The sequence below is a fragment of the Oncorhynchus nerka genome, linkage group LG14 (assembly GCF_034236695.1).
Source record: "Oncorhynchus nerka isolate Pitt River linkage group LG14, Oner_Uvic_2.0, whole genome shotgun sequence".
Lineage (NCBI taxonomy): Eukaryota > Metazoa > Chordata > Actinopteri > Salmoniformes > Salmonidae > Oncorhynchus > Oncorhynchus nerka.
This window is the reverse complement of record NC_088409.1, coordinates 25,972,683-26,042,243: the sequence shown is the minus strand read 5'-3', so window position 1 is coordinate 26,042,243 and position 69,561 is coordinate 25,972,683. Positions and strand designations below refer to the sequence as shown.

The 69,561-nt window shown below is 43.8% G+C and overlaps 6 protein-coding genes across 12 annotated transcripts in view; 4 read left to right on the top strand and 2 right to left on the bottom strand.

Moving 5' to 3' along the window:
* Nucleotides 1-4,754, bottom strand: part of LOC115111953 (recoverin-like) — an 11,496-nt gene extending 6,742 nt beyond the window's left edge. The window contains exons 1-2 of the mRNA XM_029638519.1: nucleotides 4,680-4,754; nucleotides 3,976-4,513 (exon numbers count right to left, since the gene is read on the bottom strand). Of these exons, the coding sequence (XP_029494379.1) occupies nucleotides 3,976-4,356 (381 nt within the window). The 5' untranslated portion in view covers nucleotides 4,357-4,513; nucleotides 4,680-4,754. The remainder of the gene's footprint in view (nucleotides 1-3,975; nucleotides 4,514-4,679) is intronic.
* Nucleotides 4,755-15,877: 11,123 nt separating this feature from the next.
* LOC115117637 (transmembrane protein 100-like) lies at nucleotides 15,878-17,334 on the top strand. The gene is made up of 2 exons (XM_065027109.1): nucleotides 15,878-16,052; nucleotides 16,518-17,334. The coding sequence occupies exon 2, from the start codon at nucleotides 16,657-16,659 to the stop codon at nucleotides 17,083-17,085; it is 429 nt and encodes a 142-aa protein (XP_064883181.1). The 5' UTR covers nucleotides 15,878-16,052; nucleotides 16,518-16,656; the 3' UTR covers nucleotides 17,086-17,334.
* Nucleotides 17,335-22,169: 4,835 nt separating this feature from the next.
* On the top strand, nucleotides 22,170-41,647 carry LOC115117639 (C-Jun-amino-terminal kinase-interacting protein 4-like). 3 transcript variants are annotated; one of them, XM_065027841.1, is made up of 29 exons: nucleotides 22,170-22,327; nucleotides 23,355-23,526; nucleotides 23,611-23,729; nucleotides 23,886-24,080; nucleotides 24,265-24,385; nucleotides 28,847-28,917; nucleotides 29,093-29,160; nucleotides 29,323-29,392; nucleotides 29,486-29,661; nucleotides 29,926-30,170; nucleotides 30,518-30,575; nucleotides 30,787-30,939; nucleotides 31,059-31,098; nucleotides 31,216-31,343; nucleotides 31,468-31,521; nucleotides 31,801-31,935; nucleotides 32,342-32,477; nucleotides 36,556-36,642; nucleotides 36,748-36,795; nucleotides 37,347-37,488; nucleotides 37,696-37,738; nucleotides 37,845-37,925; nucleotides 38,067-38,134; nucleotides 39,157-39,305; nucleotides 39,397-39,568; nucleotides 39,732-39,845; nucleotides 39,951-40,049; nucleotides 41,202-41,306; nucleotides 41,382-41,647. In XM_065027841.1, the coding sequence occupies exons 3-29, from the start codon at nucleotides 23,631-23,633 to the stop codon at nucleotides 41,489-41,491; spliced, it is 2,967 nt and encodes a 988-aa protein (XP_064883913.1). In that variant the 5' UTR covers nucleotides 22,170-22,327; nucleotides 23,355-23,526; nucleotides 23,611-23,630; the 3' UTR covers nucleotides 41,492-41,647. The 3 variants fall into 3 exon arrangements, with proteins under 3 accessions (XP_064883913.1, XP_029501983.2, XP_064883912.1); XM_029646123.2 differs by having other exon boundaries at nucleotides 23,355-23,729; XM_065027840.1 differs by lacking the exon at nucleotides 22,170-22,327 and adding an exon at nucleotides 22,433-22,635 and having other exon boundaries at nucleotides 23,355-23,729.
* Nucleotides 41,648-42,543: 896 nt separating this feature from the next.
* LOC115117640 (transmembrane protein 238-like) lies at nucleotides 42,544-44,523 on the bottom strand. Its single transcript, XM_029646125.2, has 2 exons — nucleotides 44,405-44,523; nucleotides 42,544-43,900 (listed from the first exon to the last, which is right to left on the bottom strand). The coding sequence occupies exon 2, from the start codon at nucleotides 43,888-43,890 to the stop codon at nucleotides 43,564-43,566; it is 327 nt and encodes a 108-aa protein (XP_029501985.1). The 5' UTR covers nucleotides 43,891-43,900; nucleotides 44,405-44,523; the 3' UTR covers nucleotides 42,544-43,563.
* Nucleotides 44,524-45,853: 1,330 nt separating this feature from the next.
* Nucleotides 45,854-56,881, top strand: LOC115117642 (coiled-coil domain-containing protein 106-like). 2 transcript variants are annotated; one of them, XM_029646130.2, is made up of 9 exons: nucleotides 45,855-46,045; nucleotides 46,611-46,690; nucleotides 46,814-46,912; nucleotides 47,402-47,632; nucleotides 48,443-48,499; nucleotides 48,663-48,905; nucleotides 51,547-51,717; nucleotides 54,379-54,682; nucleotides 55,663-56,881. In XM_029646130.2, exons 2-9 carry the CDS (start codon nucleotides 46,621-46,623, stop codon nucleotides 55,718-55,720), a joined length of 1,233 nt encoding a protein of 410 aa, XP_029501990.1. In that variant the 5' UTR covers nucleotides 45,855-46,045; nucleotides 46,611-46,620; the 3' UTR covers nucleotides 55,721-56,881. The 2 variants fall into 2 exon arrangements, with proteins under 2 accessions (XP_029501991.1, XP_029501990.1); XM_029646131.2 differs by lacking the exon at nucleotides 48,663-48,905 and having other exon boundaries at nucleotides 45,854-46,045.
* A 303-nt stretch (nucleotides 56,882-57,184) lies between these two features.
* LOC115117641 (splicing factor U2AF 65 kDa subunit-like) lies at nucleotides 57,185-65,961 on the top strand. 4 transcript variants are annotated; one of them, XM_029646126.2, is made up of 13 exons: nucleotides 57,185-57,766; nucleotides 58,183-58,245; nucleotides 58,445-58,586; nucleotides 59,229-59,267; nucleotides 59,790-59,899; nucleotides 60,089-60,240; nucleotides 61,093-61,209; nucleotides 62,234-62,372; nucleotides 62,569-62,648; nucleotides 62,985-63,125; nucleotides 63,611-63,697; nucleotides 63,980-64,231; nucleotides 64,337-65,961. In XM_029646126.2, exons 1-13 carry the CDS (start codon nucleotides 57,718-57,720, stop codon nucleotides 64,469-64,471), a joined length of 1,506 nt encoding a protein of 501 aa, XP_029501986.1. In that variant the 5' UTR covers nucleotides 57,185-57,717; the 3' UTR covers nucleotides 64,472-65,961. The 4 variants fall into 4 exon arrangements, with proteins under 4 accessions (XP_029501986.1, XP_029501988.1, XP_029501987.1 ...); XM_029646128.2 differs by lacking the exon at nucleotides 58,183-58,245; XM_029646127.2 differs by lacking the exon at nucleotides 59,229-59,267.
* Nucleotides 65,962-69,561: the final 3,600 nt, after the last annotated feature.

Genomic DNA, 69,561 nt, shown 5'->3' with positions numbered 1-69,561 from the left:
CCGTGCACAAACCGAGGTCCATCCAGAAATGTCAAGATAGGTGTGGAAGAAATTGACTGGCCTGCACAGAGCCCTGACCTCAACCCCATCGAACACCAACATCAGTGCCCGACCTCACAAATGCTCTTGTGGCTGAATGAAAGCAAGTCCCAGCAGCAATGTTCCAACATCTCGTTGAAAGCCTTCCCATAAGAGTGGAGGCTGGTATAGCAGCAAAGAGGGGTCCAACTCCATGATCTTGGAATGAGATGTTCGACGTATGTCCACATACTTTGGCGATGTAGTGTATTTGTATGTGTCATATACTGTAGTAGTAACCGCAGCCCATAGCTCAGTGAAGCCAAGGTAAAAGGCAGTAACTGACTTGAGTGATTGTTGTTACTGCTTTCTGTCCTTGGTTTCACAGTAACTTTTTCCAATTACTGCAAATATGACCCCCCCATTTTCTCCAAAACACAACACAGTGGAGGCAGGATATTTGTGCAGGTGATAAAGCATGCAGTTACTGCTCTTTTGGTTTGTAGGGCAGGTGATGACACCTGCATAAAGGCATGACCTGCAGTATGTATTACACACATATCATGGGCTATTTGGCCAATCAAGTGCTATTTCAAAATTAGGTGATTATGCAATGACAATCAAAATCTAATAAATCCACTGTAATAACAGATTCTAGACCTACGATGTAAATGATCCACATTAAAGTCAATAGTCAATCAGGGGCCATCTGGGTGTAATTTTAGAGTCAGGCCTTAAAGCTGTGACCCACATAGAGACAGGAACCACTCATCTCTCACACTTAAAACATCCAGATTAACGTGGATTATCGCCAAGACCCAGGCCATAGGCCAAACACCAAGATGTCCTCCTCCTTTTCCCCCCTCCCTCCCTCCCTCCCTCCCTGTTTGGTTTAGGCTGAGTATTTCCTAAGGTTAATTTAGTGTTTTACCCCCTAGGCCTAATCCTAGATTGGGATTGGGTGAAATGATCCTAGATCTGTGCCTAAAGCCAACTTTTACCATAGGGGGGTTGGCTTGGCAGGCTATTCACTACAACCTATATAGTACAGCCAGTTCCCCATTGCCCTGACAACTATAATCTTGACGGGGAATAAACACATTTTGGTGCCAGTACGGTACAGTAACACTGGGGAGAGGTGGTGCTATACATGCCCACTGGCAATCTGCCAGGGACAGACAGAAAGACAGACAGAGACAGGCTCATCTCAGGGCAAAGGTACTGGACAATATTTACCTCCCCATCCCTCCCAATTTGCCCATGAGCCTGGCCTGCCCGGTCCCTGTCTCTCAGTGTAAACCCACAGCCTGGCCTGCCCGGTCCCTGTCTCTCAGACTGAACCCACAGCCTGGCCTGCCCGGTCCCTGTCTCTCAGACTGAACCCACAGCCTGGCCTGCCCGGTCCCTGTCTCTCAGACTGAACCCACAGCCTGGCCTGCCCGGTCCCTGTCTCTCAGACTGAACCCACACCCTGGCCTGCCCGGTCCCTGTCTCTCAGACTGAACCCACAGCCTGGCCTGCCCGGTCCCTGTCTCTCAGACTGAACCCACAGCCTGGCCTGCCCGGTCCCTGTCTCTCAGACTAAACCCACAGCCTGGCCTGCCCGGTCCCTGTCTCTCAGACTAAACCCACAGCCTGGCCTGCCCGGTCCCTGTCTCTCAGTCTAAACCCACAGCCCGGCCTGCCCGGTCCCTGTCTCTCAGTCTAAACCCACAGCCTGGCCTCCCCGGTCCCTGTCTCTCAGTCTAAATCCACAGCCTGGCCTCCCCGGTCCCTGTCTCTCAGTCTAAATCCACAGCCTGGCCTGCCCGGTCCCTGTCTCTCAGACTAAACCCACAGCCTGGACAGATTTGATGATTAAGATTATTGTTAACTAAGAAACGTCCTGCACAGTTCTCACAGCCACTCCTACACGTCTACTTATCTATCTACAGTAGTGTAGTGGGATGTAAACGCAAGTAAACACGTTTTTTTTGCACAACAGTTTGTCCACCGTTTGGGGAGAAATGCATTGAAAGTATAGAGGTGTTACTTTTTCACAGCGACCGGCTATTTAACCACCTATTTTCCTCCACAACACCCATGTTCACATTTCTGAGCTAATATGTGTATAAACACCGAAAGAGATGCCATCACAATATCAACCTCAACCAGACACCTCTAAAAACTATAGTCTCCATGTGTTACGTTGGTTGACTCTGCCCTAAAGGTTGCAGCTGGGATAGAAAAAGGCTGATAGAAATGACACTTGGTCTTGGCCAGTGTTGCTCAACATTGATCCTGGGCCAAAGCACCCACTAGGTATGCTGGATTTCACTCCAGCTCGGCATCACTTAGGCTGCGTTTACACAGGCAACCCAATTCTGATCTTTTTTTCAGTATCAACTCTGAAAAAGATCTGCTGTGAAAAGATCTGACGCGTTTGATTAAAATACAAATTAGTGTGAAAAAGATCAGAATTAGGCTGCCTATGTAAACGCTGCCTAAGATACTAATTAATGTATCCCCTTAGAACCAATGAGATAAATGACGTTGAGAGTGAACTATTTTAGAACTACTATATTAAGACAAATGGTGGTCTGCCAATTCAACTAATCTTTGTTAATGGGAGTAATTGGTAAACAAGAAAATCAACTGTTAAATTGAGAAACCCTGTTCTAGACAACATGGGCTGTGTTCACACAGGCAGCCCAATTATAACCTTTTTTACACCAATTGGTCTTTTGACCAATCACATCAGATCTTTTCACATCGGCTCTTTTTCAGAGCTGATCTGATTGGTCAAAATACCAATTAGTGGAAAAAATATCAGAATTGGACTGCTTATCTAAACGCAGCCATAATTGGTTATGTGTATTACTTTGTTAGTTGATTATCTACAGACTACATACTTTAGGCCCTGAATAAGCACAGAAGCATGGGGACCACAGTAAGTACAGTAGCCTACATTTTCTGGATGCTAAATCATTAATCTTGTGGATTATCAGGAAGGATTGGGTGGCTGAAATGGGCAAGAGCTCTACATTAGCTAATTGATGATTAGGACTGGAACCTACCGCAGGAGGTTGGTTGCACCTTAATTGGGGAGAACGGGCTCGTGGTAATGTCTGGAGCGGACTAGATGGAATGGTATCAAATACATTAAACACATGATGGTTTCCATGTTGATGGTGCCATTCCATTAACTCCTTTCCAGCCACTCCTATCTACATGTACAAATCACCTCGACTAACCTGTACCCTGCACATTGACTCAGTACCGGTACCCCCTGTATATAGCCTTGTTATTGTTATTTTATTGTGTTACTTTTTATTATTTTTTACTTTAGTATATTTGGTAAAAATTGTCTTAACTCTTTCTTGAACTGCATTGTTGGTTAAGGGCTTATAAGTAAGCATTTCACGGTAAGTTGTATTTGGGTGAATGTGACAATTAAAGTTTGATTTGATTATTATGAGCCGTCCTCCCCTCAGCAGCCTCCAATGGGACCTACAGACCGAGGAAAAGAAGGTCACTTTTGACCATTGACTGACTTCTGATGATATACAACATATAGACAGGACCTACATTTAAGAAAAGCCATATTCCCAGAACTCCATGATTTGTTCTCCTAAAAAAGCCTAAAAAAATGTTATGGCTATTATTATAATTTTTTTGTCAATTTGGAGGTGACCCACTTTTCCCAAGCCACATACTGTAAACTTTTCCCAAGCCACATACTGTAAACTTTTCCCAAGCCACATACTGTAAACTTTTCCCAAGCCACATACTGTAAATGGTAGAAACATCTACTCCTTTGTATGCCTATGTCCACAAATTTCCCCTTGTCCCATCTTCAAAATGATCATCACCGTCATTGATTGTTGTAAGAAGGTTCTCCTACCCAGTGGTTCAGGTTTGGATATCTTCTCTTGCCCCTTAATAGTTCAAGGTTCTAATCCTTCCTTGATCTCTCACCTGGCAGATGACTTCCACTTCTGTCTTGGTGATGTATCCGTTCTTGTCCACGTCGAACAGTGAGAAGGCCCACTCCAGCTTCCTCGTCGTCTTCCCACTGGAGGTCATGTGCAGTGCAATGATGTATTCCTTGAAGTCCAGAGTGCCGTCCTCGTTGGTGTCGAATGAACGGAACACATGCTGAGCGTAGGTCTTGGCTTCGCTATCGGGGAAGAAGCGCGCGTAGATCGTCTCGAACTCCTCTGGCGAGATGCGTCCGGTGGGACACTGCTTCTGGAAGTTCTCGTACCACTGGCACAACTCGTTCTCCGTGAACTTGGTGTTGAGCTTCAGGTCCTCCAGGATCTCCTTGGAAATAGCACTGCTCTTGGCGTTCCCCATCGTATTAGCCTGTACTGGGATCTCTAGGTTATGGTCGAAGGCTCTCTGAAGTAGTGCCTTTTTGAGTCACCGATCCGTCTTTTGTTTGGGTAAAATCCTCTGTTACTGTGGATCTCCCTTTCCTTACGTTGACTCAGCTGTCCCGTTCAAAAGATTCCTGAAATAGTTACAAATAGATATTGTCCAACAAGCACAGCACAATCAGATCTCTACAATGACTGAAGTGTTACCCAGTGTACCACTAGGAACCATACATCAACAAAAGCCTTCACTACCAGGGAGAAAGAACAGAGAGGGAGGCAGAGCAAAGAGACAGGACTTACCTGTGTCAGCAGTAGAGAGAGTATGAAGTGATGTGTTAGGGATGGACTGTTGTCATTCTGATGGGTGACGTAGATAGATAGATGGAGTAGGGAAGGAGGGGGGTGGAATTAGACTGCTACCTTTCGCGTCTGGGTTAATTCAGTTAATTCAGGATTTAAGGTGTCTGAGCTTTCACTCAAATTAACTTTAGTTTCCATATTCTCTTTTGCCAAACCGTCTCTATTCTTGTTGGTCTGTGTGTTGGCCAAGGCCCTGTTATCATTAGAGATTTAATTTCTCAATAAGAGCCTAATCCTAACTTTAGATACGTGTACGTAACCCAAACCTAATAAAAATCAATGCAAAATTTACTTGAAAGTACAAGTTCGGTACGATACTTCAAGTGAGAATTTGTCTTTGCTTGGTTATTGCCACATGACCTAGCCAGGAGAAACATTGGATCATAGACCCAATACAGACACTGTATATGTCACACCCTGACCTTAGTTCCTTTTTATGTCTCTATTTTGGTTTGGTTGGGGCGTGAGTTGGGGTGGGCATTCTATGTTGTGTTTCTATGTTTTCTGTTCTATGCGTTTGGCCTGGTATGGTTCCCAATCAGAGGCAACTGTCTATCGTTGTCTCTGATTCAAATCAAATCTAATCAAATCAAATTTATTTATATAGCCCTTCGTACATCAGCTGATATCTCAAAGTGCTGTACAGAAACCCAGCCTAAAACCCCAAACAGCAAACAATGCAGGTGTAAAAGCACCTGAGAACCATACTTAGGTAGCCTTTTCCCACCTGGTGTTTGTGGGTAGTTGTTTCCTGTTTTGACCTTTCAGGAATGTTTCAATTTTAATTTCTTACATTCACTTTGTTATTTTGTATTTTCGTGTTCTGGTATAATAAATAATCATAGACACTTACCACGCTGCGTTTTGGTCCGATCCTTCCTACTCCTCATCCGATGAAGATCGTTACAGTATAAGATTGTTAGTTGTAACAATGAGTGCTATATCATCTGTTGAGCAAAAACTGAAGTTGTCTGAACCAGTTTCAAGCATCATGGTGGAGGACACAAGTCTGATTGGTCACACTAGTAAATTACTATTCTCTCTTTTAAGACAATTAAAGTAAGTGGTAGTTGATTAAGGTTTTGGGTCTGTATGTTCTAGTAAAGGCACTTAAATGGGTTTAGCTGAGCAGGTCCTCCTAATTCTAAAACAGCCATCTGTACAGGCCTTTTATAGGAAGTTCAGCTGCCACTGGCCACTTCCTTCCTTCACCTCTCTGCCTCCTTCCCTCCTTCACCCCATCTCTGTCCCTTTCCGCCCTTCACCTCTCTGTCCCCTTTCCTCCTTCACATCCATGTCCCCTTCCCTTCTTAATGTCTCTGTCCCCTTTCCTCCTTCACATCCATGTCCCCTTCCCTTCTTAACGTCTCTGTCTCTTTCCTCCTTCACCCCTCTATCTCTGTCCTCTGTCCTCTTTCCTCCTTCACCCCTCTGTCTCTGTCCTCTTTCCTCCTTCACCCCTCTGCCTCTGTCCTCTTTCCTCCTTCACCCCTCTGCCTCTGTCCTCTTTCCTCCTTCACCCCTCTGTCTCTGTCCTCTTTCCTCCTTCACCCCTCTCGCTGTCCTCTTTCCTCCTTCACCCCTCTCGCTGTCCTCTTTCCTCCTTCACCCCTCTCTCTGTCCTCTTTCCTCCTTCACCCCTCTCTCTGTCCTCTTTGCTCCTTCACCCCTCTCTCTGTCCTCTTTGCTCCTTCACCCCTCTCTCTGTCCTCTTTCCTCCTTCACCCCTCTCTCTGTCCTCTTTCCTCCTTCACCCCTCTCTCTGTCCTCTTTCCTCCTTCACCCCTCTCTGTCCTCTTTCCTCTTTCACCCCTCTGTCTGTCCTCTTTCCACCTTCACCTCTCTGTCTCTGTCCCCCTTTCTCCTTCACATCCATGTCCCTTTCCCTCCTTAATGTCTCTATCCCCTTCCCTCCTTCACCCCTCTGTCTCTGTCCTCGTTCCTCCTTTACATCTGGCCCTTTCGTTCTCTGCTACTCCATCCTATCCATCTCCTCCCTGCTCCTGTCCCCTTCACTTGTTTTATTCTGTCCCCTCATCCTTCACCTCTGTACCCCTTCTCTCATTCCTCTCCTCCACCTTGTCTCCTTCTGTCCCCTTTCTGTCACATCCACTTTGTCCCCTTCCCTTTTTTGTCTCCTCTCTGTCTCCCCCACCTTGTCTCTTTCTCTCCATCCTGCACATACTTTTCCAGGAAGCTCGGCTCCTAGATGTTTATCCTCTCTCTGGCTTGTCTCTCATCATGCCTTTGTTTTGTCTCTACACTAAGTGTAGACATACAGTACCAGTCAAAGGTTTGGATACCACTACTCATTCAAGGGTTTTTCTTTATTTCTACAATTTCCTACATTGTAGAATAATAGTGAAGACATCAAAACTATGAAATAACACATATGGAATCATGTAGTAACCAAAAAAGTGTTGGACAAATCCAAATATATTATATATTTTAGATTATTCAAAGTACCCACACTTTGCATTCTCTCAACCAGCTTCATCTGAAATGCTTTTCCAACAGTCTTGAAGGAGTTCCCACAGATGCTGAGCACTTGTTGGCTGCTATTCCTTCACTTTGCGGTCCAACTCATCCCAAACCATCTCAATTGGGTTGAGGTCGGGTGATTGTGGAGGCCAGGTCATCTGACGAAACACTCCATCATTCTCCTTCTTGGTCAGATAGCCCTTACACAGCCTGGAGGTGTGTTGGGTCATTGTCCTGTTGAAAAACAAATGATAGTCCCACTAAGCGCAAACCAGATGCGAAGGCGTATCGCTGCAGAATGCTGTGGTAGCCATGCTGGTTAAGTATCCCTTGAATTCTAAATAAATCACAGACAGTGTCACCAGCAAAGCACCCCCACACCATAGCACCTCCTCCTCCATGCTTCACGGAGGGAACCTCACATGTGGAGATCATCCGTTTACCTACTCTGTGTCTCACAAAGACATGGTGGTTGGAACCAAAAATCACAAATTTGGACTCATCAAACCAAAGGACAGATGTTTATTTATTTATTTATTTATTTCACCTTTATTTAACCAGGTAAGCAAGTTGAGAACAAGTTCTCATTTACAATTGCGACCTGGCCAAGATAAAGCAAAGCAGTTCGACACATACAACGACACAGAGTTACACATGGAGTAAAACAAACATACAGTCAATAATACAGTAAAAAAAACAAGTCTATATACAATGTGAGCAAATTAGGTGAGAAGGGAGGTAAAGGCAAAAAAGGCCATGGTGGCAAAGTAAATACAATATAGCAAGTAAAACACTGGAATGGTAGTTTTGCAATGGAAGAATGTGCAAAGTAGAAATAAAAATAATGGGGTGCAAAGGAGCAAAATAAATAAATTAATTAAATACAGTTGGGAAAGAGGTAGTTGTTTGGGCTAAATTATAGGTGGGCTATGTACAGGTGCAGTAATCTGTAAGATGCTCTGACAGTTGGTGCTTAAAGCTAGTGAGGGAGATAAGTGTTTCCAATTTAAGAGATTTTTGTAGTTCGTTCCAGTCATTGGCAGCAGAGAACTGGAAGGAGAGGCGGCCAAAGAAAGAATTGGTTTTGGGGGTGACTAGAGAGATATACCTGCTGGAGCGTGTGCTACAGGTGGGAGATGCTATGGTGACCAGCGAGCTGAGATAAGGGGGACTTTACCTAGCAGGGTCTTGTAGATGACATGGAGCCAGTGGGTTTGGCGACGAGTATGAAGCGAGGGCCAGCCAACGAGAGCGTACAGGTCGCAATGGTAGGTAGTATATGGGGCTTTGGTGACAAAACGGATTGCACTGTGATAGACTGCATCCAATTTGTTGAGTAGGGTATTGGAGGCTATTTTGTAAATGACATCGCCAAAGTCGAGGATTGGTAGGATGGTCAATTTTACAAGGGTATGTTTGGCAGCATGAGTGAAGGATGCTTTGTTGCGAAATAGGAAGCCAATTCTAGATTTAACTTTGGATTGGAGATGTTTGATATGGGTCTGGAAGGAGAGTTTACAGTCTAACCAGACACCTAAGTATTTGTAGTTGTCCACGTATTCTAAGTCAGAGCCGTCCAGAGTAGTGATGTTGGACAGGCGGGTAGGTGCAGGTAGCGATCGGTTGAAGAGCATTCATTTAGTTTTACTTGTATTTAAGAGCAATTGGAGGCCACGGAAGGAGAGTTGTATGGCATTGAAGCTTGCCTGGAGGGTTGTTAACACAGTGTCCAAAGAAGGGCCGGAAGTATACAGAATGGTGTCGTCTGCGTAGAGGTGGATCAGAGACTCACCAGCAGCAAGAGCGACCTCATTGATGTATACAGAGAAGAGAGTCGGTCCAAGAATTGAACCCTGTGGCACCCCCATAGAGACTGCCAGAGGTCCGGACAGCAGACCCTCCGATTTGACACACTGAACTCTATCAGAGAAGTATTTGGTGAACCAGGCGAGGCAATCATTTGAGAAACCAAGGCTGTCGAGTCTGCCGATGAGGATGTGGTGGTTGACAGAGTCGAAAGCCTTGGCCAGATCAATGAATACGGCTGCACAGTAATGTTTCTTATCGATGGCGGTTAAGATATCGTTTAGGACCTTGAGCGTGGCTGAGGTGCACCCATGACCAGCTCTGAAACCAGATTGTATCGGTCTAATGTCCATTAGTAGTGGTTTCTTTGCAGCAATTCTACCATGAAGGCCTGATTCATGCAGTCTCCTCTGAACAGTTGTATCTGTTACTTGAATTCTGTGAAGCATTTATTTGGGCTGTAATTTCTGAGGCTGGTAAATCTAATGAACTTATCCTCTGCAGCAGAGGTAACTCTGGGTCTTCCTTTCCTGTGGCGGTCCTCATGAGAGCCAGTTTCATCATAGAGTTTGCTGTTTTTTTCCGACTGCACTTGAAATTTTCCGGATTGACAGACCTTAATTTCTTAAAGTAATGATGGACTGTCATTTCTCTTTGCTTATTTGAGCTGTTCTTGCCATAATTTGGGCTTGGTCTTTTATCTTCTGTATACAACCCCTACCTTTTCACAACACAACTGATTAGCTCCAATGCATTAAGAAGGAAATAAATTCCACAAATTAACTTTCCACAAGGCACACCTGTTCATTGACATGCATTCCAGGTGACTACTTCATGAAGCTGGTTGAGGGAATGCCAAGAGTGTGCAAGCTGTCATCAAGGCAAAAGGTGGCAACTTTGAATAATCTCAAATATAAAATATATTTTAATTTGTTTAACGCTTTTTTTGGTTACTACATTATTTCCTATGTGTTATTTCATAGTTTCTGATGTCTTCACTATTATTCTACTATGTAGAAAATAGTAAAATAAAGAAAAACCCTGGAATGAGTAGGTGTGTCCAAACTTGTGACTGCTACTGTAAATCTCTTAACATTATTTATTTTGACAGAAGTATTGCTGTAATGCCCTGTAAGTCCCTTATGGTGCTTTTCCATTGAGACTTACCCTCACACCAGTGGACCATCAGTGTTTTATGTTAATGTCAGCTCTAGTGTTGTTGTGTTTCCATCAGAGTCCTATACTACAAATCAGGTTTGAGGAGTTATCGAGGTAAATTTGGTCATCTCTGAGTTCAACTCGGGATAACCGGTACCACGAACATGGCTCACCTTTTAGCCAGTTACATTTCTATGGCAACAAATCCTTCAAAACGAACCTGCTCCGGGACAGGTTAACTCCATTTCTCCTGAATGATGTGTCTGAGCTGCGAGATGAGGACCAATTAAATCAGATTCCCTCCCTCTCTCAAAGATTGCGTCATCCTCCCCCCCTTCATTTGAGGAAGATGACTGAGCATTAAAATATTTAATCAAAGAAAATTTGTGCAAAAAAATTGTAAATGTTACAATACCTATCAAATTACACATTTAGTAATGAGAGAATGCATTTGAAACTTCATGCACAGTAAAACTTTTGTATGACAATACAATTATTTAATCGATAGGAGTGGGGGAAAAAGTTATTGTGCATTGATAAGCATACCAAAGAAGGCATTAATGATAAAATAAAGACGGCACTTCAACACTCCTATTTCACACCGTAGCCTGAACTTAGATTTCAGCAGGCTGGGGCTAACGTTAGCGGCAGGGGGACAAAACATATTCACCGTCGTAGTACGGATAGCCTGAGCTGGAATGTGAAGCTAACTGAGACTGGCTAGCTTTAGAAAACCCTGGGTCTAGCTTGTTTCGTAGTATACCACTCAGGAGTGTGACACCTAAGACTATAATTAACAACCTCTGCATTATTCAAGACTGTTGCTTGTGAGAATGTGTTAAAGTTCACAGCCATGGTTATGTAAATGCATCAGATTTAAAGTACCCAGGGCCTTGCCTCCAAATTAGAGCAAGTCCGCTGGAGCCATGGCCCAGTGAGACACGGGTGACGGCCTGCGTAAGTGGAAACAGAAAAGTCTGATCCGTTTGGGGAAACACTGGGGCAAATCCTTGTTGGAAATGAGCCATTACTGTCTCTTTCCCCACTCTGTGTGTCTTTGTTTTGTCTGTGATGGGAACATGTATCCCTCTTTACTAACTCCTACCCACCTGGACCCCCATCTCCGTCTCTATATTTCTTGTGGTAGTGTAGTTTGTCCTTCTCCTACTCCCTTTCCTCCTCACACATTTATTTGTGCCTGTACTATAAGTAATAAGGTAAGGAATTGTCCAAAAATGACTTACAATGAACCCACACAGCCACTATGTGACGAATAGGTAACAACACAAGTCCAACTGTAGCGTTGCAAACACCATGCTCCTTCTAACCATATTCCATGCAACTTCACCATTGGAACACCATATAGAGGTTTACATGTCCTACCCTAACCCTTTCAATAGTAAGGGGCCATTGATTGCAAGCTTACCCCCCCAAAAAATCTAGCTTATCTATGGGTATGACGTGTTATGCTCGACTCTCTCAGTTTCCCACCACAACACCAGAAAATGGCCAAACAGTAGAACCAGCTCACCTACTTTTACACAATGATTTGACTGTATCATGCTCAATGTTTCTTTTAATAAAAAAATGAATAGTTTCACCATATTAAAACAAGTGTTACTCACGAATCACATTAAATATATTGTCACGACTTCCGCCGAAGTGGGCTCCTCTCCTTGTTCGTTCGGCGTTCGACGTCACCGGCTTTCTAGCCATCACCACTCCATTTTTCATATGTCCATTTGTTTTGTCTTGTTTCCATACACAATTGGTTTTCATTTCACCAATCAATCTACTTGTATTTGACCCTCTGTTTCCCATCATGTTTTGTGTGTAATTGTTTCATGATATTGTGGTGTTTTATTACGCGCTTTATTTTTGTATGTTCCGTGTTTTGAGCGCGTTTGATTTATGTAGTGCTCTCGTTTTTGGAACTAAAATAAAAGTGAGCCTGTTTACATCACTCTACTCTCCTGCACCTGACTTCACCTCTTATACACCCGTTGACATAAATAATCATCTGCAGAAATGACTTTGTCAAAAACTCAAAATAACCAGGACTTTACAATGATGGTGAAAACTTGGGGAAATGTTGGGGTTAATTGACTTGGGACATGCCAAAATTGGGAATTTCAGAGAAAACAACTCATTTAATTGAATGAAAACACATTACTATTGATATTTTTTTTTACCATGGTTTAGTTTAGTTACAGCAGTATGTAACCCAACTGTTTAAATTGAGTGTTTTTATCAAAATGTACACACAATGTCACAAGGACATAAAATGCATTCGTAGAACAACCTTTCACATATTTGGGTTGGGACGATCCCGAATTGCTTCAATAATCACAAAGGTTGGTAAAATAACAGTATGCAGGAGATAACATTTGTTATTTTGATGTGGATGTGTGAGTTGACAACGTTTGTTCCTCCTATGCCTATACTGTAGGCCATCTATAACCATCCCTCTTCCTCCTGTCCTAATTTGCCCTTACATCTGATTCTTACCTGTTCCTATCTAACTGTCAAAAGAGGATTTTCTCTTCTCTATAAATATACCCAGTGAGCTTGTTCATTGGATTACCACTGCCCCGCCCTGCTCCAGTCTGAGCCAATTACCATCACCCACATCACTCAGAGAATTACTACCCATCCCCCCTAACAAAAACAATCCCTGGCCTTTGCCCTGTATTCTCTGAGCTCCAGATAGAAGTTACCCACAGGCCCAGTGTTAGATTCCTGACCTGGACATACCCACAGGCCCAGTGTTAGATTCCTGACCTGGACATACCCACAGGCCCAGTGTTAGATTCCTGACCTGGCTGGACAAACCCACAGGCCCAGTGTTAGATTCCTGACCTGGACATACCCACAGGCCCAGTGTTAGATTCCTGACCTGGACATACCCACAGGCCCAGTGTTAGATTCCTGACCTGGACATACACACAGGCCCAGTGTTAGATTCCTGATCTGGACATACCCACAGGCCCAGTGTTAGATCCTGACCTGGACATACACACAGGCCCAGTGTTAGATTCCTGACCTGGACATACCCACAGGCCCAGTGTTAGATCCTGACCTGGACATACCCACAGGCCCAGTGTTAGATTCCTGACCTGGACATACCCACAGGACCAGTGTTAGATTCCTGAACTGGACATACCCACAGGCCCAGTGTTAGATCCTGACCTGGACATACCCACAGGCCCAGTGTTAGATTCCTGAACTGGACATACCCACAGGCCCAGTGTTAGATTCCTGAACTGGACATACCCACAGGACCAGTGTTAGATTCCTGAACTGGACATACCCACAGGCCCAGTGTTAGATTCCTGAACTGGACATACCCACAGGCCCAGTGTTAGATTCCTGAACTGGACATACCCACAGGCCCAGTGTTAGATTCCTGATCTGGACATACCCACAGGCCCTGTGTTAGATTCCTGACCTTGTTAGACTCCTGACCTTGACATACCCACAGGCCCAGTGTTAGATTCCTGACCTGGACATACCCACAGGACCAGTGTTAGATTCCTGAACTGGACATACCCACAGGCCCAGTGTTAGATTCCTGAACTGGACATACCCACAGGCCCAGTGTTAGATTCCTGAACTGGACATACCCACAGGCCCAGTGTTAGATTCCTGATCTGGACATACCCACAGGCCCAGTGTTAGATTCCTGAACTGGACATACCCACAGGCCCAGTGTTAGATTCCTGAACTGGACATACCCACAGGCCCAGTGTTAGATTCCTGAACTGGACATACCCACAGGCCCAGTGTTAGATTCCTGAACTGGACATACCCACAGGCCCAGTGTTAGATTCCTGAACTGGACATACCCACAGGCCCAGTGTTAGATTCCTGACCTGGACATACCCACAGGCCCAGTGTTAGATTCCTGATCTGGACATACCCACAGGCCCTGTGTTAGATTCCTGACCTTGTTAGACTCCTGACCTTGACATACCCACAGGCCCAGTGTTAGATTCCTGACCTTGACATACCCACAGGCCCAGTGTTAGATTCCTGACCTTGTTAGATTCCTGACCTTGACATACCCACAGGCCCAGTGTTAGATTCCTGACCTTGACATACCCACAGGCCCAGTGTTAGATTCCTGACCTTGACATACCCACAGGCCCAGTGTTAGATTCCTGACCTTGTTAGATTCCTGACCTTGACATACCCACAGGCCCAGTGTTAGATTCCTGACCTTGACATACCCACAGGCCCAGTGTTAGATTCCTGAACTGGACATAACCCCCTTTTGTGATAGCAAAGGCATCTGCTGAAACTAACGGTTACAGAATGTATTTTTTTACAGTAACAGCTCTAATGCTGAATTTCCTCCTCAGACCTACGCAGCATCAGTGTGCCATCATGTGTTTACGTTCATGTAGGCTGTAGTGTTATTTGGTTTCCATCAGGAGTGTGACACTAAAGACTTGGGGTGAAAAGGCAGGAGTAGACTATCAACGACTAGTAAAGAGCAGAATCAACAACATCTGGGTCATCAAGACAGTTGCTTTGTGAGAACATGTTAACCATAGAAAGGTGTTAAACCATGTTCACAGTAACCATTGTTATGTAAACAAAGGCTGAAAAGTATCAGTGGCCAGGCCTTGGCCCCAAGTCAGAGCAGGACCGTCGATGCCATGGCCCAGCGAGACACAGGTACCGGTCCATGGAGATAGAATCATACAAGTCTGAGCCCTTTGGGTTAAACACTGAGGGAAATCTCAGGTGGAAACATAGCATTATTATATGTGCTTCATGGCTTCAGATCAATATTGGCACATTTCTGGGAATGTCAGAGTTTGTTCGTAAACAGTCGTATTAGCTGCCATGCCAGGAAACCCCTGCGTTACACAAGCAGTTAATGTCTGTCTGTGGTAGGGATGTCTTCTGGTTTTCAGACAGATGGGAGCCTCATTCTATGGCCTGGGAAGAGGATCATCCTGGGTTCTTACTGACACATATAGGTAATACGGCTGAACCTCCGTGACCTCTCCATCTGTGTCCTCCACAGGTCTGCATTGGTAAATTACCTCCCAGTACCTTATGGATAACAACATTCAGGCTGTTGATATATTTTTCCTGACCGTAGCAAACCGCAAGAAGCAGTACACTGAAAAGCAAATTCCATACAGTTAAAAACAGTACTACTGTACTTAGAAGGTCTCATTTCCTCAGGGTCAAAATAACCAGCTATAAACCTAAATATATGAGCACAGGGGTGGAAAAAGATGTTCTGAGGCTTTTTATGAACACACTCAAATTCACCGTTGCTAATGTGATTTCTTTGCAGTAGAATAGTGCAGAAAGAACACTTAAAGAGAGGAAGTGATATTGGAAACAAGGAGAGGGAAACCTTTTAAGAACTAGAAAAAACAAACTCTAGGTCTACCCAAACAATGCCTTGGTCGGACACAACCCAAACCTTCAGAGAGAGAGAGAGAGAGAGCGAGGGAACGAGGGAGAGAAAAAGGAAGGGGTCCTAGATAAATACCAGTTAATGGGTCATAATGGGGCTTAATGACAGACGAGACCTTCCTACTGAATACAGAGAACAGCAGAAACAAACAAATGATAACAACAATCATAACAACTATGTCCGCCTCCGCCTTTGTAGGCGTCACATGATAAAGGTGACAAGCAATGAGTCGTCTGCTCCCATTTCTTGAGAACCTCCCCACAGAGAAAGTCAACACAGTTTGGCCTTTACTGAAGATGACAAAACCCATACATTTGGGCTCTTCAGTAATCGAATGATTTTCATGAATGTAAAGGACGTCCACAGACCAACATTTTATACATCAACCAATGTGCTCTTTGGTCCAATATTGATAGGAAGCCACTGAGGTGAGTATTTATTTTCACTCAAATTAAATAGTTTTCTTTCTCTTTAAAAACAGTTTTTTTTTTCTTTCTCTTTATTTAATGCTTGAGTTAAAGCTCTAGAGTCATGTAATATTGATTAGAGGCTTCTATAGCCTGATTTAAACACTGTAAAGACAAATACGTCTATATGAAGATATCCTGAAGCAATAAAGAAAAAATCCTCACATTACATAAACAAGAGTGATCTTGTCTATGTAATATATTGGTTTGTTACTGGTTGTTGTCACTGATCAATTTCATTATATTGCATCACGATCATATCATTCAATGGATGGATGTCATAAGGTGAACGCACCAATTTGTAAGTCGCTCTGGATAAGAGCGTCTGCTAAATGACTTAAATGTAAATGTAAATGTAATAGGAAAAACTGCAGACGAGATGAACACCTCCATCCACGTGCTTTAACTGACTACTTTGTGGCACAGGACTGGACACAAGACTGGACACAGGACACAAAGCCAAGAGAGCGACAAAGCAAAGAGAAACATACAAAAGGAGTAACAGAGATATTTACAGAAGCTAATAAAGGAGTACGAAAGAAACATCTAAAAGATAACAACAAAGATGGAGACCCTGGATCCCTCCGCTCTCCCAGGTGCCACCACCGCTGTGACCTATGACTCCAAATCAGAGATGGTGACCCTACCAGGAGGGGTTGTCTCTGTGGCAGGCATCACTGTGATAACCGGGGGCGCTGAACTGTCCTGTGGCTCTTGCATGCTAGCCTTTGGTGTTTGGGGCACTCTAATTGGCCTAAGCGTGGTTGCCCTGGGTATCTGGGACCAATCAGTGCAGGTAGGGGGTCGGACCTCGCACCTCCTGGGGCTGGGATTGGTGGTTCTGGCTATCAGTTTTGGGGTGGTGGGCAGTGTGGTGGGCTTTCGCTTCCTGACGAAGGGGAGGAGAGAGATAACGAGGGAGGAGAGGGAGGATGGGAAGGTGGTGCTCATAGGGGAGAGAGGGAGGAGTGTTAAAAAAACTGTGACTGTGTAAAAATAAAAAAAAAGAGGGAATGAGAGATACGTTTTCAAGTTATGATTGTTGCACATAGTGGTCTGGCTGTGTTGCACATAGTGGTCTGGCTGTGTTGCACATAGTGGTCTGGCTGTGTTGCACACGGTCACACTTTAGTATTAGTGGAAGAACAGTTATGTTTTATATGTATGTTATGAATTTGTTTCACACCATAAAAATGTATTTTGGTTGAGTAACTTTAAGATAAAATATTTGACCATCTCTGGCTCCATGTGTAAATGCCAATTATTTCCCCTTGTTCTGGTGTCACGTAAACAGACCTTTATCTCTCTCTCTCTCTTTTCCCTCCTCAATCTCCCTCTTCAATCTGGGTGGAATGCAACAGGAAAGTGTGACGATGAGAGGTTTCCTGTGGAAAACAAAACACAATTTTCTATGTGATGCAAGTAGTTTAGAAGATTACTTTTCACATGGTCATTGCACGTCACTCTTCACTATTTAGTCAGACAGGGCCACCGTTTGTAAAACATAACATTTCCATGATCTGTTACGGCTCTCGTTTGTTGAATGACCGGACCAAGATGCAGCGTGGTAGGCGTACATCATTCTTTTTATTGATGACACCAAAAAGAAAATAACAATGACAAAAATGAAAGCGGACAGTTCTGTAAGGCAAAATAAACTATACAGAAAACAAGATCCCACAAAACCCAAAAGGAAAATGACAATTTAAATATGATCCCCAATCAGAGACAACGATAGACAGCTGCCTCTGATTGGGAACCATACTCAGCCAAAAACACAAAGAAATAAAAAACAGATTTTCCCACCTGAGTCACATCCTGACCTAACCAAACATAGAGAATAATAAGGATCTCTAAGGTCAGGGCGTGACATTATCAAATCAAATCCAAGTTTATTGGTCACATTAACAGATTTGCAGATGTAATCGCAGGTGCAGTGAAATGCTTGTGTTTCTAATTCCAACAGTGTAGTAATACCTAGCAATAATAATCCAAAAGAAAAATATATATACTGTACATGATTAGAATACAGTATATACAGTACCAGTCAAAAGTTTGTACACACCTACTCATTCCAGAGTTTTTCTTTATGTTTCCTATTTTCTACACTGTATAATAATTGTGAAGACATCACAACTATGAAATAACACATATGGACTCATGTAGTAACCAAACAAGTGTTAAACAAATCAAAATATATTTTATATTTCATATATATTTCAAAATAAGATAAGCATATTTTTTTCAATTATCTTGTCGATTAATGACCAACCAAGAACACTGCGCATGACTGCAACAGAAGAACCATATCTCCGCCTTAAAACAATCCTTGCTGCTTTATTCTGTGCATTCTGCAGCCTCCTAACTTCACTAGATGATGCATTTCCCCAGACCACCGAACAATAGTTCACTTGACTCTCAACCAATGCCTGTGTTATTTGCTGAAGGATTTTCCCTGGTAAATATTTAGCTATCCTTCTGATTATGCATGCTGTTTTTTTTTTTTTTTTTTTTACATAGATTAGTTATTTGAGACTACCATGATAAGCAGTTGTCTAGCTGCACTCCCAGTAGTTTGGTTTCTGCCACTTCTTCAATTTGTACTCCTCCCATACTTAATTGTATCCCATGCTGTTTTGGCCTTTTCCTAGTTGAACAGACCAACATAACTTTGGTTTTCTTGGTGTTTAAAGCAAGTTTGTTTTGGCAAACCCATTTCCTGATAATCTCCAAATCTCCTTGCAAAGCTTGCTGTACCTGTTGAACCGATTGTCTTGCTGCATAAATTGTAGCATCATCTGCAAATATAGTAGCTTGAGTTTCAACCAAGGCTTAGGGAAGGTCGTTGGTGTATATTAAGTAGAGAAGTGGCCCAAGGCAGCTGCCCTGCGGTATTCCACAGTTTAACACATTAGGGGAAGAAAAAGAACCATTGATATAGGTGGACTGTTTCCTGTCAGTTAGATATGACTGTACCCAATTCAATGCTACCTCCTTAAAACCATAATGCATTAATTTTGTCAAAATAATTTCATGATCCACTAAATCAAATGCTGCACTGAAATCTAAAAAATTGTTTTTAAAAGTTTCGCATGCTTCCATACATTTGCAAACAACCCCTTTTCCAGTGACCAATTAAATATGTATCTCAGTGGAACTGCAATCTGGGGAGCAGCACAGCGAAGCAAAAAATTGTCCATAAGACCATAACCTGTAGATTTACCATCAGGTAATGACTTCAATAGGTTTAACACCTCCTCCACTGACACCGTTTGTAGAAAAAAGCACCGTTTGTAAAAGAGCAGATCTTATTGCTCATAATATGATCATCAATCCATTGGACAATAGCTTGTTTGGAAGAATTTATGTCTACATTGTTGCTTAGTAATTACATTTTCTGTGTAAAAAAATCAGCAAAATGATTGGCAACATCAACTGGTTTTGTTATTATTCTCCCGTCAACCTCCACACTAGATGGGCATGATGGTGATAGATGTACCAAGTAAGCCCTTAACTGCACACTAGATGGGCATGATGAGATAGATGTACCAAGTAAGCCCTTAACTGTGGTCCATACCTTTTTAGGATCATTTTTACAATCAGTAAAAGCATTGTTGTAAAATAACTTTTTTTCCCTTTGATTCAATTTAACTGCATAATTACGTAATGTTCTATAATTCTGTTCATCAATTTCTAATTTTGACTTGGCTGCTAAGACTTTTGCCATATTTCTTTGAGAAAAAGCTTCACCCAGTTCATCATCAATCCATGGAGATGGACGGGCACCAACTGTTCTCTTTCTTATAGGGGCATGATGGTCCATTACCTCAGTGAGCAAATCAATAAAACATTCTGTAGCGTGATTTAAATCATCCTCTAGATAAATCAGCTCCCAGGGTACAGCAGCTAAATCATTTAGAAATAACTCATGATTAAATGTTTTAACATTTATTTTGACCACAATCCTAGGGGGTTTCTTTGGAACCTTGGTGTTCATGGTTATGGTCACAATATTATGGTCTGTCCAGCCCACTGGCATTGATCTGGCTTTTAAGCATTGCAATGGTATATTACAGAAAATCAGATCAATGCAAGTGTCTGAACGATGACCCAACTTAATTGAAGATCTAGTAGTATCATTAACCATTTGTTTCAAACCACAGTTCTTAGCATATCTCATCAATTTTGTTCTATTCGAATTATTGTGATCCTTCCAATTTATATTAAAATCCCCAAGATAAATACATCTCTGTTGGTATCTGTGGCCTGGTCAAACCCAGTACATAAGTCATCCAGATAGGACACCTTAGAGCTAGGTCTATACACACATCCTACCAATATGGCTGCCTGGTGAGGTAGATGTACTTGAGCCCATAGTGCTTCTATTTGACCTACATTACGGTCATCCCTCCTCTTCAAAGGTATATGATTCTGAAGATACAGTGCAACAGCCCCACCATTCCTGTTCCTGTCCCTTCTCAGTAGACTATATCCTTGAATGTTCATTTGCCCATCATTCAATTCAAATCAAATCAAATCAAATGTATTTATATAGCCCTTTGTACATCAGCTGATATCTCAAAGTGCTGTACAGAAACCCAGCCTAAAACCCCAAACAGCAAGCAATGCAGGTGTAGAAGCACGGTGGCTAGGAAAAACTCCCTAGAAAGGCCAAAACCTAGGAAGAAACCTAGAGAGGAACCAGGCTATGTGGGGTGGCCAGTCCTCTTCTGGCTGTGCCGGGTGGAGATTATAACAGAACATGGCCAAGATGTTCAAATGTTCATAAATGACCAGCATGGTCGAATAATAATAAGGCAGAACAGTTGAAACTGGAGCAGCAGCACGGCAAGGTGGACTGGGGACAGCAAGGAGTCATCATGTCAGGTAGTCCTGGGGCATGGTCCTAGGGCTCAGGTCCTCCGAGAGAGAGAAAGAAAGAGAGAAGGAGAGAATTAGAGAACGCACACTTAGATTCACACAGGACACCGAATAGGACAGGAGAAGTACTCCAGATATAACAAACTCATTTACAGATGCATCTAAATGCATTTCGGTCAAAGCCAAAATATGAATATTATTTACGTTGACCAAGTTAAAAACCTTGTGTATTTTGTTAGGAAGGCTACATACATTAACCTGAGCTATATGCAGCCCTTTCCTTATCAAGTGGAGATCAATATAGCATGTATTTCTTATAGTTGAAGTTGTCATGATACACTACAACACACAAACTCAGTTTTAAACATTAAATTAAAATAACCAGGGAGTTACTCTAGAGTCCTGATACAGTTGCCCGTTGATATAAAGTTTATCCATCACAATGGAGACTCGTTGATTCAGGCAACGCTTTTCCTTCATGATGGGATATAGTTTTTTCTCTCCTTTCATTGATCTCGGTGGGGAAGTGATCATTCATTCCAAAATCAGTGTTTCTGAGTTCTCTCCCCATGTTCTTTGTCATTTCCTTTTGCTTAAATTTATCAAAACATGCAATAATAGCCCGTGTGTTTGCCTCCATCTGCTGGAGAATGTACTGTACTCATTCTTCACGCCCTTGCTAGCAATACTCAAAACTAGTTTCATTTTCTATAGTTCATGCAAAAGCCGATGAATTGCCTAACAGTACTGAGTTTCACTGGCACATTTCCTTCACTTCCCCAAAACATTTGTTATTACGGTAGTAACTCATGTTATGTAGAAAGGAAACTTTCAGCGCAGACAGCAGGATTTTCTGTAAAAACACAACCTGATCTGGTTAATCTACAGTAGCCCATGGCATGACTGCTGTATATGAAATTGGATACCTGGCCACGTCTTTGCAAACATCTGCTGGTTTTCTGCAGTGTTCAGTTGTTCACACATACTGTATTTGATTAAAGGGTGAAAGGTCATATGTGAAAAATTCAGACAGGTATTAGAAAAGGTCACCTGACAATCCTTCAACGTTCTCCTCGTCACGTGTCATTGTTCAAATTATAAACTTTTTTTCCCTCTCTTGAGAACAAGACCAGCCCATGTCCCGCCTCTTGTACACGACTGTTGAACACTGTAGACAGTCTTATCACTCTGATAGGCCAGAACTGGAATTCGATCAAATGAGTCGCAATTAAACTACACCCCTTTCTTTAAACTCGTTTTTAGGAGTAATTAATATATTCTCCAACGTGAACTACTCGAATATGACCTGTTTCAACAAATGATATACAAGTTTTGGGAACTAAAGAGACTCAAAGGTGAGTTAACATATAAAAAGACAGAGTGAACGTTTTAGTGCAGTTCCCCCGAACTACATTAGGCTGAATAGTTGGCCAAATGAAATGAAAGTGATCTCGTAAGATCTATAAGTCATCATGTTATTGTACTTCAGACCGGCTAGATCGAGTTGGTGTTTATTGCTTAGGCTGCATCGTCGATTATTCTTTGGACGTCCGTGTGTTGCTGTCATTCAATATCTCGTGTGTGTGTGTGTGTGTGTGTGTGTGTGTACTTTTGTAGTACATACCGTACCCAGCAACACAAACTACCAATTCAGCAACAGGTGGTAAGTGTTTGTACAGTCTGAATCGTTTTGGAGGACAGATTGCATAATAATCTGACAGTTACTTTAGAATAACAACACAACAATAACAAGAAAGAAACCCCATCAATGATCTACATATCCAGGGACAAGGCTTGCCAGACATTGGTCTCGGTTACTTGGGATCCACTGCCTGTAGGTGTGAGGCCTAGACCAGGGTAGTGGGTACTGTCATGTGTTTTCATCTCCAGTTAGGAGCCTGGTGGTGGCAGGAGGAGGGATCTGTGAGGAGGACAGGTGTGCCTGCTAGGGCAAGTCAGGTTGGGAAACACCCTAAGTCGCTGTGTGTGAATTAAAAGGAGTATGCTTACTAACCGTGCATGGGGTCATTTTGCTTAGTAATACTAATGTTAAGTCATTCTGATTCTGCATACTGCCAAGTCACTTGTATAACGGCACAACCTGTTATTGGAGAGAGCAACAGACATGTAGAAGTGGACAAGACTCATAGTGTGAATAAAGTAACTAATTCGATACACACTGTATCACTTCTATGTCTAGAGTTCACATTCTGTCCCTCACAGTGAGACACAGGAAACTAAGAGAAAGGGAAACAGATGATGGTGGTTTGATTGTTGTAAAGGGGTTTTTACTTTGAAAAATATTCATGTAGTATGTACCTGCAAGCCTATATTTCCACTGACATTGTATAAATGATTATGCACTTTTTCTCTCTCTTTCAGAATGGGCACCAACCCCCCCCCTCCCCCCAGACATCAGCTTCAACTAGAGCAGAGGCATTAAGAAGAATAGGGGGGTCATTTACTGTAGAAATGGAGGAAGGGCCGTGTACAGTAGAGAGATGGATGAAATGAGAGTAGACATGAGTGTGAGAGGTCTAGATCAACTAGTTGGGTAGGTATTTATATATGAGGAAGAAGTGTATTGACAGACACACAGTTCATATACTCATATCAGCTGAGACCCATTCACTTATAGACAGAGAGAGACAGAGCGGGATGGAGTGTGGAGAGAGTATCGTGTGTGGGTCTGGGGAGCTGGATCTGGACCCTGACATTGTGAGTGAAGAGGCCGGGAAACTGTACTCAGAACTACAGGTAAACACACATCACATCCACCACTCAACTGCTTTCTGTCCTATCGCCCCTTTCCTGCTTCTCTTTCTCCTAGCTGGCTTTTAATTCCTCTGTCTCTTTTCCATCACCACCCACACTCATCTGATGCTACCCCCCATCCCTCTTTCCCTGCTACAGACAGTGATAGAGACCCATGGCGTAGGGGTTGTGGAGTCCCTGGTTCCCATCCTAGTATGGGTCCTGGAGGGTCTGGCCAGCTGCAGAGCCCAGCTCAGAGAGAGGGAGGAGGAGGCCGAGAGAGAGAAAGGAGAGAGAGATGAGCTGTTGGAGAGATACCAGAGTGAGAAACTACTGAGGAGAGAGAGCCAGGAGGTGAGAGGGGATGGAAGTGTTTGTTTTTTTGTAAAAAAAAAAAAAAAGCTAATGTTATATGGAGTCAGGGTTTGGGGTCAATTCCTTTTCAACTCAGTAATTTCAGGATGTTGATTAAAATGCATAAATAAAATGTTTCATATAGCTTCATTCATTTTGATACATGTTTGTTTTTTGCCTTTAGCGGTATCTGGAGTTGGATGACCAGATTGAGCAGGAGCGGAGGACGATGAGGGGAAGAGAGAAGGAGAGAGAGAGGAGGGAAAAAGAACTGGAGAAAAAGGCCAGAGAGCAGGCTGACCAATGTGAGTGTCTGACTGGGTCACCTCTTACTGGAAGAATACTTTTCCTTTAACTAGTTGGACACAAAGAATTTACTTCAGACGCCCGACAAGGCCCTCATCCCCGTCATTCGCTTGAGAAAGAGATGGAGATATCGGGGACGTAGGTCTGGGTGTCTTGTAAGGATCCGACTGCGAGTGGGTAATCTGTCCTTACCATTGGTCCTGTTAGCCAACGTACAATCATTTGATAATAAAATAGACAAACTATGGGCATGTATATCCTACCGACGGGACATTAAAAACTGTAATACCTTATGTTTCACCGTGTCACAACGACATGATTAACATACAGCTGGTGGGTTTTACACTTTTTCGGCAGGATAGAACAGCTGCCTCTGGTAAGACAAGGGGTGACGGTCTGTGTATATTTGTAAACAACAGCTGGTGCATGAATCTAAGGAATTCTTGAGGTTTTGCTCACCTGAGGTAGAGTATCTCATGATAAGCTGTAGACCACACAATTTACCAAGATAGTTTATCTATATTCTTCATAGCTGTCTATTTACCACCACAAACCGATGCTGGCACAAGGACCGCACTCAATGAGCTGTGTACGGCCATAAGCAAACGGGAAAATGCTTAGCCAGAGGTGGCGCTCCTAGTGGCCGGGGACTTTAATGCAGGGAAAATTTAATCCATTTAACCTCATTTCTACCAGCATGTTAAATGTGCAACCAGAGGGAAAAAAACAAGTCCACACACAGAGCCACATACAAGGCTCTCCCTTGCCCTCCATTTGGCAAATCTGACCATAATTCTATCTTCCTGATTCCTGCTTACAAGCAAAAACTAAAGCAGGAAGCACCCGTGACTTGGTCAATAAAAACATGGTCAGATGAAGCAGATGCTAAGCTACGGGACTGTTTTGCTAGCACAGACTGGAATATGTTCCGGAATTCCTCCGAATGCATTGAGTACACCACATCAGTCACTAGCTTCATCAATAAGTGCATCGACGACATCGTCCCCCCAGTGACTGTATGTACTTACCCCAACCAGAAGCCATGGATTATAGACAACAGCCGCACTGAGCTAATGGGTAGAGCTGCCGCTTTCAAGGAGCAGGACTTTAACCTGGAAGCTTATAAGAAATCCTGCTATGCTCTCCGACGAACCATCAAACAGGTAAAGCGTCAATACAGGACTAAAATTGAATCGTACTACACCGGCTCCGACGCTCGTCGGATGTGGCAGGGCTTGCAAACTATTACAGACTATAAAGGGAAGCACAGCCGCGAGCTTCCCAAGTGACACAAGCCTACCAGACGAGCTAAATTACTTCTATGCTTGCTTCGAGGCAAGTAACACTGAAACATGCATGACAGCATCAGCTGTTCCAGGCGACTGTGTGATCACGCTCTCCGTAGCCGATGTGAGTAAGACCTTTAAACAAGTCAACATTCAGACGGATTACCAGGATGTGTACTCCGAGCATCCGCTGACCAACTGGCAAGTGTCTTCACTGACATTTTCAACCTGTCTGAGTCTGTAATACCAACATGTTTCAATCAGACCACCATAGTCCCTGTGCCCAAGAACACTAAGGTAACCTGCCTAAATGACTACCGACAAAAGCACTCACGTCTGTAGCAATGAAGTGCTTTGAAAGGCTGGTCATGGCTCACATCAACACCATTATCCCAGATAACACCTACGTGAGAATGCTATTCATTGACTACAGCTCAGTGTTCAACACCATAGTGCCCTCAAAGCTCATCACTAAGCTTAGGACCCTGGGACTAAAAGCCTTCCTCTGCAACTGGATCCTGCACTTTCTGACGGGCCGCCCCCAGGTGGTAAGGATAGGTAACAACACATCCGCCATGCTGATCCTCAACACGGGGGGCCCTCAGGGATGTGTGCTCAGTCCCCTCCTGTACTCCCTGTTCACTCATGACTGCATGGCCAGGCACGACTCCAAAACCATCAGTAAGTTTGCCGATGACACAGCAGTGGTAGGCCTGATCACCGACAGCGATGAGACAGCCTTTAGGGAGGAGGTCAGAGACTTGGCCGTGTGGTGCCAGGACAACACCCTCTCCCTCAACGTGATCAAGACAAAGGAGATGATTGTGTACTACAGGAAAAGGAGGACCGAGCACGCCCCCATTGTCCTCGATGGGGCTGTAGTGGCGTGGGTTGAGAGCTTCAAGTTACTTGGTGTCCACATCACCAACAAACTGTCATGGTCCAAACACACCAAGACAGACGTGAAGAGGGCACGACAAAGTCTATTTCCCCCCAAAGGAGACTGAAAAGATTTGACATGGATCCTCAGATCCTCAAAAAGTTCTACAGCTGCACCATCGAGAGCATCAAGACTTGTTGCATCACTGCCTGGTATGGCAACTGCTCGGCCTCTGACAGCAAGGCACTACAGAGGGTAATGCGTACGGCCCAGTACATCATTGCGGCCAAGGAACCTGCCATCCAGGACCTCTACCAGGCGGTGTCAAAGGAAGGCCCTAAAAGTTGTCAAAGACTCCAACCACTCTAGTCAAACTGTTCTCTCTGCTACTGCACGGCAAGCAGTACCAGAGCGCCAAGTCTAGGTCCAAAAGGCTTCTTAACAGCTTCTACCCCTAAGCCATAAGATTTCTGAACAGCTAATCAAATGGCTACCCAGACTATTTTCATTGCCCCCTCCCCTGTACGCTGTTGCTACTCTCTGTTAATTGTCTATGTATAGTCACTTTAACTCTACCAACATGTACATATTACCTCAATTACCTCGACTAACCTGTGCCCCCGCACATTGACTCTGTAAGGGCTTGTAAGTAAGCATTTTACTGTAAGGTCTACTACGCCTGTTGTATTTGGTGCATGTGACAAATACATTTGACTTGGATTAAAAAAAGTGAGGTAAACAATCAGAAATGAACAGTAAACATAACACTCACAAAAGAATAAAGATATTTCAAATGTTCTGTAATGACGATGTACAGTCATGGCCAAAAGTTTTGAGAATGGCGCAAATATTAATTTTCACAAAGTCTGCTGCCTCAGTTTGTATGATAGCAATTTGCATATACTTCAGAATGTTATGAAGAGTGATCAGATGAATTGCAATTAATAGCAAAGTCCCTCTTTGCCATGCAAATGAACTGAATCCCCAAAAAAACATTTCCACTGCATTTCTGCAGATGGCTTCAGGGCGCCCAAGAAAGTCCAGCAAGCGCCAGGACCGTCTCCTAAAGTTGATTCAGCTGCGGGATCAGGGCACCACCAGTACAGGGCTTGCTCAGGAATGGCAGCAGGCAGGTGTGAGTGCATCTGCACGCACAGTGAGGCGAAGACTTTTGAAGGATGGCCTGGTGTCAAGAAGGGCAGCAAAGAAGCCACTTCTCTCCAGGAAAAACATCAGGGACAGATGGATATTCTGCAAAAGGTACAGGGATTGGACTGTTGAGGACTGGGATAAAATCCATTTTCTCTGATGAATCTCCTTTCTGATTGTTTGGGGCACCCGGAAAAAAGCTTGTCCGGAGAAGACAAGGTGAGCGCTACCATCAGTCCTGTGTCATGCCAACAGTAAAGCATCCTGAGACTATTCATGTGTGGGGTTGCTTCTCAGCCAAGGGAGTGGGCTCACTCACAATTTTGCCTAAGAACACAGCCATGAATAAAGAATGGTACCAACACATCCTCCGAGAGCCACTTCTCCCAACCAACCAGGAACAGTTTGGTGACGAACAATGCCTTTTCCAGCATGATGGAGCACCTTGCCATTATGAAAAAGTGATAACTAAGTGGCTCGGAGAACAAAACATCAATATTTTTGGTCCATGGCCAGGAAACTCCCCAGACCTTAATCCCATTGAGAACTTGTGGTCAATCCTCAAGAGGTGGGTGGACAAACAAAAACCCACAAATTCTGACAAACTCCAAGCATTGATTATGCAAGAATGGGCTACCATCAGTCAGGATGTGGCCCAGAAGTTAATTGACAACATGTCAGGGCGGATTGCAGTGGTCTTGAAAAAGAAGGCTCAACACTGCAAATATTGACTCTTTGCATCAACTTCATGTAATTGTCAATAAAAGCCTTTGACACTTATGAAATGCTTGTAATTATACTTCAATATTCCATAGTAACATCTGACAAAAATATCTAAAGACACTGAAGCAGCAAACTTTGTGGAAATTTATATTTGTGTCTTTCTCAAAACTTTTGGCCACAACTGTACAGTGTTGTAACAATCTCTATTTCTCTCTATTTTGATGCCTTACCCTCTTCATGTCCGTGTAGATTATTTTATATTATTTGATTCACTTCCTTCATTCACGTCCTTTTTGTTCCAAACTGAGGATGTTTGGTAAGACCATGGCAAGTAGGCTACGGCAGAATCTGACTGGCACCCTTTGTCATTGAGACGTACTGTATGTGATGCTAATTGCTACTGTGTGTTGTTTCTGTGACAGTGGTGGCCTTGGAGGAGCAGAGGGCTGGACTGGGCAGAGAGTTGAACACACTGAAGCACACTCACAACAAGGTCAGACGACAGCATGTTTAGACTGATGAGGCTGTTTGGGACTCAACCTCTGTGTACTCTTCTATCAGCTTCTGTCCGTCATTGGAAATGCATTTTATTATTCCCCTGTCCCTCCTGTTGTCCTTCTTTTTCTCTCTCCATCTTCTCATTTTCTCTCTCTCTCGCTGTCTCTCAGTTGGTGCTCAGTTATAAGGATCTGCTGGAAAGGAAAAGGGATCTAGAGAGAGAGGGATCTCCACTAAGGTTAGCCACCACTCAATTCAGTTAATGACTACAACTACATGGAACGGTATTCAGTCTTTCCATTCTAAAGAGATAGATATCTCTCTCACTGTGGTTGATTCATTTGATGGTTTCTGATTTTCACTGCATTATGATGTCACAATGAGCCCTGTCTGTCTTTAGTAACCATGTGCGCCCCAAGAATTCACAATCTACCCAGGGCCAGTCAGAATCCTGTGTTAGCGGGCAGGAGGTACGTTCTCTAGATTTGATAACCTCTGTACTGTCTTGTAGCAGTAGTATTTTTCTATGGAAGTTGTCCTTACTGACTCCTCCCCTTTTCAAGCTAACTGATCGAAGGCCAGAAACACCTCCTGATTCTGTCCTGTTGGAAGAACCGGTAACCAAGGACGATAGGGTGATTGACATTGTCGTAAAGCCAGACATAGATGCGTCCTTCATCAATGACATCATAAGCTCCACCCCTGAGCTGGCGAAGTTTCATGGCCTTATGAATACCAGGTATGTCCTGTATGTGTGCACTTACAGTGCAAGATGAACTGGACTGACTTTATTGCATTACCATGAAAGCTTTTCTTTTACACATTCATAACAATAAACCAACTCAGCCACAACTAGTTAACTGTAAATCAGACTACTTCCCTTCACAGGTCTGTCATGGTTCAGAAAGGCTTTTGATGGGACATCTCCCCAACACACACTTTACTGTTGGACAAACTGACACCTACTGCCCCCAACCTTTTCTCTGTTACCCATGTTCCCTAGCACCCCGGTCCGAGCAGACGTCAAAGAGCCAATCAGAGACGAGACCAAGACCAGCATGGAGGAAGAAATGAAGGAGGTGGAGGAGAAAGAGGAAGGAGGAGCAAAGCAGGAGAAGGAAGGAGAGGTGGAGGAAAATATGGATAGTCTGGAATGGGAGCTGAGGAACACGGAGTCTGTATTCTCAGAGCTGTCAGAGCTGAGTCAGGAATACGTAGAGAGTGTGGACCAGGGGGCCAGTGTCAGAGGTACGGCCATTAGGCAAGGGCACACCTACACCCCCTGTTTGCAGTGAAACACTGCACTGGTTATTCACATAAGATGAAACGTATGGCCTTTGTTCTCTTAACACATACAACCTTTATTTTACAGCCAGAGGAAGGCTAGGGGGAAAGAGCTGAGGCCGATGGAGGGGGTATCTTAGGCAGTGCTGGGCAGTAGGCATTAGTTAGACTGGACTAACTGAAGTGTCAATGTCATGAGAACTGGCATGGGCAATTAAAAGTTAGTTGTTCTGTAAAGGGTTGACTTAGGGTTACGGTATGGGTTAATGCTATTTGTGGTGAGAACGGTTTGTTTTTTCTTGTCTGTGCAGGCAGCACCGACCAGTTTGAGGAGATTCTTTCTCAGTATGAGGAACTGAAACACACCCAGTAAGTCTCCGCGTTTATCCCACCGTTATTATTACCCTACTATGTCTAGTCCTGTGTGACTAACTCTGTGTAGGGGGCTTACCATTCACTATGCCTCTGTTTCATTTAGATACGTTGACAGAGTGCACATTGGGCCTGAAGTAAAACTGGGCACAATGGGTCCTTTGTTTACTGTATTTTCTCTCACTCTTACATTATCTACCTCTCCCAGTGAGTTAGTGAATGCGGCCCGGAAAGCACTGATCTCTCGTGTGGAGGAGCTGACCAATGAGAGGTCAGCTCTTAAAGTGGAGATGACTTCCTGCCAGGAGACTGTCACCCGATTGGCGGGAAGAATGAAGGAGATGGAGGAGGAAACTAAGAGGTACACAACTCTAGTGTCAGGTCATTAATGGTTGGCAGAATGAGACAACAAAGGTATACAAACAATATTTGTTCATGTGGTGTGATTCATTGATTGTGTGTGTTTCTGCTCTTCTGTAGACTTCGGAAAGAACTGGAAGCAAATCAATCAGATGATGATGTAAGAGGGCTTTCTTTGTGTTGTCTCTTTATATTCTGCTAATAGATGTGTTGTAACCTTTTTCTGTTTCTCTAATGGACTTGTACTCTAACTAGAATGTTAATCTGTTACCCATAGTCCTCTCTGCCCATATCGCTGCGTCGGTTCTCTCGTTCGGAGATGTCCCGTGTTGTCATGGAGAAGAACCAGTATAAGGAGCGTTTGTTTGAGCTGCAGGAGGCTGTGAGACGCAGTCAGACCATTCGGTAACCACACCTGCCTGTCTCCCCCATAGAAGTAGACTGACAGGAGGTTTCATAGTCCTGTAGAAAAGGGAGATGGGAATAACTCATTTCTCTCAGTCTCACATCAGTCATCCCTTCTTTTCAGGGTCACCCAAGAAGAGAGGATCACAGAGAGAGAGAGGACTAGTGTATGGAGAAGGTGAGAGCGAGGGAGTGAAGAATCAGGAAGGAAAAGACGACTGTTTTTAATTTGGCAATTATTGCAGTGACCACAGAGGTCCACAGATGCTGTTTAAACCTTGAGCTGCTAACAGGCACACAACAACACCTATTTACCTTTGGCTACACAGTCTCTAGCCCAAGCACATGACCAGAGTGCCTATGGGAAAGTAATACTTATTGTATTCCTGTGAGGTCGGCAGGGTTTCTGGTCCATTGCAGTCAAATGAACCATTAACTGTCTCTCTGTCCATTCAAGATTCAACCGTTTGTTTGGCCTGAACAAGAACCCCTTGGTTCCGTCCGCTGCTCTAGCGCTGGCCCTGCCGACGTCCCTCACTCACTCACCAATGGGGTCTCCACGGAAACTGGCTGTCAGTACAACTCAGACAGAGTATGTTGACTTTATTTTATTTAACCTTTCTTTCTTTAACTAGGCAAGTCAGTTAAGAACACATTTGTATTTACAATGACGGCCTAGTGGGTTAACTGCCTTGTTCAAGGGCAGAACGACAGATTCTTACCTTGTCAGCTCGGGGATTTGATCCACCAACCTTTCGGTTACTGGCCCTAGGCTCTAACCACTAGGCTACCTGCTGCCCCATGATAATGGGATTACATGTCTATGGCGCTTTTTCCAACTGCTCAAAGTGCTTTACATTGTAAGGTTTGAAGTGAACTCACCTCTACTACCATAGGTTACATTAGTAACTATCATAAAGCAGTACATCTTTTTAAACCACTCTCTCACCCACTGCCCCCTCTTCCCCTCTGTTCATCCTCTTCCCGCTTCCTCCCAGTGGTGCCTCCCCTGCTGCAGCCCTGTCTCCGCGGGTCAGGAGGAGGGAGCTGTACAGAGACATCCGCTCCCATGTCTGGGGAACCCTGGGAAAACGCCAGGTTCATGGCTGGAGCATGCCGCGGTCACACACACAGGTAAACACGCATACATACAGTTGAAGTCGGAAGTTTACAAACACTTAGGTTGGAGTCATTAAAACTTGTTTCTCAACCACTCCACATATTTCTTGTTAACAAACTATAGTTTTGGCAAGATGGTTAGGACATCTACTTTGCATGACACAAGTAATTATTCCAACAATTGTTTACAGACAGATTATTTCACTTATAATTCACTGCATCACAATTCCAGTGGGTCAGAAGTTTACATACACTAAGTTGACTGTGCCTTTAAACAGCTTGTAAAATTTCAGAAAATGATGTCATGGCTTTAGAAGCTTCTGAAGCTTCTGGCTAATTGACAACATTTGAGTCAAATGGAGGTGTACCTGCGGATGTATTTCAAGGACTACCTTCAAACTCAGTGCCTCTTTGCTTGACATCATGGGAAAATCAAAAGAAATCAGCCAAGACCAACAATTGTAGACCTCCACAAGTCTGGTTCATCCTTGGGAGCAATTTCCAAACGCCTGAAGGTACCACGTTCATCTGTACAAACAATAGTACGCAAGTATAAACACCATGGGACCATGAAGCCGTCATCATGATCAGGAAGGAGATGCGTTCTGTCTCCTAGAGATGAATGTACTTTGGTGTGAAAAGTGCAAATCAATCCCAGAACAACAGCAAAGGACCGTGTGAAGATGCTGGAGGAAACCGGTACAAAAGTATCTATATCCACAGTAAAAATGAGTCCTATATCGACATAACCTGAAAGGTCGCTCAGCAAGGAAGAAGCCACTGCTCCAAAACCGCCATAAAAAAGCCAGACTACGGTTTGCAACTGCACATGGGGACAACGATTGTACTTGTTGGAGAAATTTCCTCTGGTCTGATGTAACAAAAATAGAACTGTTTGGCCATAATGACCACCGTTATGTTTGGAGGAAAAAGGGGGAGGATTGCAAGCCGAAAAATACCATCCCAACCGTGAAGCACGGGGGTGGCAGCATCATGTTGTGGGGGTGCTTTGCTAAAAGAGGGAATGGTGCACATCACAAAATAGATGGCAACATGAGGTAGGAAAATGATGTGGATATATTGAAGCAACTTCTCAAGACATCAGTCAGGAAGTTCAAGCTTGGTCGCAAATGGGTCTTCCAAATGGACAATGTCCCCAAGCATACTTCCAAAGTTGTGGCAAAATGGAGGACAACAAAGTCAAGGTATTGGAGTAGCCATGACAAAGCCCTGACCTCACTCCCATGGAAAATTTGTGGGCAGAACTGAAAAAGCGTGTGCGAGCAAGGAGGCCTACAAACCTGACTCGGTTACACCAGCTTTGTCAGGAGTAATGGGCCAAAATCCACCCAATTTATTTGGGAAAGCTTGTGGAAGGCTACCCGAAACGCTTGACCCAAGTTAAACAATTGAAAGGCAATGCTACCAAATACTAATTGAGTGTATGTAAACTTCTGACCCACTGGGAATGTGATGAAAGAAATAAAAGCTGAAATAAACAATTCTCTATACTATTATTCTGACATTTCACATTCTTAAAACAAAGTGATCCTAACTGACCTAAAACAGGGCATTTTTACTAGGATTAAATGTCAGGAATTTTGAAAAACTGAGTTTAAATGTATTTGGCTAAGGTGTATGTAAACTTCCGACTTCAACTGTACAGTGCCTTCAGAAACTATTCACACCCCTTGACTTTTCCACGTTTTGTTGATTTACAAAGTGGGATTAAATAGATTTAACTCTCATTTTTTGACAACAATCTACAAACAATAATCTGTAATGTCAAAGTGGGAGAAATTATAATATTTGTAAAACATTTATGGAAAATAAAACACATCTCTCTTGATTATGTAAGTATTCAACCCCTGAGTCACCTTGGGCAGCGATTTATAGCGAGATTATAAATAGTATTTTTGGCTAAATCTCTAAGAAGCGTTGCACACCTGGATTGTACACTGTTTGCCCATTTATTATTATTTTAAAAATTATTCAAGCTCTGTCATGTTGGTTGTTGGTCATTGCTAGACAGACATTTAAAAAATTTGGCATCTTCAAGTTTATTTAAGTCAAAACTGAATGTTCCTGAGTGGCCTAGTTAGAATTTCGTCTTGGTAAGCAACTCCAGTGTATATTTGGGCTTGTGTTTTAGGTTATTGTCTTGCTGAAAGGTGAATTTGTCTCCCAGTGTCTGTTGGAAATCAGACTGAGCCAGGTTTTCCTCTAGGATTTTGCCTGTGCTTAGCTCTATTACAAACATTTTTATCCTAAAAAACTCCGTAGTCCTTGCAGATGACAAGCATACCCATAACATGATGCAGCCACCACCATGCTTGAAAATATGAAGTGTTACTCAGTTATGTGTTGTTTTGGATTTGCCCCAAAACATAACGCTTCGTATTCAGAACAAAATATGAATTTCTTTGCCACATGTTTTCCAGTATTACTTTAGTGCCTTATAGCAAACAGGATGCATGTTTTGGACTATTTTTATTCTGTACAGGCTTCCTAATTCCTCTCTGTCATTTAGGTTAGTATTGTGGAGTAACTACAATGTTGTTAATCCATCTTCAGTTTTCTCCTATCACAGCCAGTAAATGTTTAAAATCACCATTGGCCTCGTGGTGAAATCCTTGAGCGGTTTCCTTCTCCTGCAACTGGGTTAGGAAGGACGCCTGTATCTTTGTAGTGACTGAGTGTATTGATACACCATCCAAAGTGTAATTATTAACTTCTCCAGGTTCAGAGAGGTGCTCAATGTCTGCTTTTTTGCCCTTCTTTGCGAGGCATTGGAAAAAATCCCTGGTCTTTGTGGTTGAATCGGTGCTTGAAATTCACTACTCTACTGAGGGACCTTCCAGATAACTGTATGTGTGGGGTACAGAGATGGAGTGGTCATTCAAAACAGATTTTGGCTACTGTCAGGATTTTGGCCCAGTCCTCCATACAGACCTTCTCCAGATCCTTCAGGTTTCGGGGCTGTCGCCACTCCTTAGTTGCCCTGGCTGTATGTTTCGGCTCGTTGTCATGCTGGAAGACCCAGCCACGACCCATCTTCAATGCTCTAACTGAGGGAAGGAGGTTGTTGGCCAAGATCTCGCGATACATGGCCCCATCCATCCTCCCCTCAATACGGCGCAGTCGTCCTGTCCCCGTCCTGTCCCCTGCAGAAAAGCATCCTTCAGGTCATTGACCAGGTCCTGCCGTGTAGTTCTGGGCTGATCCCTCACCTTCCTCATGATCATTGATGCCCCACGAGGTGAGATCTTGCATGGAGCCCCAGACCAAGGGTGATTGACCGTCATCTTGAACTTCATCCATTTTCTAATAATTGCGCAGTTGTTGCCTTCTCACCAAGCTGCTTGCCTATTGTTCTGTAGCCCATCCCAGCCTTGTGCAGGTCTACAATTTTATCCCTGATGTCCTTACATAGCTCTCTGGTCTTGGCCATTGTGGCGAGGTTGGAGTCTGTTTGATTGAGTGTGTGGACAAGTGTCTTTTATACAGGTAACGAGTTCAAACAGGTGCAGTTAATACAGGTAATGAGTGGAGAATAGGGGGGCTTCTTAAAGAAACATGAACAGATCTGTGAGAGACGGAATTCTTATTGGTTGGTAGGTGATCAAATACTTATGTCATGCAATAAAATGCAAATTAATTACTTAAAAATCATACAATGTGATTTTCTGGATTTTTGTTTTAGATTCCGTCTCTCACAGTTGAGGTATACCTATGATAAAAATTACAGACCTCTACATGCTTTGTAAGTAGGAAAACCTGCAAAATCGGCAGTGTATCAAATACTTGTTCTCTTCACTGTATATACTCAAGACATTTCAGCTTTTCATTTTTATTTATTTGCATAATTCCACTGTGACATGGGGTATTATGTGTAGATCAGTAACACACAATCTCAATTGAATCCATTTTAAATTCAGGCAGTAACACAACAAAATGTGGAAAAAGTCAAGGGGTGTGAATACTTTCTGAAGGCACTGTAGGTAAACACAATATTTACTTCAGAGGTGAAAATACTAAAGTAGACTCAAACCTTAATCTGGTACATACAGTAGATTGTGTGGGATTATTGCAGGATTCCTCAGAGCCGACCCCTGAGCCCAAAGATGTGCCTGTCCTAGTTCAGCTCAGACTGATGGACCAGAGAGATTCTACAGCCAAGGTAGGACATACTATTCAGAAACATGTCTACAGTCAGTGCTATGGTTTTTAACCCAGACAGTCTTTTCCCAGAAGACAGTCCATAATTTGTGTTTTCTCTCTGTAGCTAAACTGTGCTGTTGCTGTCACACCTGAGATCTCAGGCGAGACAACGGTAAGGTGGTCATTACCGTCAAATTACTAGTTCTAGTCACAGTAACTACCATTTGCAGTACCATCTAACCACAATTTTCAGACCATGTCATGCCAATGGTTTCCTCAATGCCAAATCGACCAAATAGCTCTTACTGGCACTTCTTGTAGATCTGGGAGGTTTGATAGGTAGAATCAATATGGTAGTAGCTCCATGTCCATTGACAGGCTAGATGGAACCATGTTGTTTAGCATACTGTTTACACCCATCCAAACCGTTTAGGTCTACACACAAACACCTAGTGGGTAGGGGTTAGGGCAGTGTTTCCCCAGCTCGGTCCTGGGGACTCCAAGGGGTTTTGGTTTTTGCCCTAGCACCACACAGCTGATTCAAATGATCAACTCATCACTAAGCTTTGATTATATGAATCCGCTGTGCAGTGATAGGGCAAAAACCAAAACGTGCACCCCTTGGAATCTCCAGGACCGAGTTTGGGAAACACTGGGCTAGGGGTTGATCTGTCATTTTTCAGTAGTAGGCATCACTCCTCTCTCTTCCATCCACTCTGTCAGTGTGCTGTGTGGGTGGTCTCTGGTCCCGCCTCCAGTAGTGATGTCACAGTGATCAACCCTGCACGGTCCAATACGGTGCTGGATCAGTTCAGCCTCCCGCCCACCTCGCCCGCCCTATGCATCTGTGCTGTGCCCCCTACTGGTCAGTGCTATCTATTACTCTCCCGGTAAAAGGTACCCTTAGGCACAGATCTAGGATCAGCTTACCAATTTTAGATTTCTGTAGACTTGTTAACCATAGCCGCCATCATTTCCAAATCATCACTCAAATAGTTATTTCCATGAACAATGCTTTAAACACTGGCAATGCTATCAGCTTACCGTCTCTGTTCTGTTTCTGTGTCATCAGGTGAGACCTCAGGAACTGTGTGGATTGGAACTCAGGAAGGAAGGTGAGGTGTGGAGATCAGAACCATGCTGTTCCATGATAATGTTAAACAATTGACAGTTGCTCATTCTCCCTCTCTCCTCTCTTTTTCTTTTTTCCTCCATTCCCAGTGTATTGGTCCACTCCGCGTCCACAGCTAGGAGGCGCTGTCTGCAGTCTATCTCTCTGTCTGAGGGTGTGCACTCTCTCACGTGAGTACTCCTGTACCCAGTCCGATATAGACCACGAGCCCCTACAGTTGGACACTTGGATGACTCGATCTGAAAGGATAATTGTGTACCAGTTTGAATATTGCTTTTATTTATATTTACTTTCAACTCTAAACCTTTCAGGTATTCACATGGTCAAGTCATTGCTGGATTAGCCAATGGGACGCTTGCATTCTTCTCGCACAACCCAGGTAATTCCCCCTCTCAGGTTACTGTCAGGATCAGGTCAGGTTACTGTCAGGATCAGGTCAGGTTACTGTCAGGATCAGGTCAGGCTACTGTCAGGATCAGGTCAGGCTACTGTCAGGATCAGGTCAGGCTACTGTCAGGATCAGGTCAGGATCAGGTCAGGCTACTGTCAGGATCAGGTCAGGCTACTCTCAGGCTACGGTCAGGATCAGGTCAGGTTACTGTCAGGATCCGGTCAGGCTACTGTCAGGATCAGGTCAGGCTACTGTCAGGATCAGGTCAGGATCCGGTCAGGCTACTGTCAGGATCCGGTCAGGCTACTGTCAGGATCCGGTCAGGCTACTGTCAGGATCAGGTCAGGCTACTGTCAGGATCCGGTCAGGCTACTGTCAGGATCCGGTCAGGCTACTGTCAGGATCCGGTCTGGCTACTGTCAGGATCAGGTCTGGCTACTGTCAGGATCAGATCAGGCTATGGTCAGGATCAGGTCAGGCTACTGTCAGGTCAGGCTCCTGTCAGGATCAGGTCAGGCTCCTGTCAGGATCAGGTCAGGCTACTGTCAGGATCAGGTCAGGCTACTGTCAGGATCAGGTCAGGCTCCTGTCAGGATCAGGTCAGGCTACTGTCAGGATCATATCAGGCTATGGTCAGGATCAGGTCAGGTTCCTGTCAGGATCAGGTCAGGCTACTGTCAGGATCATATCAGTGCGTATGAAGGAAAGGAGGGAAGAAGTGGTACCATTTAAGTTTGAGATACGATGGTTCTTGCTAGAAGGGATACAGTTTGTCAGAATGGACTTTTTGTAACAGGTTAGGAGAACTTACGGGTTAAGAGAATTAGCATAGCCGGTTAGGATAATTAGGTTAAGTTTAAGAAAAGGGTTAGGGTTAGCTAAAATGCAAAAAAATATATATATATATATTTTGACGTCAATTTGACAAACTTCATACCATCTATCCATGACCAGATACAACCTGTGATTGTAAAAGACTAATGATGACTAATCATCACTATATTTGACAGGTGGGTGGAATCTCCAATCACATGAGGTTTTGCCTCTGGGATCAACTCCACTGCAGCCCATTCGCTGTTGCCTAGCGAAGGGGGCGGGCTTATGGGTAGGATACTGGAATCGGGTTCATGTGGTCAATGTCGAGAATAGAAAAGTGGAGGTAAGAGTTTGACGAACCTGAAAATATTGTGTGTGTGAATTCAGAATGGTTTGTACTTTGTATTATTTTGTCTATTTCCCACCTCTTTCAGCAAACTTTAACCGTCTCGGAGCGCAGTGAGCAGCAGGTGCGTTTCCTGTGTGCGGCAGGAAGTGGTGTGTGGACGTCCTGCCGGCTCGACCCTACACTCAGGCTTTTTGATTGGTCCACTGGCCGTCCCCTGCAGGATGTGGATCTGACCCCTCTGGTCACCAAAACACTGGGTAGGAGCATGAACAGGATTCTCAGTTCATGAATCTGTTAATGTTTTATATTGCTGATGTGAGCATGTAATGGCCCACATATAAGTTAATGTATAACTTTGAATGAATTTTCTTCAATTTTGCTTAATAAGTTCCTGACTGTTTGGCTCTCTGTCTCCTCCAGGCCCTGCCTTCTTGTCTCTCTCTCCGCTCCAGATCTCGTCCCTCACCTTCATCTCTGGACGGCTGTGGGTGGGAACAGGAAGTGGCGCCATCTTCTCCATCCCTGTGTCTCTCAGTGAGTGCTGACCACTGAGACCCAGGGGTCAACAACAGAATGACCTGAGAGATAATGCCCTTACACTGGTCACATCTCAATTGTCTTCTTCTCTGCGTTCCATAGGTTCAGAGTCTGCCTCTATACCATACTGCTTTTTGGCGGCAGCACAACTGTGTTACCATGGACACCGCCAGGCTGTCAAGTTCATCATTGCTGCACCTGGTGAAAATCTCTTATCGTTGTTCATTCATTCACTGTTGTGTAACAATGCAGTTATTCTACAGCGGGGCTATTCAACTGGCGGCCCACGGCCCATATCCGGCCCATTTATTAATTTACCCTGGCCCTTTGATCAATTCTAAACATTAATCAAAGATCTGCAACAAAAACAACTAAAAAATCTGACGTTCAGTATGAAAATGACAAGCACTATGGTGGTTGTCTATAGTGTAGTTTCTAGTGGTTTTTGTGGTTTCTAGCGCCTATGTGGCATGTTGATCATGTTTTCTTTATATTAATTTGTCTCTAGTGTTTGAACGGTTTAAGCTACAACATATTATGACCCCATTCCTGAAAGCTAAGATTCTCAGGAACACTACGTGCCTTCTGTTTCCCTCTCTGATGCTCACATGAACTTGTTAGAAGGGAGTGGGACAAATAAATGCACCTAATGACTGTGAGATATTAATTCAAAGCTTCCGTCCCTCAGACTGGAATTTGGCATCACCTGATTTTACATATCTTTGTGTTCTTTATTAAGATGCTTAGTTTTCAGATTTTAAAATAACCTAATTACATTTAAGAAGCTTTTAATAGTTAAAATAATGAGCAAGTGTTGTGACTTCCTTTTCAATGATGAGCGTTTTTGGGCTGCACCTCAACTCACGTTGGTTGAGCGCCCTCCACTTCTTTCCTAATTACTTTTAGCAACATTTCATTTGAAGAAAAGTGCTTTATTGGTCATGTATGTTGCTTTTTTTATACAGTTCCTCCGAACATTAATTGCATGTGGAAAATGTCCATCCCCCTTGCAATTAACCTTTTTACATCTGTCCCCAGTAGGAATATAGTTGAATAGCCCTGTTCTACAGTATTAAATGCTATGCAGTTATTGCATAGTTATTAAAAATTATTATATTGTGATACTATGTAGTTATTACATAGTTATTAGACAGTATTATATTGTGCTACTATGCAGTTATTGCATAGTTATCCAGTAGTATTATATTGTGATACTATGCAGTTATTGCATAGTTATTCGGTAGTATTATATTGTGCTACTATGCAGTTATTGCATAGTTATTCGGTAGTATTATATTGTGATACTATGCAGTTATTACATGGTTATTAGTATTCTATATCTGTGTTCCCCAGGCTGTGTGACCAGCTCCTCTACAATAGGAGGCGGTGCTGTAACTCTAGTCTCTACCTCTCAACTCATTCTCAGTGGAGGAGAGGGCTACATCAACTTCCGTATCGGTGAGTTGAGGACATCACGTGATTGTCATTAGAGTGGTTGTCTGACTGACTCTGTCTCCCTCTTACCTTTTCCAGGGGACGACGCGAATGACGGCGCACCCGAAGCTGCTCCACTGCGATCAGACCGCAGTCACATGATCATCTGGCAGAGCCCCACCCCCTCCCTGCCCAGCTCCGCCCTTTGACCACACCCACATCCAGTCTAGAATTAGTCAGAGATGTCATACAAGAGACCAGGAAGTACAAATGGGAGCCATGTTTTAATGGACTTCATTCACTAGGAGTTCCATTTGGATTTTTGTTCTAGAATCTTGGGATTAAATTAAGACATCACAGCTTAATCCTTCTTGTCTCACTCTGTTATTCAGTTGCTACCCTCATCCCCTTGACTAAACCTTTCACCTGGTTAAGCCAGTCTCCTCTGTGTGCCTTAATATGATTTGACAATCGTTGCTGTGAGATTGGTCATTGTACAATGTTTTGTGTTTTTTTGTGAAACATTTCCTCATTATGGTAATCATATATGGGCGGCAGGTAGCCTAGCTGCGTTGGGCCAGTAACCCAAAGATCGCTGGTTCGAAAACCCGAGCCGACTAGGTCAAAAATCGGTCTGTGCACATGATGAGCAAGGCACTTAACCCTATTTTCTCCTGTAAATCACTCTGGATAAGAGCGTCTGCTAAATGACTCAAATGTAAATATCATCATCACTGTATTTTACAGTAAGAGTCTTGACTTTAGGTTATCAGTTAGTCAGTATTTTACAGTAAGAGTCTCTTACTTTTGGTTGGTTAGTTAAGAATGGTTAGGGTTTGTTTTTACCACAAAACATGCACACTCAGATTCATATCATCATTCCATGATGTTTGATCAAACTCGTTTACATTGATACTGAGATGTAGCTGCTGGGTTCCTAGTAACTATTGTTGCATAAGACCCTGGCCTTCAGTTCCCATGCTGGGTAAATCTACAGCGTAATTGCACTTTATTATCATCTCTCTCTCTCTCTCTCTGTGTGTGTGTGTCAAATCTTTTGAAATTATTGGCTAACCTCTTGAAGATTGTAGAAAAATAAACTGCTAGTATTTCTCCCAGAGAAATGATCTTATGTCTGCTCGTCATGACCTTGTGAAACACATATGATTTTCATATGACTTCTTTATGAAGTTTTCATTTGCAGAGCGATAAGGGAGTGAAAGTCTCAAAAGATACTTAAAGTATTTTATGCAGTATTTGAAAGAGTGTTTGTGTGTGACTCATGTCTGAAAATGTTCATCATAACTGGACTCTATGCAAGATAATCTATGAAAAATAAACTTTTGTAAATAATTTCATAAAAGATCTGTTTTCAAGTCAATATAATGTAATACTTTACACCCCGAATCTTCACAAATGCCCTATGGTAGGTTCTTTTATAGTTTTAATACAATAGTTTTAATACAATTTAATAATTTAATACAAAAACCCTATTACGATTCAAAGAAAACCACAACACATGAATTATTATGAATATAAAGACCAATTCTGTACAGATTCAAGCCTAAACAAACCAACCAAGTGAACTATGAATAGCCTCCATGCTTGATCGTTTAAAATCCTATTCAGACAGTGTACAATTCTGTTATCTACCGGAGGTGTTTCGGCAAAGGTCAAGTCACAAGAAAATGCAATGACTGACTGTTTTTCCATCTTGTAATTGACACTAGTGGACTATCAGTATGTAAGTCTCTTCCACTGTGGAGGCGGTGGAACTTGGGTTAAAGGATGAGGGAGTTCCATAAAAAAATATATTCTTAAAAACGGAATCTTATTCCTGTCCTGGGTGAAATGGGTTGGCGTTGATTACGGGCATCCTCCCCGTCAGCTCCAAAAAGAAAGGTGACATGGGTTAATCGTGTGGAGTAATGAATAGGATTCTGCGTTTACACATACCAAAAATCATTTTTATCAAAAGCAATCATTATCTGCCTTTCTATTGAAAACTAGTTTGAAAATGTTGACATATGCTGCCTTGATGACAACATGACCGAGCGGCGCAGATTACTGTTTGGTTTGAGAAGGGTGCTCCTCCCAACCCCTCTTTTGTCTGTTCACATCACGGGCCATAGCCTGGTTCATTTAATAGCACTCCCTCAATGCCAACAATACTGCTCCCAGACCCCCAGGCAGTTTCACTGTCAGGGGCCGATAGTCTAATGGAGACACTGAGGATCCTCCCCTACAACCACGCCCTTCTCCTACGCCTGACCATGAAGCATCATGAGGGGCTGCTGTGGCTCCTGGGGAGTCGTATCCTGCGGCTGAGGGAGCGGGCCAGCCGGTCCATGGCACCCATGGTTCCCCCTAGCTCCTTCCTGGAGGTCAGGCCCTCAAGGTTCCCGCTGTACCACATGACCCATCCTCCCAGGGACATGAGCATCAGTAGAGCCCCAGAGTACACCAACAGGTCTCCAAAGTCCTGCCCCTTAATCTCTAATGGGGCGAAAACCCCCACCAGAAGAGCAGAGACACCTAGCAGGTCCATCAATATGGCAAACGCCAGGGCCAGCTTACAGTGGGACAGACCATCATAGTGCTGCGCCATGGTCACTCACCTGGGGGACAGAGAGGTGGAGGAGGTGAGGTGTGTGGCACATTGACAGACATAAATCTTGTACATTGACATTGCTCAGAGAATCACAATAGAGTCACCTCTGGCAATGATATGGGGTTCACTCTAGGCCTACTGGTCGAGTGGGAGGATATTGTATGAACATAAACATGACACCATGGCGTGTATGTTCTGTAGCTATTAAAGTAAAGCTATGTATGAAATAATGTAACCATGGTCAAATAACTACAGTATGTTATTTAAATATTTACTGTGTCTGTGTATTTAGGCCTACACTTTAAAAAAATGTTTTAATAAAATGTATATATATATTTATATAACATTGTAGGTTCCTACAATACTCTTCAACGTATCTTTATTCATAGGAAAAACAGGTGCCACACCTGAGCGCTATGATACTCCCAGCACAACCAAGTCACTTTTGTGTTTCGATGCCCGTTAAAAAAACGGATTTAAACACAGAAAAACATAACAGATTAATACTCACCTCATCACAAGTGCAAATGCGTTTTGATTAGTATCTTTTCAATATTTATCTCTTAAAAATGTAAGTAGAAACCACTCAAACTGTATCCTTCCGGTTCTTCACTGGCAGGTAAAAACAGTGACTCATGAGTGAATAATGTTACCTGACACCTCTCCACTCCCCCCTCACCTGAGCTTTTCTGCACTGACGAATATCATTGGTCCAGTGTCCTTTGGTCAGAGCGGCACTAAACGAAAGCAAGAAAAACATGTCAAACAATATTTTACTTTTCAATTCTTTTCACCCTGACATTTATTTTGGAATATGATTTCTAATGTATATGCTAAACAACAATATAAATGCAACATGCACAAATGTCCACTAGCAGTTCTGCCCCTGTGACAACAATTTTGGACCCCCTTGTGGCCCTCCTAAATGTGGAGTATGAAATAATTTTTACATAACTAATTTTTGCAATCGTTATTTTTCTACATCCGTTATTAGACAACATGGCAACGCGGAACACTAATTTAACCCACACATTTTCTAGAGGGACGGCTTTAGGCGGAACATTGAATGATTATGAACATGGTCTCTTGCCTGCTAATGTCTACAATGCAGTGAAGAAAACGTTATGACAACAATAACGTCTAATGTAACTGGCCCCTCTAACAGTACAACTGGCCCCAGCTTGGCCCCCCCAGTTGAAATGGTCTAGAATCGCCACTGCAAATGTCAACGATTTTACTGAGTTACAGTTCATATAAGGAAATCAGTCAATTGAAATAATTGAATTAGGCCCCAATCAGAATGAGTTTTCCCCCACATCAGCTGCCCGGGTGGCTGGTCTCACATGATCCTACAGGTGAAGAAGCCAGATGTGGAGTTCCTGGCTCTGCGGTTGTGAGGCAAATTGGACATACTGCCAAATTCTCTAAATACGAAGTTGGAGACGGCTTATGGTAGAGAAATGACAATTAAATTCTCTGGCACCAGCTCTGGTGGACATTCCTGCAGTCAGCATGCCAATTGCACGCTTGCTCAAAAGTTGAAACATCTGTTGCATTGTGTTATGTGACAAAACTGCACATTTTAGATGTGGCCGGCACCTGTGTAATGATAATGCTGTTTAATCCGTTTCTTGATATGCTACACCTGTCCGATGGATGGATTATCTTGGCAAAGGAGAAATGCTCACTAACAGGGATATAAACAAATTTGTCCACAAAATTTGAGAGAAATAAGATTTTCGTATTTATGGAACATTTCTGGGATATTTTATTTCAGCTCATGAAATATGGGAGCAACACTTTACATGTTATATTTTTGTTCAGTATGTAATTTAATGTGTTCTTATTGAATAATGACCAATTAATACAATACACAAGAGCTTTCCATTGATAATGATATGTATTTACAGTTCGAAACTTGGGTTGACACCGACAACTGGGACGGGATCCTGACTGTACAGCAGGGTCTTTTCGTTACAAACTACATTTCAGTAAATTATACTCTCCCTTAGGTAACCGGAAACGACGACGAAGGACATAAACAAGACTTGTAAAATTAACGCTAAATTATTATTGTTATAGCTAGGTACGAAAGTGGACAGAATGAACGGGATTTACATATGAAATACATTGTTATAACGACTGAATAACGGTTCGTATATCATTGATTTGTGGAGAACTCCACCAGAAAATAGTTTGTGCGTAAAAGAAGCTGCTAGCTTGCTACTAGTAAAATAGCTAGCTGCTGATTATCTAACTAGTCTGTGTAAGATTAGCAGAGTCCTTATGGCAATTTGATGTGTAGCTAGCTAACGTGTCCATTTTTAAAAAATTATAACGCTACATCTTGCAAACTAGCATGTCAGCGACGAACATCGTGTATAATGTGCTAATATAACTTGCTAGTACGCTGGCAAGTGTAACGTTAGACAAAGGGGAATAAAGCGATCTGTGCGAAATAAGTAGGTAACTTATTCTGCATCTCAGCTGAGAATTGCCATACAGTAACTACTAGTAATTACATTTCTAGTGGCATAATTGCATCCACAAATGCTTAGTTAGCAAGCTGAAGGCAACACTTCGAAGTTATTACAAAACTGACTGCATACTGTTACATTTGCAACGAAACGTCGTCAATGGGAGTTGTTATCCATCATTGGATGTTGTGTGCCAAATGTAATACATTAATAAACCTGTATTGTTTCTGTACAATGAAGGGTGCACGAGATGCAGGAGGGAAATATTAATGACGCTTTGCCTACCTCCAAGAACCACACAGGCTCCCACCCCATGCAGAGTAAGATTACTAAACCTTCTAAAATCTGCATCATTGATATAGCTGTGTATGTACCTCTTCAAGACAAAGTGATAACAGTTATTTATCCATAATAATGCCTACTGTATATTTCTCCCTCTGTAGCTCCGAAGAACGAGGATGCATATGAAATCTCCATTCCCTTTGAGGAGAACAACTTTGAGCAGCAAGGCTTCTTCAATCAGAATGAGCAGAGTTTTGAAGGTCCATATCAAAGCTTGTATTTCCTACTAGAGAAGAACCCATACCATAGATGAATGTAGTTGAATGACCATCTGGTAGGACAGTCCAGTGAGTCCACTCACCTAGATCAGAATCCATACCATAGATGAATGTAGTTGAATGACCATCTGGAAGGACAGTCCAGTGAGTCCACTCACCTAGATCAGAATCCATACCATAGATTAATGTAGTTGAATGACCATCTGGAAGGACAGTCCAGTGAGTCCACTCACCTAGATCAGAACCCATACCATAGATGAATGTAGTTGAATGACCATCTGGAAGGACAGTCCAGTGAGTCCACTCACCTAGATCAGAACCCATACCATAGATTAATGTAGTTGAATGACCATCTGGAAGGACAGTCCAGTGAGTCCACTCACCTAGTTTCTCCGGTGTGAATCAGTTAGTGATTAAGATGAATCCTAATATTTATTCCCTGACCCTTAACTTCCTGTGTGTGTTTCTCAGAGTCGCCCCCTCCCTCGGGTGCCCCCCCACCAGGCAGCTCGTACCTGCTGATAACCAACCTGCGGACGCAGCTGCAGATCTCACTGGAGAAGAACTCGTGGCTGCACAAACGCATAGAGGACCTGGAGGAGGAGAGGGACTTCCTGCGTTGCCAGCTGGACCGCTTCATCTTCTCTACCAAGACCCAAGGCCATCAGAACCAGGGCCCCAGCGAGAGCCAGTACAGCAACGGTGAGAGAGGGGCATGGAGAGGGTTTGGGAAGGAGGATGGACACTGGGGAGACACAACCATGATGTAGAAAGATGTATTGTGATTAGAGAAGTTCTACCATGCTAACCACACCACCCATGTTGCGTGCACGAGTGTTGCTCAATAAATGTACACGTTATTCAATAATTTCATCCCAACTGCTTGTGTGCCACTTGGTTCTATTTTAGATGCTTGATGTGCTGCAAGACCCGCCTCTCCCATCTCCTCATTGGTTTTTAGGAGCATATACCCATGTGGGTGATTGAAAGATGGAGGTCCACACTCCAATTTATTTGGTAGTGGTAATGTACCTTAAATATGGTTGCCAACCACCATATAAAACTCCACAGAATAAGAAGAATGAACAAGGAGAAAAACTAACTAGGTTTCCCCTTTTTATCTGTGGATTAATTGTCGGAGTAGAGAACACACGATTTTGTATGACTCTACATAGATAAAAATTCGAAAAAGATCCTTAAAAAAGGACCACATGCATTTCAGGTAAAATAACAACCCACTGTTTATTTTCCAGGACAAATTAGCTAGCAACAGCAAGCTAGCTAAATGTCCATGAAAGTTTCATGTGTGTTTCGACCTGTCCCCAAATGAATATAGTTGGTCCACAGTTGGTTTGGTATTTTAACCTGTATGTCATGAACGTGTCTGGTGGGGATAGACAAAATCAGCAGGTAGACGCACGCACGCGTGGAGCCGGTTTGTCAGCATGTAAGACAACATACTTTTTACAGGCATAGATTTATTCTCGGGAACCGTTGTTTTTCCTCCTGCAGGCTATGACTCTAGACGTTTTGAATGGAAGCCGAGGAGAGAGGTGGAGCGCCCAGTTGGTAAGGACTGCTTTATGACCTCACTAGTCCCTTGTTGTACATGATACATGTATCTAGATCCAGAGCATATTCTATACATTCTCATCACCTCTCACCACTACTGGCCTCAGTTCACTGATCACCCTCATTGATCTTCTCCTTTTCCGTTCGTTAACCCTTTCAGAGCAGAAGTCCGAGCCACAGCGTTTCACATCTCGTCAGATATTCCAGCGAAGACCCTCCCCCACTGCCATGGCCCCACCCAAAAACCACACTTCCAACACGATAGCCAATCAGATGGCCGCAATGAGCTCCATGTTCAGCTCCGGGGCCTCCCAGACTCTCTTGCAGGGGCACAGCAGTGGCAGTAGCAATGCTAACAGAGCCACCATGAGTGACATGAATGCACACGGGAGCATAGGGCCAGGTAAGGGGATCCAAACAAAAGGTTGACATGGGAACAGGACTCTTGCACGTGCCAAGGGGTTCCGGCAGGAATGGGAGAGGCCTCCCGAGTAGTGCAGTGGTCTAAGGCCCTGCATCGCAGTGCTAGCTGTGCCACTAGATATTCTGGGTTCGAGTCCAGGCTCTGTCGCAGCCGGCCGCTTGCGCCGAACCATGGGTCTCCCGATCAATTGGCCCAGTGTCGTCCGGGTTAGGGGAGGGTTTGGCCGGCAGGGATGTCCTTGTCCCATCGTGCACTAGTGACTCCTGTGGCGGGCCGGGCGCATTACACGCTGACACGGTCGCCAGGTGTATGGTGTTTCCTCCGACACATGCAGCTGGCCCAGTGCAGCTGGCTTCTGGGTTAAGTGGGTGTTGTGCCAAGAATCATTGCGGCTTAGTTGGGTTCTGTTTCGGTGAATGCACAGCTCTTGGCCTTCGCCTCTCCCGAATCCGTACGGGAGTTGCAGCGATGAGACAAGACTGTAACTACCAATTGCATACCACGAAATTGGGGGGAAAAAGGAGTAATAAAAAGGAATTGGAGGGAAGTTCTAGGGTCGAGTTCAGGACAGGACTGGACAGGATCGACAGTCCACAGGAATGGTCACAGTACAGGAATAGTTATACAAATATTTTTTGGGGGGGAGGGTTAGGCTCACTCTCGCTCCTTGCTCCAGTTTTAGCCAGTCCCTACTTTACCTAAGATGCCAACGTACATCAGTGAATGATGAAGCCTTCAAGAGAGGAATTGCAATATCTTGTTGCAGCCAAGGACCCATCACTAACATTAGAGCCATTAAAAGGAATGAGCTATGTTTTAGCTAAATGTGATGGAGTTGTCTTTGACAACGAAAGAACTGAGTATACAGAACCAACCGGAGAGCGGGACAAGCGGCATGAAGCGGCATAGCTGCTCCACCAACAACGTTATTGGCCAATTGTTTGCATATTTAACTAAACCTGTGCCATCTGAAGTAACAAATAGGATGGCCATAGGGTGGCAGATACGGCCTCCGGCCATTTAATCTGGTTGAGGGCCAAAATCGGGTAATGGGGTTGCTATCAGCTGTGTGTGAACTGCAGGCAACTGTCTCGTGAGCGCTGAGCAGCAGCCAAACAAACCAGTTGCTATGGCTACCATATATACAGTCATTGATGATGGCTACTCACAAGCAGAGTGGGGGACAGAGATGAGCAGCTAATGGAGGAAGTTATTTCTCATTTCTGTGTGTAAAAATGTGGGATTTTTATCTGGATAGGACAGGAAAGTTCCCGGGGTTATAGAACTCTTTCGGGATCAGGACCAGTGATGTACAGTACTTAAGTAAAAATACTTTAAAGTACTACTTAAGTATTTTGGGGGGGTATTTATACTTACCTGTACTATTTATATTTTTGACAACTTTTACTTTACTACATTCCTAAAGAAAATAATGTACTTTTTACTTCATTCATTTTCTCCGACACTCAAAAGTACTTACATTTTGAATGCTTAGCAGGACAGAAAATGGTCCAATTCACACACTTATCAAGAAAACATCCCTGCTCATCCCTACTGCCTCTGATATTGTGGACTCACTAAACACAAATTATTTGTTTGTACATTTTGTTTGAGTGTTAGAGTGTGCCCCTGGCTGTCCGTAAAATAAATAACAAAACAAGACAATTGTGCCTGCTGGTTTGCTTAATATAAGGAATTTGAAATTATTCATACTTTTACTTTTGATACTTATGTATATTTGAGCAATTCCATTTACTTTTGATAATAAGTATATTTAAAACCAAATACTTTTACTTTTACTCAAGTAGTATTTTACTGGGTGACTTTCACTTTTATTTGAGTCATTTTCTAATAAGGTATCTACATTTACACAAGTATGACAATCGGCTACTTTTCCCACCACTAATCAGGACAGTACAGGGGGACAAATGGACAGTACCAGATGAGACAGGAATAAATGTTCACTTTGCATGACAATCTCTAATCCAAACTATGAGCACCTCTCGTCTATCAGCTCTAGTCTATCACCTCTAGTCTAGCACCTCTAGTCTATCACCTCTAGTCTAGCACCTCTAGTCTAGCACCTCTAGTCTATCACCTCTAGTCTAGCACCTCTAGTCTAGCACCTCTAGTCTATCACCTCTAGTCTAGCACCTCTAGTCTAGTACCTCTAGTCTATCACCTCTAGTCTATCACCTCTAGTCTAGCACCTCTAGTCTATCACCTCTAGTCTATCACCTCTAGTCTAGCACCTCTAGTCTAGCACCTCTAGTCTATCACCTCTAGTCTAGCACCTCTAGTCTAGCACCTCTAGTCTATCACCTCTAGTCTATCACCTCTAGTCTAGCACCTCTAGTCTATCACCTCTAGTCTATCCCCTCTAGTCTAGCACCTCTAGTCTATCACCTCTAGTCTATCACCTCTAGTCTAGCACCTCTAGTCTATCACCTCTAGTCTAGCACCTCTAGTTTATCACCTCTAGTCTATCACCTCTAGTCTAGCACCTCTAGTCTAGCTCTCTAGTCTATCACCTCTAGTCTATCACCTCTAGTCTAGCACCTCTAGTCTAGCACCTCTAGTCTAAAGTTGTTTTTTATCACGGTCTTGTTTGTCTGTTCAGATTCCCTGTCACTCCTGGGGGAGGCCGAGGAGTTCCTGGAGCAGGATGGCTACATGAACGAGGAGGAAATGATTTCAGGAGAGGAGGTGATGTCCGAGGGCATGAGCAGCGGTGGGCACCCAGGGATGAAGAGGAGGCGGGTCTACCGAATCACCAGGGAGAGGCAAAGAGGTGAGGGACAATGGCAGCCATGTTACTCATTTCATGTTCCACCAAAAATTCTGAAATGTTTATTCCCAACTACAACATTTTCCGTCAAGATAGAACTGCCAAAGGGGGAGGAGTTGCAATCTACTGCAGAGTTCTGTCATACTTTCCAGGTCTATGCCCAAACAGTTTGAGCTTCTAATTTTAAAAATTAATCTCTCCAGAAATAAGTCTCTTACTGTTATAGACCCCACTCAGCTCCCAGCTGTGCCCTGGACACCATATGTGAATTGATTGCCCCTCCTCCCCATCTATCTTCAAAGTTTGTTCTGCTTGGTGACCTAAAATGGGATATGCTTAACACCCCGGCCGTCCCACAATCTAAGATAGATGCCCTCAATCTCACACAAGGGACCCACAAGGTACCATAAATCCGTACCTAAATCTGTAAACATGGGCTCCCTCATAGATATTATCCTGACCAACTCCTCCCAGCTGCCCACTGCACTGAGGCTAGGAAACACTGTTGCCATCTATAAATCCACGATAATCTTGAATTTCAATAAGCATTTCTCTACGGCTGGCCATGCTACCCCAACCCCGGCCAACAGCTCCACACCCCCCGCAGCTACTTGCCCAAGCCTCCCAGCTTCTCCTTCACCCAAATCCAGATAACAGATGTTCTGAAAGACCTGCAAAACCTGGACCCGTACAAGTCAGCCGGGCTAGACAAGCTGGTCCCACTCTTTCCACTCTTTGTAAAATGATCTGCCGCCATTGTTGCAACCCCTATTACTAGTCGGTTCAACCTCTCTTTCGTATTGTCCGAGATTCCTAATGATTGGAAAGCTGCCGCGGTCATCCCCCTCTTCAATGGGGGTGACACTCTTGACTCAAAATGTTACAGACCTATATCCATTCTGCCCTGCCTTTCCAAAGTCTTCAAAAGCTAAGTTAACAAACAGATCACTGACCATTTCGCAATCCCACCGTACCTTTTTCCGCTGTGCAATCCGGTTTCCGAGCTGGTCACGGGTGCACCTCAGCCACGCTCAAGGTACTAAACGATATCACAACCGCCATCGATAAAAGACAGTACTTACTGTGCAGCCGTCTTCATCGACCTAGCCAAGGCTTTCGACTTTGTCAATCACCATATTCTTATCGGTAGACTCAACAGCCTTGGTTTCTCAAATGACTACCTCACCTACTTCTCTGATTGAGTTCAGTGTGTCAAATCGGAGCGCCTGTTGTCCAGACCTCTGGCAGTCTTTATGGAGGTAGCACAGGGTTCAATTCTCGGGCCGACCCTTTTCTCTGTGTATCTCAATGATGTCGCTTTTGCTGCGGGTGATTCCTTGATCCACCTCTACGCAGTCGACACCATTCTGTATACATCTGGCCCTTCTTTGGACACTGTGTTAACAAACCTACAAACGAGGTCAATGCCACACAACACTCCTTCCGTGGCTTCCAACTGCTCTTAAACGCTAGTAAAACTAAATGCATGCTCTTCAACCAATCGCTGCCCGCAACCGCCCGCCCGCCCGACTAGCATCACTACTCTGGACGGTTCTGACTTGTGAATATGTGAAGAATATGTGGACAACTACACATACCTAGGTGTCTGGCTAGACTGTAAACTCTCTTCCCAGACTCATATTAAGCATCTCCAATCCAAAATTAAATCTAGAATCGGCTCCCTATTTCGCAAATAAAGCCTCCTTCACTCACGCTGCCAAACATACACTCGTAAAACTGACTATCCTACCGATCCTCGACTTCAGCGATGTAATTTACAAAATAGCCTCCAACAGTCTACTCAGCAAACTGGATGCAGTCTATCACAGTGCCATCCGTTTTGTCACCAAAGCCCCATATACCACCCACCACTGCGACCTGTATGCTCTCGTCGGCTGGCCCTCGCTACATATTCGTCGCCAGACTCACTGGCTCCAGGTCATCTATAAGTCTTTTCTAGGTAAAGCTCCGCCTTATCTCTGCTCACTGGTCACCATAACAACACTCACCCGTAGTATGCGCTCCAGCAGGTATATCTCACTGGTCATCCCCAAAGCCAACACCTCCTTTGGCCGCCTTTCCTTCCAGTTCTCTGCTGCCAATGACTGGAACGATATGCAAAAATCGCTGAAGTTGGAGACTTATATCTCCCTCACTAACTTTAAGCATCAACTATCTGAGCAGCTCACCGATCGCTGCAGCTGTACACAGCCCATCTGTAAATAGCCCATCCAACTACCTACCTCATCCCCATATTGTTTTTATTTATTTATTTTTGCTCTTTTGCACACTAGTATTTTTACTTGCACATCATCAGCTGCACATCTATCACTCCCGTGTTAATTTGCTAAATTGTAATTACTTCACTACTATGGCCTATTTATTGCCTTACCTCCTTACTCCATTTGCACACACTGTATATAGATTTTTTCTATTGTTATTGACTGTATGTTTGTTTATTCCATGTGTAACTCTGTGTTGTTGTTTTTTTATCACACTGCTTTGCTTTATCTTGGCCAGGTCGCAGTTGTAAATGAGAACTTGTTCTCAACTGGCCTACCTGGTTAAATAAAGGTGAAATAAAAAAATAAATAGAAATGCGTCTTTCCTTCCTTGAAGTAGGCCTAATCAATCCCCACCTCTCTCCATCTCCTCCCCCTCTAGTCAAAGACGCTGCAGGGGTTCTGTTTCGCTACAAGAAGATCCTGCTGACCTACCAGCGGCTAAAGAACATGTCTAAGGCCTTCCAGATCCACGGCGTAGACCGCAACACGGTGGCCTCCACCACGCCCATCGCTGAGATGCTGCTGGTGGCCCCGGAGAAGGTGGCGGACGTGGGCGAGTTTGACCCGTCCAAGGAGAAGCTGCTGGATTACGCACGGCGCTGCTATGTCGCCCTGGACGAGGAGACGCTAAGCAGGGTGCAGGCCCTGAAGAAGAACAACCTGCTACTACCCATCTCCTACAGGTTCAGACACTGATGGGGGGAGGGACACTGGGGCCAAGGGGATGAGCGGAATCTGGGGGCCAAGGGGATGAGGGGAATCTGGGGGCCAAGGGAATGAGTGGAATCTGGGGGATGAGGGGAATCTGGGGATGAGGGGAATCTGGGGGATGAGGGGAATCTGGGGGATGAGGGGAATCTGGGGGCTAAAGGGGATGAGGGGAATCTGGGGGCCAAGGGGAATCTGGGGGGAGGAGGGCTTCATTTTGTTGTGGAGAAGAGCAGGGTGGAACTTTTGGAGAAGGTCGTCACTCAACCATCTCCCTAAGATTCAGACATTTATGGAAAGTTAAGATTTGTGTATGGGTGCCCTGGATATGTAGGGGAGGTTGTTGCTCATCCCGTACAGAGTTTGTTTTATATTCTTAACTATTTGTTCAGAATCCTTTTGAAGTAGAGGTCATGAACTATGGCATTCCTTATTTCTGACCAGAGTACTATTGAACTTTGTAGTACTGTATTTCAGTGCAATTTTGCCACGTAGGGCCCCATTTTGCCATTGCCAAAAAGTGGTGCTATTGTCTGAAGAGGCTGTGCTTCTCCCAGTTACTTACAGTAGCAGCATGAAGGTATAGTGATCAAATCATAGATTTGTAGCATTCCAAACTGGCTCTTTATTTTCATCATACTTGAAATAAGTGCCATGCTGACTATTTGAGGTAATACAGACTTTTTTGACGATCATCTATTTTGAGCTGTCTGCATTTCACCTTTTAGTGTCTTCATGTAAAAGTTGTGTCATATTCTGCACACTCACAAAAGCAATGTCAATACTATACATCTTTATTTACAGATAAATGTTTGTTGTTTGGATAACATTCCCTCGTCTTTTTCCTAGCACTTCAAAAACAAGTGTATTATTTGTGCACTTAAATGATGACCTTATTTAGATATTTAAAAAAGCCCACACCTAGTGATTTTGGATCTGTCTCTCATTTCTCCAGGTTGAAAGGAGGAGAGGATTCTCTTAAAGAGAAGGAAACTCACGCGACCACAAACTGAACAAAGCAAAGAGTAGTTGCACACTCTATTGCTCAGATTCAATCCTTTAGTAGAATCATTCCAGTGTTCTGTCAGAAAGCTTCCAGGTTCTGAAACAAAGGAAGTTAGCTAGCTGACTGACCACTGGTGTTGTGTCTGCACCAGAACAACAGAATAAGCAGATATTCTTTGCTTTGGAAGGAGGATGAGGCCAGTTTTGGGGACAGTTCTACTGTGAGGCTAAGCTGTTGTACCACAAATACATCACTTTTTTTGTTGCACCAGAATATATTATGTCACTGTTAAGTGCCACTGTAGCATACAGTTGTGAGATGTGTCATTTGAATAAAGTGTGGTGTAGTATAACATCACGTACCCTTTGTACTGTGCTACGAAGATGAGTTTTTTACTATAATAGTAGTACGATTTACTGTGCTATTTCACCATCAGTTGAGATTTTTTTCAGTCCTCTACTGCAATACTTTGTTTGCTTGAGAATAATTTATTGCAATTAGATTGCATACTATTACGTTTCTTTTTTTTTGTGTTCCAGTAAGCTCAGTGATTTCCACAAAAGGGACAAAATACAAATGTTGATTTTTATTTGAACATATCCATCACCAGTTCCCCATTACAATTGCATGTGAAATGAACTCTTGTTGGTCAGTTGTTTAGACAGAGCTGTTGTTGAACTTAATAATGATGTTAAAAAAAATAGCAGTAGTATTGGCGATGGTGTAATATAGTGGTATATTATGTGTTTATTATACTGGTACAAGGAATTGCTGAGACCCCAGGTTGTCTGAGTGTGTGAAAGGGTACCTCTCAGTTTAAACTTCATGTCTTACTTATTCACAACACAAACTCACCCACTGACCGGTGTCAGTGTGTACAACTGCTGAAATCATGTTATGTTACAACACCTTTTATACGGGTCAGAGATGTCATTTTGACTTTAATAAGGAACCAATAATTTACTGAACGGTGCAGTACAACCTGTATCATTTAAGATACCGGTCTCTGTGTGTGCAGCATTTCAAAAATGTTTAATATTGTATTTCTCTTCAATAATCACGAGGAGTAGCCTATATTCAAAAACTGAAAATGTTTGGTTGATTATACAAATTGTATGGACTGTAAAAACAGAAATGCCATTAAAGCATTTGATTTCTTTAAAAAAATCATGATTTGACGTGTGATTCTCTATGTGTGTGTAGATAGGGAGATGCTAGGAAAAACAAATGCTGCTCCCCTGGGTCAAACTAATTTCTGTTGTAATCACAGATCTGAGAGGTTGTTTCTGAAATCAATAAAGGGATATCTAGCTTTCATGTATCCAATGCATACTATAATGTCCAATGTTAGAAAATATCATGCATTTTGTAAGAACTTCTTGTTTGGTGCTAGGGCAAAGATAATATACTGTATGTACATGTTTTGTAGGTTGAATTACAGGCCCAAGGGGGGCGCTAAATGTAAAATGTGTATATCAACTTCCGGTGTCACGGGGTGCCTGGGAGACGAAACGCAAAAAGCGGGCATACCGAACATATCCCGTATTTTCTCCTTGTATACATTTAATTGAAAAACATATATTGGGACGACGCTAAACACCGTTGCAACATCAACAGGACGAACGGCATAACATTGGATGTGCAATTGTACCAGCATATCCTTATTCAATCGACTTGCTAGTTAGCATTAGCTCGCTACCACGACTGCTTCAAGAACAGGCCCCAGCCTGGACTTTGCTTTATCTAACTAGCTATCACAAGATAACACGTTTTCTTCATCAAAGTTATTTTCACTTCTTAGTGTAAACTAGAACCACATCTTTAACTCACCTGGAGTTGTTTATTTTGATATTTCTAAACCGTTGCATTGGTGGTGTGTAGTTAGCTAGCATTTTACTAAGTGTGCTGTGCACTTTTTTCGCAAGCTAGCGACCGCTCAGCATTCCCGTCCATTTTACAGTCACAACTAACTAACTAGCTAGGGCTAGCAAATAAGAAACGGCAATGTCGGATTTCGACGAATTCGAGAGACAACTGTCTGAAAACAAACAAGGTAAGCTAGCTAGTTAATCACTTATATTTTATAGCCAGGTTCTAAACTAGCTAGTTAGCAATCGCATATCATCACAACACAAGAGCGCGGGCTGGCTAACTAGCTAGTAGGGACGTTGGCTGCTAGAATCCACACTGTCGCAGCTGTCGTCCCAGGCACATTCGTGTGGCTATAACTAGCTAACCCATTGTTTAAAAGTAACGATATTTCTGTCACTAATCGACCCTGTTTTGAGCCAGCTGACGTTTTCCTGCTCTGAATGTGTTGAAGTTGCCAGTTAAAATATTAATCCATAAAAAGTTAACATCTCTTGGCCATACAGTAGCTATATCCTATGAAAGTAAACACGTAACGGTGTCAATCCTCTTGCCCCCTGTACCATCTTCTCTCCTCCCCATCTCTATGGTCCTCTGTAGCTCAGTTGGTAGAGCATGGCGCTTGCAACGCCAGGATAGGGCGCTCGATTCCCGGGAACACCCGTACGTAAAATGTATGCACGCATGACTGTAAGTCGCTTTGGATAAAAGCGTCTGTTTAATGGCATAGCTATATTATTTTAACTCAACCGTTTTCTCTCCTCCCCCTCTGTTTTCTTTCCTCCCTTTCTGTTTTCTTTCCTCCCATCCCCCCTTGTTCTATTGTTTCACCGTTCCTTCCCCTTTCTTTCCCTTCCTCCAGCGGAGAAGGACAAGGAGAACCGCCACCACCGTCGCTCCCCCTCTCGCAGCCGCAGCAGAGAGAGGAAGAGGAGGAGCAGAGACAAGGACAGACGCAGCAGGGATCGCCGTGGAGACAGCAAGGAGCGCAGACCGAGACGCAGGTAACTACAGCATTGTCTTACTGCACGCCCTCAGGTGTGTAAGAGACCTAGTTACGTGCAGGTACTACGTACTGGTTTGAGTAGGGCTATCTGCACACCTGATGAGTGAACAGTATCAGGACACTTGGAAAATAAGCAACCCAGGCAACACTGACTGTACCTCGTAAAAAGTTTAAATCTGAAATAGAAAGCTCTCAAGCATATTGATATACAGCATTATTCCTCTGTATGAGGTAGCCCACCTATTGTCCTGACAGTGAGATGCAAGTTTGTGGAGGAAGACTCACATCTAACAGTGTTCACACATGCGTTGAACATTCTACACCTGGTCCCTGAAGTTATTTTAGTGGAAAGAGTCATAGCGTACACTTACTAGACCTCAGTGTTCTGTAGAAGATTCCAAATCGGTCCCTATCCCTAGGCCCTACTAGTAGATCTGAAAGGAGTGGATGTGGTGAGAGCTCCAGCAGAAGACCATATTGCTTATACCCATCCAATCCTTTAGCATCTATGTGAAGTTCATACAAACAGTGGCTTGGGGCTAATTTCGAATTGCACTCTAGTTCCACTTCCTTCATTGGAACTACCTGTGACCAGGGTTGGAGTGAAATGAAATGTGAACTCCTTCCAATGTCATTTCAGCTCACCATCCCAACAACAACCCCAAGAGATTGCTGTAAGGTAATACAGCAAACTAACACAGAGCTTGTTTCTGCATTATTACAATATCACTCCAGTCACTCTAGCAAGTGATCTTTCCTCTGATTGTGTACTATCCACTCATGTTTACAGCAGCGTATTATATCCTGTGTATACCATTGTGTGGGAAGGTTTCGGTAAGGGGTTTCTATGGAGAGAGAAAAATGAAACTGTAGGGTCAACTCTGTAATAATGGGTTAGATTTGTAGGGCTCTGTGACATCATCCACTGTAAATATAATTTAAAAGTAGTATGTCATTTGAAATCACTTGTATTTGTAAAAGGTATAATAATTTATAACATGGATTCAGAAGTGTAAACCTGGTGTTTCTCATAGATGGGTTAAAGAGAAGCTCTAGGTTTCTCTAAAGGTCTATTTAAGGCTTGACTCACAGGACATCACAAGTAATGACTTCTTTGTCTTTTTACGTCATCTGTTTCTCCCTGCACTCCTCTGTTGGTCTTTCTGTCCTCACTCCTCCTGTCCTATTTTCTCTCCATCAGTCGTTCCCCGCACCGTGAAACGAAGAAGAAGAACAAAGTGAAGAAGTACTGGGACGTCCCTCCTCCTGGCTTTGAACACATCAGTGTGATGCAGTACAAAGCCATGCAGGGTAAGAGAGGAGGCCTCACTTCTTCATCCTCTTCCTCTCTTCCTTGTTCTCGCTCCTCTCTATTTTTATCTACTCTATTCAACTCTTTGACCCTCGTTTGCCCTCCTATTTAACTGTGTTCCTACTAATACTGTCTTGTTCTGGAAGCTGTATGAATGTTGTGTTTTAAACATGTGACTTCTCCTCAAGCTGCGGGTCAGATCCCAGCCACCGCCCTGCTGCCCACCATGACCCCAGACGGCCTGGCCGTGACCCCCACTCCCGTCCCTGTGGTGGGAAGCCAGATGACCAGACAGGCCCGTCGGCTTTATGTGGGCAACATCCCCTTCGGCATCACAGAGGTCAGTTAGCTCCTGGATGGATGTAGGGACAGAGATCAGAGAGATGGAGTAGGTAGAAGTTGATACAGGGCTCTACAGTACCGCAATTTTACTCGCATATGTGCCTGAATATGTAGCTGTGCGACCTGGAATTTTTATTTAGGAGGACCAGTGTGCCTAGAAAAATTACGGATTCTAGCTTTTATTTCCTAATTTTTCATTGCGGTTTTAAATTTCTTTGTTTGTGCCTACATTTTTCACATGTTCCTTGTAAAAAGAAAAAAAGTTCACCATAGAGCCTTGACAGTTTAAAGATAAGGGCCGCGCCATCTGATTCTGTCAGGTTAAGGCTAGGGGCCGCGCCATCTCATTCTGTCAGGTTAAGGCTAGGGGCCGCGCCATCTGATTCTGTCAGGTTAAGGCTAGGGGCCGCGCCATCTGATTCTGTCAGGATGAGACTAGGGCCGGGCCATCTGATTCTGTCAGGTTAAGGCTAGGGGCCACGCCATCTGATTCTGTCAGGATGAGACTAGGGCCGGGCCATCTGATTCTGTCAGGTTAAGGCTAGGGGCCACGCCATCTGATTCTGTCAGGTTAAGGCTAGGGGCCACGCCATCTGATTCTGTCAGGATGAGACTAGGGCCGGGCCATCTGATTCTGTCAGGATGAGACTAGGGCCGGGCCATCTGATTCTGTCAGGTTAAGGCTAGGGGCCACGCCATCTGATTCTGTCAGGTTAAGGCTAGGGGCCACGCCACCTGATTCTGTCAACTAGTATTTCAAGCTCAGGGGGATCAGAGAGCATAATAAATACTGTTGTTGGAGTGAGTCTTCCAGAGGATTGCCTCAATGTCTCTCCCTCTACCTGTGTAGGAGTCCATGATGGATTTCTTCAATGCTCAGATGCGTCTGGGTGGTCTCACTCAGGCTCCAGGGAACCCCGTCCTTGCTGTTCAGATCAACCAGGACAAGAACTTTGCCTTCCTCGAGGTGGGTCTCAACACCCACTTGACTATACGCAATACTGGAGAAGAAATGTGACCTTCCTCAATAGTCCAAAAGGACCTCTTTTCAAATCAAACTTTATTTGTCACATGTGCCGAATACAAGAAGTGTGGACTTTACCGTGAAATGCTTACTTATACAAGCCCTTAACCAACAGTGCAGTTCAAGAAGAAGAAAATATTTACCAAGTAGGCTAAAATAAAAGTTACAATTAAAGTAACTATAAAAATATAAAGTAATAATAATAACGAGGCTATATACAGGGGGCACCGGTACCAAGTCAGTGTGGGGGTACAGGCTAGTTGGGGTCATTTGTACATGTAGGTGGGGGGTGAAGTGACTGCATAGGTAACAAACACAGCGAGTAGCAGCAGTGTACAGGGGGGGGTCAATGTAAAATGTCCGGTGGTGATTTTTATGAATTGTTCAGCAGTCTAATGGCTTGGGGTTAGAAGCTGTTGAGGAGCATTTAGGTCCTAGACTTGGCTCTCCGGTACCGCTTGCCGCTCGGTATCAGAGGAAACATCATATCATTTGGGTGACTGGAGTCTCTGACAATTTTATGGGCTTTCCTCTGACACCGCCTATTATATAGGTCCTGGATGGCAGGAAGCTTGGCGCCAGTGATTTACTAGGCTGTACGCACTACCCTCTGTAGTGCCTTACGGTCGGAGGCTGAGCTGTTGCCATACCAGGCTGTGATGCAACCAGTGCTCTTGATGGTGCAGCTGTAGAACTTTTTGAGGATCTGAAGACCCATGCCAAATCTTTTCAGTCTCCTGAGGGGGGAATAGGTGTTGTCGTGCCCTCTGTCTTGGTGTGTTTGAACCATTCTAGTTTGTTGATGTGGACTCCAAGGAACTTAACTCTCGACCCCGCGCCACTACAGCCCCGTCGATGTTAATGGGGGCCTGTTCGGCCCTTTTATCTGCGCTTTCTGAAATAATCTGACAGGTGAAAGTTAACCCTCTACCTTTCTAAAACCGGGTCTGTGTTTGTTGTCCCATAGTTCCGCTCAGTGGATGAGACAACCCAGGCCATGGCGTTCGATGGCATCATCTTCCAGGGACAGAGTCTGAAGATCCGCCGTCCCCATGACTACCAGCCTCTGCCCGGCATGAGCGAGAACCCCAGCGTCTACGTGCCTGGTCTGTCCGCCTGTCTGTCTCTGTCGGTTTACTGTCCAAACTTCTCTGGCTCTTTCACTCTCTATTTAGTCCATCTTTAAACAGTCTGGCATACTTGAACTATTTACCCGTCTCTGTAGGATCAGACTGGATGTAGGCTGTTTATATCAACGTTTGGTTGACTAAATAACTTCTCTCTCCTTCTCTGTCTGTGTAGGCGTGGTGTCCACAGTGGTGCCTGACTCGGCCCACAAGCTGTTCATCGGGGGCCTGCCCAACTACCTGAATGATGACCAGGTCAGTGAGCTAACCTTAAGCAGCTTAGCCTTCTAACCAGGTCACCTGGAGCCACATGCTGGCTGGCTGGCTGCTCACCTCCCGTGACGTCCCAGTCTGGCCCAGTGAAAACCTCCTGTTTCCTCACATGCCTAGTCAATGCTGGATGCGGTTAGCAGTGTACTGAAGTAACACTGTTGATGGAAGCCAGACAGCTTGAAAGAGCTCCAATAGTCTGAGATGTTAAGTGTTCAACAATGTCTCCTCTCCTCGTCTGACTGTTCTCCCATCTCCCCTGTCCCTCCCATCTTTCCTCCTCTGATCTCTATGGTAATCTTCCCTCTCTGTGTTCTCCAGGTGAAGGAGCTCCTGACATCGTTTGGGCCTCTCAAGGCCTTTAACTTGGTCAAGGATAGTGCCACAGGTTTGTCTAAGGGTTATGCGTTCTGTGAGTATGTAGACGTCAACCTGAACGACCAGATCACCATGGAGAATCAGGTAGCTAACCACCCCCTTCATTTTAGTTCTTCACACACCATGTAATGGTTTTGGATTTGATCCAGCTTTTTATTTTATTTTTTCTCTCACATTTTTGCAATATCTCTTCACATTTTGAATTACTTGCATATTAATAAAAATTTAAATGAATGTTAAAGGGGACCTGCTCTTGTGATATTATTGTTTCATATATAATACTTTAGCCCCCACAGCAAGAGACATAATTCTTGACAAAGTGATTTCATATGGTTACGCTCCCAATATTTCACAGTAATCTGTTATGAGTGAACTGAATTGCAGTAAAAATGTAATAAAACCTTTTAAACTGACCATCTGTAGAAAGGTAAAAATCCTAAATTCAGCTTTTGATTGGGTTCTTGAAAGGGATAATTTCAATGTATAGTGTAGAAGTGCATAGACCCTGGGGGGTTGTCCCTGCTGATTGACAGCTGTATTAACCACTTGGAGATGCCCTGTCCCCACAGGCCATAGCAGGACTCAACGGCATGCAGCTGGGGGATAAAAAGCTCCTGGTGCAGAGAGCCAGCGTGGGATCCAAGAATGCCACTCTGGTAAGACTGAGATGGAGCTGGTCAGGCAGGGAATAGTGTGCTACAGTGGAGAGGGAAGTAGAAGGTAGAGGGGAAACGCTTGGTCCAGGGAGCCTTCAGGACATTTGAGAAAGATGCACTTGTGCAGAGGATCTTGTGCAGAGGATCTTCGATAGAGACGAGGGGGAGCATATGTTGTGCCCTTGGGGTGATCTGTGCTGTTTGTTTTTACTTTTCCAATCCCTCACGGCATGTTCTGTATCCACCAACACTCCTTCTCCAACCCTCCCCTCTCCCCTCCAGACAAGTATAAATCAGACACCGGTGACGCTGCAGGTGCCGGGCCTGATGAACAGCTCAATGACCCAGATGGCCGGCCTGCCCACAGAGGTGCTGTGTCTGATGAATATGGTGGCTGTGGAGGAGCTGGTGGATGAAGAGGAATATGAGGAGATCGTGGAGGATGTGAGGGACGAGTGCAGCAAGTACGGCCAGGTCAAGAGCATCGAGATCCCCAGACCTGTGGATGGGCTGGAGGTCCCTGGCACTGGCAAGGTGAGAGAGAGAAGCTTCTGTCCGTCTTCAGCTTTATGACTGCCTTTTTGAATGATCTCCATTGAACCTCCTTACATTTCCTCTCTATCCCTCTCTGTCCTATAGATCTTTGTGGAGTTCATGTCAGTGTTTGACTCCCAGAAGGCCATGCAGGGTCTGACGGGCAGGAAGTTTGCTAACCGGGTGGTGGTGACCAAATACTGCGACCCTGATGCCTACCACCGCCGAGACTTCTGGTAGAGGATGACGACAGAAGAGGATAGTGAGGGGGGTGGATTGCCATATTTCAAATCGGCCCCTAACCCCACACCACCTAGGCACTTGTTTTGACTTGAAAAGGTGTGAGCGACATAATGTTTCACCTAGTCCATCAGAAGGCCAGGTGGAGTTCAGAGAAGTGGCCAGGTGGAGTTCAGAGAAGTACCCAGGGGTAGGGGTTGGGGATCTATTTGCTATTGGGCAAAAGAGAAGGGAGAGATGAAGGGTTTGTATTCTGATGAAAACCAGGAGGGAGGGGGGGGGGGGGTTCAAAGATTTTTGTGAATTGTGTGTAGTAACAGGACAGGGGTAAATGATTTTTATACTTTGTGAGAAAGAGATGGGTCATTCTGGGGGGGGTCTTGCCTCACCTTATGGTTTGTATTTAAATGGAGGGGGCCTGTTTTAAGTACTTTAGGAAGGTGTAGAGAGGGGGAAGTGGACTGGTCTACTCTATAAGAGTGGTGGATAGATGGATGGACAGGAGTATTCATCATTTCATATGGGGAGAGGGAGGTGGTGACATTTTTTATTTGACCCACCAATGTAGATAACATGATCAGTTTCTTGTTGTGAAAAGGGGAAGGAAAGCTATTGACAGGATAGGATGGAAAGCTATTGATAGGATGGAAAGCTTTTGACAGGAATGGCCTCGTTTTGTGATTTTCCTTCTCAGATTTGGACCTTTATATTTCCTTGTTTCTTTTCTTCCATGTACATCAGACTAAGCCCCTCCCCCTCTCCCTGTGTGTGTAGCGAGAGGGGGAGAAGCTGTAACTACACATAACCAACTCCAATGTCACATTGGACTAATTTATCTGAATGTCAGCTTTTGTGGTACCAATACTGTATATTTACACTGTCACACCTTGCATTGTCACCAGGGCCGGAGTTTGAGTACCATACGTTTTTATTACTGCCTGTGTCTCTGAAGGTTTTGTTTATTTTTGGGATTGAAACCTTTCATCTAGTGTGAATTTATCCATCGCCATTTTTAGCAGGTAAAATAGTTCTGTCCCTACACTCTACCCTTACCCATAAGAGAGACTGGGAGAGGGGAAAGGCAGGCTTTTGAAGTTCTGAATTGTTATTTTTGAATTGTGAGTGGTAAATATTGGATTGGTGTTGAGTAGGGCTTGATCTGGTTCTGATTAAAAGCCTTAATGTTATTTTTCATGTCACATTCGAGAGTAAAATATGTGGAGTACTCATTCATGTCTGTGCTTAGCAAGTTTGTCAAATACATGGAGTCATTTCATGCTTTGGTATTTTCAGGTAACAATGATTTGAGATTGTAGTCAATATTCAAGTTACTATTGTATTGCTTTGTCTGGAATGAGTTTCTTTTGTTTTGCTTCCTGTTTCAAACCTACCTATAGAATATTGGACTGCTCATACAGAAATCTCTCTGGCCCAGGTAGTGTTTGTGTAACTTCTCACCTCAGCAGACAAAATAAAGGTATAAAGACTAATACCACTGTTTCCTGTTCTACTGCCCACAAATAAAATGCACTATTTACTTTGACCAAGTTATCAGGCTTTTAGTAACCATAGAAGTCAGGTAGTATTGTGTGATTGTACACCTCTTCTGTTAAGTAATGGGTTTGTTGTCGTAAAGGGTGAGATGGAGGTATTAAACGGATAGTTTTTTAACTGAAGGGGAGTGCAGTCTTTTGGACAGGTTCTCAAGTGTTCTATTGGGCTGTTCAACAAAATGTTCATACTCATCAAAAGGTTGTCCCCTCAACTGTATATATGGTCTCACTTCTTCCTCATCTCCCTCAACCTTTGTCATTACGACTCCAAGGACCACTGGTTACACTGGGGTTGAGCGGGAGTTCCCATGATGCTTTGTGTTCAGACCTAGATTTGGGCAGTACCAGTGACTTCCTCCCTTTCTAAAATTTGCTTTTTAAATCTTACCATGTCATTTTAATTGAATTTTTGGGTGGGAAATGTGAATAAATGGAATTAATGGAATAAAAAATGGCTAAAACCACATGTAGTTTATAATAAAGTGTGAATCTTTTATTGGACCTTTATTTAACTAGGCAAGTCGGTTAAGAACAAATTCTTATTTACAATGACGGCCAAACCCTAACGACGATGGTCAAATTGTGCAGCGCCATATGGGACTCCCAATCACGGCTGGTTGTGATCTAGCCTGGAATTGAACCAGGGTTTGTAGTGATGCCTCTAGCAATGAGATGTAGTGCCTTTAGACCGCTGTGCCACTTGGTTCTCGTTTTCAAAAGTTGTTCAAACAGGATTTCGGTTGCTCTGGATATCACACACTGAAAAGCAGGAGTTGACTAACAGTGCAAATAGTCTTGGCTTGTATGTTCACATTTGAGTAATTTAGCAAATGCTCTTAGCCAAGACTTCCAGTAGTGAGTGCATACATATTCATACTGGTCCCCCATGGTAATCAAACCCACAACCCTGGCATTGTAAGCGCCATGCTCTACAAACTGAGTCACACGGGACTGATTTGGACTGTTTTTCCATTGAAATGTCAAGGTGACAGATTCAGAACCACAGTACACATAAACCTGAGCTGACTGGTCAGCAGTATTCATGGGTAGAGGCTTGCCTAAGTGGCATGAAAACAGGTTGACACTGCAGCCTTCAGAACTCCCTCTATACTCACCTGGGGCTTATTCAGGAGGGAACAGCTACAGAAGTGTATAGTGCAGCACAAACATGACACTGTCGTGGGAATAATGAACCGTGTCTCTACATCCCATGTCTGTCTGCGCCGTTGCACTCCACTGAGGAAGGCCAGCAATATGGTGCAATCCCTCCAGACCAGGCAGGTAGATGTTGCCAGAAAGCACAATCTAAGATCAGTTTACCCACCCCAATCCCAAGAGGAACAACTTCATCCTACTCCAATGGGAATCAGTATAGAGACTCAGGGAAGATCTCAATTGCGTAGTCATCGCATCTTCTCTCCTCGTCTCCTCCTCAAAACCCATTGGATGAGAAAGCCAGAGGACCTGCCCCTCTGATCTTCTCCTCCAAAGGGGTTTGAGAAGGAGACAAGGAGAGAGGATGCAAGGAGTATGCAATTGAGATCTTTCCATTGTAACCCACCATAGGAGCCCAGCCCAGGCAGGTCTGATGCTGCAGTAGTATATCAATGTACTGCTGCCCTCTAGTGGGAAGCGCTGGTCCTTGCCATTCTACACCACGCCTCCCAACTGATCTTCATTCAGAAAGATGGAACGCTGCAGTAGCTAGGGAGAGAGCAACTCTAAACACTACATCAAGGGATGGAGGCTGTGTGCATGTGTGTGCCTGTGTCTGCGTGTGTGAAAGTAGAGCACAATTTGTAAATGCATAGGTTTAAGGTTCAGATTTCTCTTGTCATGGCATCACAGAGCAGTAGATCAAACAAACATTTAGTGTTTTTACTCTTCTACGCAGTCCTTAGTTCAACTACAGAATATCTTATAGATGACATCATGCAGTGTGTGTGTGTTTCGTTGTGTGTCCTCGTTCGTGTGCGTTTTGGTGTACGTGCTTGCATGAGTGTGTGTGTGTGAGTGTGAGCACACATCACTCCAGTGGTGACAGAAGAACTTTGAATGATGTGTATATGAGAGCCTGAGGTTGATCACACCGTGTATTATAAAAGACCTGAGATTACCACTGTCTTCCTATCAGACCATATGAGGGAGGAGAGGTAAACTAGAAAAAAGTTACGAAATAAAGCACACAAGTATAATTGTATTTTGACAGGAAAGCTAATTTGCATAAGCAAGATGAAATACTGTAGGCCACCTTTTATGATTGATACCACATTAATTCAATGCATTCCTTTGTCAAATCTGACAGCCTCCCTTCCCTCATGCCTTGTGTGTTTCTGGACCCTTGCCCACCTCATTCGCCGAGTTCCCCGTGACACTCTCTCTCTCTGTCTTTCTCTTTCTCTCTCTGTCTTTCTCTCTCTCTCTGTCTCTCTCTCTCTCTGCCTATCTCTCTCTCTGTCTCTCTCTGTCTTTCTCTCTCTCTCTCTCTGTCTTTCTCTTTCTCTCTCTGTCTCTCTCTGTCTTTCTCTCTCTCTCTGTCTTTCTCTTTCTCTCTCTGTCTCTCTCTATCTGTCTCTCTCTGTCTTTCTCTCTCTCTCTCTCTCTGTCTCTCTCTCTCTATCTGTCTCTCCCGCTCTATGTTTACATCTCTTTCTCTGCATCTCTCTCTCTCTCTGTGCCACGTGTCATGTGTAACCCAAACTGTGAGCAGTACAGCAGAGCAGGAGCTGGATCATGTGGAGAACTTCCATGAGACCAGGCTGGACCTCTCTCTACACTCTGCTTCCTTAAAGGGAGGTTCTGTACTATAGACCACTGACTGGGCTTCTGATTGTGCTTTGGAATAGTGATTACAGTTCTAATTGTCTTTAGAACGTTGAATGGGGTTCCACTCTGCTTTAGAACAACGACTATGGTTCTGCAGCTCTACAGGAAAGCAAACTGTATGAAATGTAGTTGTACCTTGACTGCTCTTGTCGTCTCTTTCTCCAACACACTCTCTTTTTCTTTCCACCTCTTCTTTCCCTCTGTAGTGCTCTCTTTCCAGTTTGTTTCTGTCTGTCATTCTGTTGCAGTTTGTCTCTCTCTGTCTTTCTTTCCTTCTGTCTTGCTCCACTAATCCCCCCCCTCCCTCTCTCTCTCTCTTTCTCTTCATCTCCTCTCTCTCTCTCTCTCTTTCTCTTCATCTCCTCTCTCTCTCTCTCTCTTTCTCTTCATCTCCTCTCTCTCTCTCTCTCTCTCTCTTTCTCTTCATCTCCTCTCTCTCTCTCTCTCTTTCTCTTCATCTCCTCTCTCTCTCTCTCTCTTTCTCTTCATCTCCTCTCTCTCTCTCTGATTAACAGTGTGTTATGGATTGCTGTGAAGTGCTACCCTGGCCTCCACTCATATAAACAGTAGAGATGCCCCTCCTTTGCCACCACTTAATGTCATTAACAGCTGGCTTTCTTAAATAGACACACACACACACACAATGTTTTTACCCACACAAACATTGCCTGTCATCATGGCAGAAGACAAAGCGAATAAAGATTTTAAACA

Bases quoted from the DNA above. Each gene is read 5' to 3' on its own strand.
- LOC115117637 (XM_065027109.1), top strand. From the start codon at position 16,657: ATGGAGACCCTGGATCCCTCCGCTCTCCCAGGTGCCACCACCGCTGTG.
- LOC115117639 (XM_029646123.2), top strand. From the start codon at position 23,541: ATGAGGAAGAAGTGTATTGACAGACACACAGTTCATATACTCATATCA. The intron at 36,796-37,346 runs GTAAGGTGGTCA...CCACTCTGTCAG, and splicing joins AGATCTCAGGCGAGACAACG to TGTGCTGTGTGGGTGGTCTC. The intron at 39,846-39,950 runs GTGAGTGCTGAC...TGCGTTCCATAG, and splicing joins CTCCATCCCTGTGTCTCTCA to GTTCAGAGTCTGCCTCTATA.
- LOC115117640 (XM_029646125.2), bottom strand. From the start codon at position 43,890: ATGGCGCAGCACTATGATGGTCTGTCCCACTGTAAGCTGGCCCTGGCG.
- LOC115117642 (XM_029646130.2), top strand. From the start codon at position 46,621: ATGCAGGAGGGAAATATTAATGACGCTTTGCCTACCTCCAAGAACCAC. The intron at 46,913-47,401 runs GTCCATATCAAA...TGTGTTTCTCAG, and splicing joins GAATGAGCAGAGTTTTGAAG to AGTCGCCCCCTCCCTCGGGT. The intron at 48,906-51,546 runs GTAAGGGGATCC...TTGTCTGTTCAG, and splicing joins ACACGGGAGCATAGGGCCAG to ATTCCCTGTCACTCCTGGGG.
- LOC115117641 (XM_029646126.2), top strand. From the start codon at position 57,718: ATGTCGGATTTCGACGAATTCGAGAGACAACTGTCTGAAAACAAACAA. The intron at 61,210-62,233 runs GTGGGTCTCAAC...GTTGTCCCATAG, and splicing joins AGAACTTTGCCTTCCTCGAG to TTCCGCTCAGTGGATGAGAC. The intron at 62,373-62,568 runs GTCTGTCCGCCT...CTGTCTGTGTAG, and splicing joins CCCCAGCGTCTACGTGCCTG to GCGTGGTGTCCACAGTGGTG.